A 55000-nucleotide genomic window follows, 5' to 3' on the forward strand; every position below is an offset into this window, starting at 1 on the left:
ACATCTGCTGCCATCATCCCCGGCTCCTGTGCCTCGGTCTCCAGCCACAGCAGCCTGGCATCAGGGTCTTCATCAGAGAACTGGAGCAGAGACCCTGAGCTCCGCAACACCTTCAAACACTGCTTCAGCACCTGATTGGCCTTCCATTTCCCTTCCTTAGACCTCAACAAGGCGTCTGTGGTGCCCTTATCAACTATAAGGTCCACACTGCTACAACCGTAGTGCTTGTGGAGCTGTGTGCAGTCCAGCTCTACGAACTCAAGCCGAGAGGAAAGATTGTGAGGTTGAATGGCTTTGGTTTGGACGTGTTCCTGCATTAGTCGCACAGCTATGGGGGAAAAGTCTGCACAAGTGACCCGGACCGGGAGAGGAGAGTGTCTGTAAATACAGGGCCCTAAAGCAGAAGTGCCACAGCCCATATCCAGGACTTGGAGCAAACCGTCTGGGTGGGGCTTGGTCTGCAATAGGGGCATAATGAAGTCCCGGACAACATCGAAGCCAAAGAACCACTCAAAGTGTTTGAAGGTGTTTGTGCTGCTGCTGCTCTCAGTGTAGAAGCGGTCCCAGGTTGCTTTCTTATCCATGTTTTCAATCAGTTCAGCTAGGGCAGAAACACAGATGGGATTATGTCACATGAGTTAGTGAGTGAACATTAGCAGTAAAACACAGATACAACTTGCCTTAATGCCTCCATCCTTCTGTCATATTTGGAGGGACTTTATGCTAAAGTAAATTTAAAATCTATCAATTTAATGTGTCAAATATCTTTTCTTTTAATATATGATTTAAGACCTTTTCTTGGGTCCTTAGAAGCCACTAAGCTCGGCAATAGAAGACAATCTACCAAGCTGACAAACTCAAATGACTCACATTGCTCATTAAAATAAAAAAGCAACATACACTCAACAGTCCTGCATTGAATCCTCCCTTTGTGTACTTTATAATGCTCAGTTCATCTTTAAACTGTTAAATAGATGTGTTGATGTATCCAGGCTGTGTTATATTAGACTGCATTAGCTTGGTGTCGCTAACAAGTTTGCAACTGAGTGTGACGTTATTGCACAACAAAGTGCTACTTTATGGTCAGCTTCTGTAGCTAACATATCGGTGACAATTAGCTAAGACATCAGTGCACACAACTGCAACTCACTTTAACTTTTCTTTCTGACTTACTGTTGGAGCCATAATGTGGTTTTGTTGTTTTATTTTGTCTTTGAGGGAAACATGGGGTGGGTTTACACATGCAGTTCTGACATTGAACAGTGGGTGGCACATTGACCTAAAGTGCATATAGGTAAGGGCCTGGTAATGAGAATCAGGTGTGTGTGGACGAGAAGCTAACAGTTTTTGACCGTGTTATCGTGTCAAGGTATCGTGTCAATGTAGCGTGTCAGCCGGCATATGAACTTGACCCAACAGGTCTTATAGTATCCTGTCTTTTAACGTTTTTTCATCTCACATTATCACCTGTCCTGCCGCTGCGTTTCATGAGTTTATATTTATGCTGAGTTCACTTGCGGGTCTGCAAGGCAAATGTGCTTCTTTGGTCATCTTTAAATTAATTAATTTAACAAAAACCTTTGTAATAAAACCAGGTTTTGGAGTCATTATTTCAGACACATTTCTATTTATATTTATTCAGTAATAAAAATCGGTACTTGACTGTTAGAAGAGTGAAACAATATTCAAATGTTCAAAATATTACACGCCTCAAATTACATTTTACAACTGCCAACATATAATTACACAAAAAACATTAACATATTTTATTATATCAAGAAATACAAATATAGCTAGAGACAGTTTAAATTACGCAGATTCGTATTATGTGCTTTTTATACGGATGTCCAACATTTCACGCAGGACATTTGTAGAATAATCCAGCTGGAGAAAACACAGACTTTATCAAGTTTGAGGTGGAGAGAAGAGGCGCACTGTGGTGGCGCGACTCACTCTCCACGGTTCTCATCTGGGCGTTATAAAGCATGAACCTGTCAATAGGGCAAGCTGGGACATCACTGTCTTTTTCGCTCCGTCAATCTCACTCACTTGATCCTGGCTATAACGCTGTTACAATGTCTTCTGCTGTGAGTGTTTTACCCTCTGCGGCTCCAGCCAAATCTCCCAAGAAGAGAGGCAAGTCTCAAAGGAAGAAGACGGGTCCCACAGTGTCAGATCTGATACTGAAGGCCGCGTCCGCGTCCTCAGAGCGCGGCGGCGTGTCCCTGGCAGCCCTGAAGGAGGCTTTGAAGGCCGCAGGATACGACGTGGTGAAGAACAAAGCCAGAATCCTCACCGCCATCAAACGCTTGGTGGCCAGCAAATCCCTTGTCCAAACCAAGGGCACCGGGGCTTCGGCTCCTTCAAGCTGAACAAGAACCCCCCTACTCCTCGGAAGAAGGCGGTGAAGAAGAAGCCAAAGGCAAAAAGGGTCAAGAGGGCCAGCCCGAAGAAAGCAGTTGGAGGTGCCACTCCAGCAGCCAAGAAGTCACCTAAGAAAAAGAGGAAGTCAAAGAGTCCTGCCAAGAGGCCCGCTGCGGCCAAGAAGCCCAGGAGTCCTAAAAAGGCCAAACGCAGGATCGCTAAATCTACCAGGACCAGAGCTGCTGCCAAGAAGTGACAACTTCTTTAATGAAATCTGAATGCGACTAAACGCCTTTGTGGTTGCGTTTAATTCCGCTAAGGAGTGGACCAAAATGCCGCATTCATTCCAAGAACTTGAGTCTGCTTTTACAAAAAAAATGTTGATAATAGAAAACACTGAACCTGCTGTTTTTATTATACACCCTTGCTGTGGTCTGTAAAGGACTGAATTGCAATTGATTCGAAATAATAAACCTATATTAATTTACAGCGCGTGTCTATGATTTTTAGCTCAGTTTTGAGTAACAAATTGGATATGGCATATAGCATTTGAGATATTCTCTCTTAATGTCTACAACGGGTCTGTTGTAGACAATATGAGAAAAATAAAACTGAATTGGGCCTTTACTGTTGTCAGCTATACAGCACGTGACTAAGTGCATTATTTACGTCGAAAATTGGGTGTTGTCATTTAGCACTAACTTCAGTGTCTAAGAAAAAAACGACGCTGTGGGTGAGTGTCCAGCTCACAATTCCACAATGCAATGTTGTGCATCTCGACTGTCAGTAATGACGCAAAATGATGACAATAAGTGTCCGAAATCTGAATTTACTGCTCACTTTTGCGTTTCCATGCGGAGCAACGACTGAGTGGACAAGGGGGACATTTTCCGATACAGCTTTGGCGCAGTAGAACGCGCGGAACGTTGTTAAGTGGCGCTTTTACGCACCGTTACGCACGGGGACCACTGCGTTCAGCAGTCTTATTCACACACATTTCAACACAATCAGCTAATGAGGTCACACATATTTTAGGATATAGCGTGTTCTGTGTGCGTCTGCATGTACATGAAAGAGAAACGCTATCTGAATCTGCCACAAGTGAAGATTTATATCAACAGAATAGCCTACCGGGTGAAACCAGCTGGTCATAACACAGCAGCTGGTGCCTTGCCAAACACTGCTAATCATCACTGAAAACAGTGAGGCTTGATGGGCGTGACCAGCCGTGTTCGTTGGGGTTCCTCTTATCTCCAGCTGTCACGGGGCATGATGAGGACTCAAACGCAGACAGTCAGGTGTAGTGAAAAAAGGTTTTTAATGAACCAAAAACAAAACAGGGAATCCAGGGACAAGACAAAAGACGAGGGGGAAAATCCGGCAGGAAAAGGCAGAACAGGCAGACTGGAAAACCGGGAACAGGACGAGCAAAACGGGCAGGTTGGACAGAAAACAAACACAATGATCTGGCAGTGAGTGAGTGAAAGACAGGGGTTTAAATAGAGTGAACAGGTGAGAGTAATGAGCTGATGAGGCGAGTGTGACTGGCAGGTGCACTGAATGAACTGATTAGGTGAGTGAGGAGCTACAGAAAGAAACAAAGACACAGAACACACAGGGCAAAGCCTGATCGTGACACCAGCACACAAAAAAACTCACATGCCCGACTGATGAGAATATAGGTGCACCATCCGCATCAGGGGCGTTTCTAGGATTTGGGGGCATTTGAGGCAGAGATCCTCCCTATGGGGTTTCCGTGAGCTCCTGAAAAGAAAAAGAAAATTGTTTTCATTTTAACTTCAGAAGTCAAAACGATGAGTTGAGGTAGCGTATAGCCGGTTGTGCTGCTCCATGAGGCGTTGGATATCATCTTTCCTGTCTGGCTACTTGAAGTTCCACAACTTTTCTTTAACCAGAAGCATCTCCTCCAGATCTCTCCTTTCTTTTTCCTATTGTTGTGCTCTCCTCGGCCAACTCTCAGAGTTTGGACAGCTCCTTTTTGGACTGTTTTAGTTTATCAAAGAGTTCCTTCTGTAAACTCTCTTTTTTCTGTGAGAGCTCTTTCTGGTATACCTTCTCTTTCTTTGCCAGCTGCTTCCTGCAGCTTTCCTCTCTCTCTTTTAGAGAGCTCCTTCCCGAAGCTCAAATTTTTCTCTGTGAGCTCTTTGCTGTGGCTCTCTTCTTTCAGCCAGCTGCTTTTGGAGTGTTGGCTCAAGAGCGTCACATCTTAGTTTGCTCTGTGTCAGAGTTGACTGTGTCTCATTCAGCTGGGCCAAGGTGTCCATGTGAATGGGTACGAGCTTGTCATTCTTTCATTGGCCCTGACAATCAGTTTGTCCTTCTCAGTGAGGAGCTCTAGCTGGCTTTTCTCTGCCACATCTCATCCATGCTCTTCACCCTATACTGGCCTTTTTCCACTCAACAACAGACGCTCTCACCCTCTCAGTTTCCTCTTTCTGAGTGTGGAGGCTCTGTTGAAGAGAGATGATCGGCTCGTCTCTCTTTTTCATTTCCTCCGCTGCCTTCTCACGCTCTTCATTGAGTTTCTTCCACCAGGCGACTAGGGCTGCATCATGGTTTTCCGTCAGAGCAAAGAGATGGCGATGAAGAGAGCTGATGTCGTCTTCTCTCTGTCCAATCTCCTCTTCAGCCTTCTGGAGGTCGATCTTTAAGTTTTTGTTTTCTTATAGACTGACGGACAGCTTCGTCTGCATGGTCCGTCTGTCACTTTTCCAAGACTCCCTCTCTTTCAGGACCATGATTTTTGCAGCAGTCCTCAATTTTTCTTCCATTTTTTTCATCTCAGCCTCCATTTTTCTCATGTCCTCCATCTCCCTGTTATAGCTCTGTGCAAAATCAATACAATAAATACATAAATACACCAAAATTGAAAACTATTTATGACACAGATACGATATTTAAATAGTCTGAATACAAACCCTTCTTTAACCTAAACATACTTTAAATACAACCTTAATTTATTGTATTGTAATATTAATATCTGAGATATTTATCCAGTCATCCCCTCACAGGTATCCATCGGACAGAATGTGAGAAATAACTCATAACTGGTAGGGACCATAACATCATTATATATTTAATCAAATCAATTGTAATTGTTGAAGCTTTTGGCAAACAAAAGTATATACTTGTCTATAAGTGCAGCGATGGATAAAATGTGTGAAGTGTCTGGAGGTTTGAACATCTTACTCTGCAGGCTCTGCTCTCTCCTCTTTGCCATGGGTGATAATATTGGAAATGTTCCAAAACATGAGATAGACGTAATATATTGTACTGTTTGATCTGACGGATAACTTCTTCTGAAGAAAAAAAAGTTTCTCAGTTAAGTTTATCTGGTGATTCAGTTTAAAGTGTGTGTCTTGGTTCTGGGAGAATGGCTGGAAACACACTTTTATTTGCATCCCTCAGTAGAAGGCAGATGTATGATCACATTAGGCATACAGGTTGTGTTCCCACAAACATTGTTCCCTAAAAATCTCGAAGAAGACCTGTAGCGTACCACTAACCCTCACAAGTTGAGTGAAAGGAATAACTGAAAGTGGGTGCATAATTCACACAAAGTATCATGGGAATAAAGTGGACAACACACATGATGAAAACTGATACTGGGACATACACTCACATATTGACACACACACATCCTCACACATGCCACCAAACACAAGTTTAAAAACGGCCAGACCCTGATAAATTAGTTCAGAGGCAGCTAATGACGTTAATGTGAGTGCCTTCCTCAGTAAACACATTAAAGGTTGTGCACCATGCATTTATATGGCTGGTTATTATTCGCAACACGAATATCTGTCAATGTTTAATTGTTTGTCATCATGCTTAATGTCTTTTATTACAACAAATACAAAAACTGAAATTATGTTAGTACTAGGTAGAGATGAGCCAAATATGTCAAACCTTCTATGGGGTTACGTGTGAATGTGTCTACCCAGTAATTACTGATGATAAAGACAACTATTCAAGCACGAGTACGGACCATGGAGAGGTTACAAAGCCAGCTTGCCTTTCTTCACCAACAGCTAACAATTAATACAAGTGATTCCTCCTCCAAGATTATGATGGAATTTAGGCGGCAGATGAAGTAGTGATTACTCTGAGTTGAGTTTGGCATGAGAATATGTAAGCAGGTGAAAACAAAAGGTGGGATTTCAACTAGATATGAGTCAAATCTATAAAAAGCATGTCAAAAGCAATGATCTACAGGCTAGTTATGCACAATTTAAGAGCCCTTTGATACTTAATGCTGAAGTTCTATACAGTGTGGTGTGGTATGTGTAGAGTTCATCAGTTGTATGGCTTCGTGTTGCCATCTACTGGCCAGATTCAGTAATAATCAAATCGCTGGAGAATCAACCGCAGACTCGAGCACTGTTGGATGGTGTTGTGCCGAGTTGCGTCTGGCTGCTGAGACTCGCATGCAACTCGCGGGAGCGCGCACAGCAGAAACCGAAAACTACCAGACATTGTAATCATTTCTACGTGTCTGTGGTCTGAACTTTAGACTCATCAGCGTTTCATCAGATTCAGTATAGAGGAAGCATTTCGTTGAAACGATAGGTCTGAAATGTGCAACGTTTCCTCGATTCGTCTTCCGATGTTTCTGAGGACGAACTCTTTGATGTTCTTCTTTTCGCTGTGTTTTAAAGCATTTCAAACAGAAACTGTTTCTCTAAAATGAGTAAAAATGCAGAAAAAGTCATGTCAAAGTCACTCGGTTAAGGTCGATCAAATACAGGAAGTGCTGATAAAACCATCTGACTCGCACCACAGTTTGATTTGAAGTGTCCTTACTGGGTGTTAAGGGAATAATGCATTATTGGGTGGACCTGATTGTAGCCACGGAGTAACGCAACCCCAGCTATTTCAGCTTATGTGATTTTATCTGATCTCTCAAAATAAAACAATATCGATGCAGCAGATAGTTTATGTTTTATTCCCTGGCAATAACTGCATCCCCTCCAGGTGAATCTAAAATTCACACTGTCAAAACAACCCAGAATATGCAAAGACTCGGGTCAGTTTTCATTAAGGTTATATTTTACTTCAACAAGTAGAATTGTGTCTCTCCTTGTATGCAGCCCAAATTGAACTTGTTATTTCCACACAACTGTAATACACAGAATCCTTTATATGTGGTGAAATATTGTTTTGTATAGAAAATAAGTTTAAAAAATGAAAATGGCGTATTGAGGATAGTTATACTGTTAATTTACAGTTACAGTTATTCATTAATTACACTAGAATACAATATACAATCAATTGAAAAAGATAGCACTGACAAAGTTTTATTACAGTAACATAATAAAGTATGTAGTAAAAAGAGTAATTCATATGAACTAACTAATAAAACATGTAAATAAGAAGTGCGTGCATCTATTTTACTGCTTTTAAAAACAGCATTTCTGACAAACGAATCGCTCTGGTATTTTTGATCGGTATTTATGTATTTTTAGATCAGTACATTCCAAGTGACACACACTCATGTGACTGTTCTCAAACATGTAAAAACACCACAACTTCCCTTGAAATATATCTTGTTTTCATATCTGCTTTCTGTTCCCTTTGATAAGAGGAAGTCGACAGATCATTTTACTGTTACCTTAAAAGTAGAAAAACTATGTGAAAGAGAGTTTATCAACCAAAGCAGTGAACCTTTGTTTTGCTGCGTTTACGTTGAGCTTATGTTTAGTTTCCACCCTTTTCCCAAATATACTTCAACCATCTTTCTTTTTCTTTGTCACTTTACTTTCAAATTGTAGAAGTTTGTGATTTTGTGTTGGGTAGGGGAAAAATAAGAGAGAAAGTGTAAAACTGAACATTAACATACTGTAGATGACAGGCAAGTGTATTCAAACTCTTCCGGTGTGTGTGCACTGCTCTACCGACGTGGAATAACTCTTGACAAGTGTGTTATTATTTATTTATAGTATTTATTTATTATTCCTGATAAATCATTACTGAGGTGTTCATCCTCAGACTGCATGGTGGTCTCCTTTACTTACAGTACAAGTGGACATGTTTGTTTTCATGACTTCTGCACCCTTGAGTTGATAGTTCATTTCAGCACACTGTGGTTTTACAGTATCAAACCAAGGAAGCACTGACTGGAAGTTGAACGATTAGATAACACGAATCACAGCAATAAAACTATGTCAATAACTAATTGGAGGTTTTATGATATTTTCTTCAAATATGGTTTCTGTCAAGTTGTTCTCCTCTGACAGAGAATAAGGTCAGTCATAACTTAGGAAGAGTATTCAGGTTAAATCCCATTTTGCCCAGCTGAGTTCTTTTTTCTCTCTTAATAAGTAGCCTGATGTATATATTTTGGGGTTAAAAAAAAAAGCAGACTTGCAAATAAAAGTAAAATCTCATCCTCCCGCACCAGTTATGAAACTGGATGTTCCTGTTTGTCATGTGATAAACTGCATAAGAGGAGGAGGAACTTGGTTTGAACCTTAGAGTCGTTCGTCTCAGCCCTCCCTGACACATTCATCATGAAGGTAGCGGTGACCCTCCTGTCTCTCTCTCTCCTTCATGTCTGCTCTGCGGTCCCTATCAGCCGCCCCACCAACTGGCTCAGGCAATGTCGTGCCTCCACCAACCTCTCCATCACAGCACTGGAGGTTCTGCCAAAGTATTCATACAAAGTATCATGGGAATAAAGTGGACAACACACATGATGAAAACTGATACTGGGACATACACTCACATATTGACACACACACATCCTCACACATGCCACCAAACACAAGTTTAAAAACGGCCAGACCCTGATAAATTAGTTCAGAGGCAGCTAATGACGTTAATGTGAGTGCCTTCCTCAGTAAACACATTAAAGGTTGTGCACCATGCATTTATATGGCTGGTTATTATTCGCAACACGAATATCTGTCAATGTTTAATTGTTTGTCATCATGCTTAATGTCTTTTATTACAACAAATACAAAAACTGAAATTATGTTAGTACTAGGTAGAGATGAGCCAAATATGTCAAACCTTCTATGGGGTTACGTGTGAATGTGTCTACCCAGTAATTACTGATGATAAAGACAACTATTCAAGCACGAGTACGGACCATGGAGAGGTTACAAAGCCAGCTTGCCTTTCTTCACCAACAGCTAACAATTAATACAAGTGATTCCTCCTCCAATATTATGATGGAATTTAGGCGGCAGATGAAGTAGTGATTACTCTGAGTTGAGTTTGGCATGAGAATATGTAAGCAGGTGAAAACAAAAGGTGGGATTTCAACTAGATATGAGTCAAATCTATAAAAAGCATGTCAAAAGCAATGATCTACAGGCTAGTTATGCACAATTTAAGAGCCCTTTGATACTTAATGCTGAAGTTCTATACAGTGTGGTGTGGTATGTGTAGAGTTCATCAGTTGTATGGCTTCGTGTTGCCATCTACTGGCCAGATTCAGTAATAATCAAATCGCTGGAGAATCAACCGCAGACTCGAGCACTGCTGGATGGTGTTGTGCCGAGTTGCGTCTGGCTGCTGAGACTCGCATACAACTCGCGGGAGCGCGCACAGCAGAAACCGAAAACTACCAGACATTGTAATCATTTCTACGTGTCTGTGGTCTGAACTTTAGACTCGTCAGCGTTTCATCAGATTCAGTATAGAGGAAGCATTTCGTTGAAACGATAGGTCTGAAATGTGCAACGTTTCCTCGATTCGTCTTCCGATGTTTCTGAGGACGAACTCTTTGATGTTCTTCTTTTCGCTGTGTTTTAAAGCATTTCAAACAGAAACTGTTTCTCTAAAATGAGTAAAAATGCAGAAAAAGTCATGTCAAAGTCACTCGGTTAAGGTCGATCAAATACAGGAAGTGCTGATAAAACCATCTGACTCGCACCACAGTTTGATTTGAAGTGTCCTTACTGGGTGTTAAGGGAATAATGCATTATTGGGTGGACCTGATTGTAGCCACGGAGTAACGCAACCCCAGTTATTTCAGCTTATGTGATTTTATCTGATCTCTCAAAATAAAACAATATCGATGCAGCAGATAGTTTATGTTTTATTCCCTGGCAATAACTGCATCCCCTCCAGGTGAATCTAAAATTCACACTGTCAAAACAACCCAGAATATGCAAAGACTCGGGTCAGTTTTCATTAAGGTTATATTTTACTTCAACAAGTAGAATTGTGTCTCTCCTTGTATGCAGCCCAAATTGAACTTGTCATTTCCACACAACTGTAATACACAGAATCCTTTATATGTGGTGAAATATTGTTTTGTATAGAAAATAAGTTTAAAAAATGAAAATGGCGTATTGAGGATAGTTATACTGTTAATTTACAGTTACAGTTATTCATTAATTACACTAGAATACAATATACAATCAATTGAAAAAGATAGCACTGACAAAGTTTTATAACAGTAACATAATAAAGTATGTAGTAAAAAGAGTAATTCATATGAACTAACTAATAAAACATGTAAATAAGAAGTGCGTGCATCTATTTTACTGCTTTTAAAAACAGCATTTCTGACAAACGAATCGCTCTGGTATTTTTGATCGGTATTTATGTATTTTTAGATCAGTACATTCCAAGTGACACACACTCATGTGACTGTTCTCAAACATGTAAAAACACCACAACTTCCCTTGAAATATATCTTGTTTTCATATCTGCTTTCTGTTCCCTTTGATAAGAGGAAGTCGACAGATCATTTTACTGTTACCTTAAAAGTAGAAAAACTATGTGAAAGAGAGTTTATCAACCAAAGCAGTGAACCTTTGTTTTGCTGCGTTTACGTTGAGCTTATGTTTAGTTTCCACCCTTTTCCCAAATATACTTCAACCATCTTTCTTTTTCTTTGTCACTTTACTTTCAAATTGTAGAAGTTTGTGATTTTGTGTTGGGTAGGGGAAAAATAAGAGAGAAAGTGTAAAACTGAACATTAACATACTGTAGATGACAGGCAAGTGTATTCAAACTCTTCTGGTGTGTGTGCACTGCTCTACCGACGTGGAATAACTCTTGACAAGTGTGTTATTATTTATTTATAGTATTTATTTATTATTCCTGATAAATCATTGCTGAGTTGTTCATCCTCAGACTGCATGGTGGTCTCCTTTACTTACAGTACAAGTGGACATGTTTGTTTTCATGACTTCTGCACCCTTGAGTTGATAGTTCATTTCAGCACACTGTGGTTTTACAGTATCAAACCAAGGAAGCACTGACTGGAAGTTGAACGATTAGATAACACGAATCACAGCAATAAAACTATGTCAATAACTAATTGGAGGTTTTATGATATTGCCTTCAAATATGGTTTCTGTCAAGTTGTTTTCCTCTGACAGAGAATAAGGTCAGTCATAATTTAGGAAGAGTATTCAGGTTAAATCCCATTTTGCCCAGCTGAGTTCTTTTTTTCTGTTAATAAGTAGCCTGATGTATATATTTTGGGGTTAAAAAAAAAGCAGACTTGCAAATAAAAGTAAAATCTCATCCTCCCGCACCAGTTTTGAAACAGGATGTTCCTGTTTGTCGTATGATAAACTGCATAAGAGGAGGAGGAACTTGGTTTGAACCTTAGAGTCGTTCATCTCAGCCCTCCCTGACACATTCATCATGAAGGTAGCGGTGACCCTCCTGTCTCTCTCTCTCCTTCATGTCTGCTCTGCGGTCCCTATCAGCCGCCCCACCAACTGGCTCAGGCAATGTCGTGCCTCCACCAACCTCTCCATCACAGCACTGGAGGTTCTGCCGGGCGGAGGCTGGGACAACCTCCGCAACATTGATACGGGTCGAGTCATGAACCTCACCTACTCCCAGTGCCAGACCTCCGAGGACGGGCTCTACCTCATCCCAGATGAGGTGTTTGTCATCCCCCACAAGGAGACGGGTGTGGAGATGAGCTCGGAGATAATCAGCTCCTGGCTGGAGCAGAAAAGCTCTACATCTCACTCCATGAATGCGGACATTTCCTTCTTCTCGGTGCTGAATGGCAAATTTTCGACAGAGAACCAGAGGATGAAAACTCATCAGGTTAAAGACTCTTCAACCACAGCCAGAGTACAAGTACGTTTCTATTTTCCATAGTTTGGATGAATAAAATAAAACCCACATGTAGTTGTGGCAGTGATTGTGGATCATGAGTTAAATTAATCTCATAGTTTGTATATATATATATATATATATATATATATTTATATATATATATATATATATATATTAGTGCTGGGCAAGTTAACGCGTTAATTTCGCGTTAACGCATTCATTAATTAACGCCGACAATTATTTTATCGCGCTTTAAAGCATTTTTTAATTTATTATGATTTTCTTTATTTTTTTAATTTTTATTGAAAGACAAGAGACAATACATATACATAACAACAAGAGGATGACAAAACAGTGGGATAAAAGCCAGCAAACATCCTATAGTCAGTCATTTTAGTGCACCTATATGCTGAAATTCATGGTAAACGGCACAGATCGGGAGTGAGCGAAGGACTTTGAAAGTTAGCGGAAAGATTACCGTGAGACAACATCCGGTTTCTTCAGACGAACATCCGGTTTTCAGAATAAGATGCCATCAAAGTATGAATTATATTCACATTAAGTATAAAACATGCTACCTGCATCTCGTGAACCAAATGTTATTGCCCTTTTGTTCATATAGCAGTACTTTTAAAATAAAAGTGCGCAATACACTACTTTTGAATTCATTATTGAACTTTGCCATAACAATGCGATTAATCGCGATTAAATATTTAAATTGTTGCCCAGCACTAATAAATATATATATATATACACAGTATATATAAAAGGTACTACTATGGTGGATTACGTGGATGGATGGATTTGGTTGATAAAAATGTTGCCCCTTGAACAGTGTAGGTATATTCATCCACATTAAACAACATTGCCGTAAATGTGCCAGAGTGAGCCAGAAGGCTATTTCCTCATCTGTAGTTCCTGGACAGATGTTACAGATGTCACGTTAAAAAGTAAATTAAGCAAAATAATACAAAGTGAATGAGCTGGAATAACTATAACATGCTATTTAATATTTTTCTTCAAAGGTTCGTAACTTCATCTACACAGTCAAGGCTTATCCAGACTTCACTCTGGATGCACGCTTTGCTCAACAAGCTAAAGAGATAGCCGATGCAATAGAAAACAACCAAACAAGGAACGTAGAATACCTCTCAGAGAAGATGGTGCTGGACTATGGAACCCATGTTATCACTAGTGTCGATGCTGGGGCCACTTTGGTGGGGGAAGACTACCTCCGTTCTTCATATGTGTCGGACAGTGTGTCGGAGAGTTCCTCTGTCAAGGCGCAGGCCGGCTTAAACTTTTTTGACAAACTCAAGTTTGACATAAGCAGTCAAAATGTCCAACAGAGCTCATCCCTTAAAACATATCAGTCCAACATTCAGTACTCTATTATCCAAAGCCATGGCGGCGGCATGCCTTTCTATCCTGGCATCACCCTGCAGAAGTGGCAGGAAAGTACCAGGAACAACCTGGTTGCTATTGACCGCTCAGGATTTCCCCTACACTACTTTATAAACACCAACACCTTCCCTGATCTTCCCCAGCCTACAGTTGGCAAAATAGCTGTTGCGGTGAGTCAGGCCGTAGAGCGATACTACAAGATCAACACGCGGCCTGGATGCGTCGACGTCAGCTCCAAAAACTTTAACTTCCAAGCCAACATTGATGACGCATCCTGCGAGGGCCCCGCTACAAACCTCAGTTTTGGCGGTGTGTACCAAGAGTGTATTCATATCAGCTCAGATGCAGGTCCACTGTGTGATGCCCTGGCCCAGAAAAACCCTGAAACAGGAGACTTCTCCTGTCGTTCGCCTTACTCTGCCACTTTACTGAGATCGGAGGTGAGACAGCAGGGTTACACTACCTACGATTGCTATGACCAACGCTATCGGTGTGGGTTTTTGGGGTTTTCACATTGCCATCGTCAAGTGTGTCAGGACAACTACCACGTTCGCTCTGCTCACATCAACACCTACTGGTGCTCTGTGAGCGGGAAGGCCCCAGACAACTCAGGGTATCTGTTCGGAGGCATATACAGCCCCTCCCTCCTAAACCCCGTCACTAATGCAAAAAGCTGTCCCCAGAGCTTCATCCCAGTAAAGTTTCTCTCAGATGGCCAAGTGATCTGTGTGAGCAACGACTATGAAATTGGCAGCAGATACTCAGTGCCATTCGGAGGCCTCTTCAGTTGTCAGTCAAACAACCCGCTGGCAGTAAATCAGCGTCGCTGCCCTCCGAAGTTCAGTCAGCACCTCGCCACAGTGAGCGACGGCTGTGAAATTCTTTACTGTGTCCAGTCAGGGCTGTTCACAGGTGGGCAGCTGCTTCCGGTCCATCTGCCACCTTTCACTAAACCTCCACTTGTCAGCATGCATGCCACAAATACAGTTATGGTCATGACTGAGGGAGATATGAGCTGGATCAGAGTGGGGCAGACCAAGGCGTGGAAAGTGGCCAAACCAGAGGAAATCAAGGAAATGGTTCGGAAGCTTAACCCGGAAATGAATCAGATGTCTAGTGGTGAAAAGGCAGGGGTAGCCTTTGGGGTGATGGGTATAATGGCGCTGGTGGTCATAGCGGCAGTAGTCCTGGTGAAGAGAAGGAGGAGGCTGTCTTGGTTGAGGCCAGCTAGCGGCTATGTGGAAATACGTGGTGAGATTGAACGTGATGAAGGAGAGAGACAACAAGATGAGGCTTGAGAAAAAACACAGATAAGAAACACTTTTGAGAACGGCTGCTCGTGCCGCTCAGTTGGGTTGTAACCCAGCTCTAGCTTAACATTTACCAGCACATATGTTTATGTTTTTAGTGTTTCACAAATAAGCGTCTGATTAAAGGGTTTTAAAATGTTTGTGAAAAGAATGCCTCTGATTTTCCTTAATTTTTGAGAGTCCACACAGTTTAAAGACTTGACCCCAAGAGATGGAGGTTCATTTTGGTGTGACAGATTTGGATTTTAACTAGAAATCACTATCATGAATCTCACAGAAGCAGAATATGTTGTTTAGGGGTTCCTAGTTTGAATCAGTTGGACTTTGCATTAATTATCCTTATTCTTTTGAAATGTATATGAAACCAATCAGTAATTTACATTTCAACAACTGCTATGCATATTAAATATATAACAATACATTTATTGGAAGACATTTTTTCCTGTTATCACGATGTGTACTTAGCAGAAGTAAACTTCATCATACTGTGTTCGCTCTAACAAATGTAACTCCAGAGCCATGTGCCTTTGAAATCACCAAATAGCTCAACGCAGAAGTGCTTTTCCAAAGGCCGGTGAATCAATACTGCCCTCATGAGGCCAAGATGCATAATGTCACGTAGTACATCAACATGGTATACCCCGTTAAAAACCTGTATGCTTTGTTTGACTTGTAACCATTTATAAAACATTTTTACAATGTTTCAAAACAATTTTTTAAGAAAATGTATTAACATATATATATTCATATATTTTTAAAAAAAAATATATGAATAAAAGAAGCATTAGATTAATGATTTTCTATGTTCTGTATATAACGTTTTGTCTTATGCTGCTAAAATTGAAAGGATTTATAATGTATGTCAATGAAACTCTTCTGCACGGCACTTAACTGCTAATTAAAGTTGTGTACAACAATTTAACGGATCTATATCTTCATGTTTATATTGTATTTATGCTTGGTATGTCTTACACATATCTCAGTCAGCGTTATCTTAAACAAAATAATGATCATTGTAACAGATCTGAGTTATGAGTGTTTTTTTTAAACTTGCAAACTAAATAAATGGAGTTAAATCTTTTGAGCTAAATCCAAACACATGATGACTGAAATTGTATCTACACCGCGCAGTGTTGATGTTTGTACAATATGCAAAAATATCAGTGAACTCAAACGTTAAGGTTGCATACATCTGTAAACGTGGCACCGAAGCACATACTGGTCCTCTAAATAAAACAACGCTGAATGAAACCTCTTGCACAGAGAGACACTTATCTTCCCGAACCTTACTGAGAAAACATTCCAGCCACATTAATGCTGTCATCTATAAAAAAGTGTTTAAATGTACTTCCATTAAACATGTCTGTTTTACTTTTGAACATCTTGGTTTTATAGTGAACTGTAAGAATCCAGTGATCGTTTTAATAATCTACAGACCTCCAAGGCCTAACAGTGTTTTTATCCAAGAATGTGGTGAGCTACTATCCCATTTTACATCAAAGTATGATACAATTCTTATTTTAGGTGATTTTAACATACATGTCTGCTGCCCTTTACAGACTTTTGTCACAGATTTTATGGATACTCTGGATTCTTTTAACCTCACTCAGGCTATACAGGAGCCTACACACTCAAAGGGTCACACCCTTTATTTACAGTGGTCTCAGGCCTGACAACTTTGAGACAAAGGATATCTGTGCGTCTGATCACAAAGCGGTTTCATTCAATGTGGTTTTATTCCATCCTCAACCATTAATTCACACTTCACCTGTCTGCTGCGGGGTTTTTAATTTGTCATTTGTCTGCGAGCATGTTTTCTGAGCATTTGTCCACGGCTTTTTTAACTGCTTTTAATCCTCATCTGAATTTAGAGGAGCTGGTCTCCCTTTTTGATTAAACCTGTCAGACTGTCCTGCACTCTGTTGCCCCCTTTAAAGACAAAAAGCCAAATATAACACCCCAGCCCTGTATAAATTACACTACCCATGATTTAAAGAGAGACTGCAGGAGAAAGGAACGAAAATGGAAAAAAACAGGTCTACATGTATTTTACGAGAGTTGGAAAGATGCAATGAAGACAGTTCAAATGGCAGTTAAAGGTGCCAGAAATTCCTTCTTCTCCAACTTCATTTTAACGAATCACTCGAATCCGAGAATTCTATTTAAGATAATCGACTCGGTGGACATCAGGCAACAAATTACCCCCCCCCCCAGACCGTGTTTTACATGTCAGTAGGGATATAGTCATTTTAGCAATTTTAAACCTGTTTCGCTGTCCCTTTTACCTGAAATCATATCCCGTATGAAATCAACCACGTGCAGTATTGATTCTATACCAACTACATTTCTTAAAGAGTTTATTAATACAGTTGATCCCAGTATTTTATTGATTATCAACAGTTCATTTGCAACAGGAACTATTCCAACTACTTTTAAACATGCTGTGGTCCAACCTCTTTTAAAGAAACTCAATCTTGATTCTTCTGTACTTAGCAATTTTAGACCCATACTAAACTTCCGTTTTTATCAAAAGTTTTAGAAAAAGTGGTTTCAACCCAGCTTTTAGCTTTTATGTGTCTTAATAACGTTTTTGAGAAGTTTCAGTCAGGTTTTAGAGCTTTACACAGCACAGAAACCGCCCTCTTCAAGGTATCCAATGATCTCCTTTTAGCAGTCGACAGAGGGGAGAGCTCCATTTTAATTCTTTTAGACCTAAGTGCAGCCTTTGACACAATAGACCATGAACTTTTAATCAACCGTCTTAAAACCTGGGTTGGCATCAAGGACTCTGCACTTAGTTGGTTTTATTCTTACCTTTCAGATAGAACCCACTCGGTCACCATAGGTAACTACTCATCTATACATCTCACATTACCTGTGGTGTACCGCAAGGTTCAATTTTATCTTCCATATACATGCTCCCACTTGCTCATATCATCCAACGTCACAATGTCTCTTTTCATTGCTACGCTGACGACACACAGATATACCTTCCCTTGAGACCTGATGACCCCAGAAGCCTCTAGCTGCTTTTTTAGACTGTCTTAATGATATCAACTGTTGGTTGGCACAACATTTTCTTCAACTCAATAACTCAAAATCAGAAATCATAATATTTAGTCCCCCAAACCCAATGACTCCCATTAAAAGTGCCATTGGCCCCCTGTCCATTAACATAAAGTCCACTGCCAGAAACTTAGGAGTAGTTTTTGATTCAGATTTAAGCTTCAAACCACAAGTCACAAAAGTTGTCCAGTCCTTTTTTCTACAAATTAGAACCATCGCCAAAATCAAAGGAATGCTCTCTCAACCTTACCTGGAAAAGGTAATTCATGCATTCATCTTTTCAAGACTTGATTACTGTAACTCCCTTCTTTCTGGCATCAACAAAAAGTCACTCTCTCGCCTCCCACTAGTTCAGAATGCAGCAACTCGGCTTCTCACTGTTTAACAGACGACATCATATCACCCCAATTCTGGCCTCTCTCCACTGGCTCCCTGTACGTTTTAGAATTGATTTTAACATTTTACTGATCACTTTTAAAGCACGTATGGGTCTGACCCCAAAATACATAGAGGAAATGTTGACCCCCTATGAGCCAGCTCGCAGCCTCAGATCCTCGGGTGGGGCCCTTCTGGCTGTTCCAAAGTCGAGGCTGAAAACTAAAGGTGACCGTGTCTTTGCCATCAGGGCCCCTCGGCTTTGGAACGAGCTGCCTGAGGACATAAGGCTCGCAGAATCAGTAATCTCTTTTAAATCACCTCTTAAAACACATTTTTACAGACTGGCTTTTATGTGATGTCATCGCTTTCCGCTTTTTTTTTTAACGATTATTTTATTTCATTAATTTCTTAGTTTATTTTTAACGTATCCAACGGTCTCACTGAGCTTTCTGTTGTTATTATTGCCTTGTTTTTGTTGCTTTGACTGTCAAAGCACTTTGTGAACTGTGTTTTTAAAGGTGCTATATAAATAAAGTTATTATTATTATTATGGCGTTGGTAAGGTTATCAGTACACAGACAGGCTGGCTCAGACACAAAAACACACACAGTCACCAATAGACAGACACACATGTACTGTACGCTCACATGCACATAGCCATTTCCTGTAAAGAGTGCTCATAGTACTAATGTGTGTCTTTTCTCTCGTGGCTAAAATAATCCCCCTCCCCCACACATGCACGCGAACATACACACACACAGCTGTGAAGGATTCATAGAGCTGGGTCATGAACTGCTCACCGACTCCCAACCTGGACCATAACTGCTGTCCTCTACGGGCCGGCAGAGGAACTCTCAGACTGGAGATCCAGAGAGGAGCAGGTCTGAGGGCAGACAGCTTCACGAAAACAGACGCCTCTGTGAAGATCTTCTACAACGGCATGTACGAGGAGACCGAGACGGTGATGGACAACAACGACCCAGTGTGGAATGCGACTTACGACTTTGGATCCGTGGAACTGGGTCAGGTGTTGAGGTTTGAAGTCTGGGATAGAGACGTCTTTTACAATGACGTAGTGCAGGGGTTCTTAACCTTTTTGAACTCGGGGCCCAACTTTTCAAGTACAAAGTGTCCCGGGGCCCATTCAAATATTAACACTATTAGTTTAACTAATTGATCTCACTCTTGGTTTGATTTGTATTCAATAACTATATTGTTACCTGTTCAACTCCACCCCTATTTTGGAGCAAAACTGCCTAAAATGACATACCCAAATTTAAATGGCTGTAGCTTCTGAACCACTGTGACTATATGCATCAAAAGTGTCAGAACACCTGTAGGTCATATAGAAACAGAGCAGTGGGCCTTTGGAGTCAGTAAAAATTGAAGATTTTTGTCCGTATAAAATAAAAAAGTATCTTTCAGTATAAATAACTGCCTGTGGCTGTATCTGTACAGGTAAAGGACAGTATAGGGCTGTAACTACACTATCAGTGAACAACTGCCTCAAATTTGAAGAAGATTGGACAAAGTATGACGATTCTACAGTGTTTCTTCCATGAAGAGATCCAGGCGGAGCTCTAAAAGGATATTTGGAGACCCAAATGGACACATGGTAACCAAATGATATTCTGACACACTAAAGGTGTTTCTCCCTTTATATTTTGATATTATATTATTTTCCTTTTATTTTTAGCCTTTGCAAATTGCAAAAACTATATATATGGCCGAAGACGTGGTATGTAAGTAGCGGACATACTGTGCATAATGGCTGCGACTGAGCGCACGATCAAGTACGAGGGTAGCTCAGTTACGCAAGGTTATACGTTGGTTGACGGCTTACAGAAAACGAGATAAGGTTTGTACTTTAAGTACTAGCGTTTTCTGAAGCCACTAGCTCCATGGTAACATCCGCTAGCACATTGTTGTGTCTGTAATGTGTCTTTTTCCGTCGAAATGCTGCAAGATCCGACTTGCAGCGGTTATGGCGACTTTGGACAGTGTGTTTGGGCTCCTTTTGTGAAAAATCCATAAGAAATGAAAGAAAATCGATGATTTCTTTGCAAAGATGAGGGTTTTGGGCATGCTGGGATACCAAACACGGCCATGTTTTGTGACATAGTTTGCGCAAGCAAGCCGTAGGCGTCCTCGTGGAGTTGAACAGGCAAAACCCTTGTCAAATAAATGAGATGATACAATGTGATGATCACAAAGACATGTATTTATCATGTGTATGTAAACCTGCATACACAACAAGAAGCCCAACAGGCTTTCCCACGAGCGTTGGATGTTTCGTCGCTAGGTGTCGCTTTATTTTTGAAGGCTTCAGTGCTTCGTTTGATAGCATTAGCCCACATTCCACACACTGAAAGTGTTAAGAAAGTCAGGATTGTACTTGCGCACACATTTAGACTTTTTTTGGGGGGGGGGGGGTATGGCACCACTGTCGTCTTCATTTTTTTCTAACAGTGGTTAAATCGTGTAATGTTTATGATTCATTAAATGATTTAACACTGCTGCCCTCTAGTGGTTAAATCGTGTAATGTTTATGATTCATTAAATGATTTAACACTGCTGCCCTCTAGTGGTTAAATCGTGTAATGTTTATGATTCATTAAATGATTTAACACTGCTGCCCTCTAGTGGTTAAATCGTGTAATGTTCATGATTCATTAAATGATTTAACACTGCTGCCCTCTAGTGGTTAAATCGTGTAATGTTTATGATTCATTAAATGATTTAACACTGCTGCCCTCTAGTGGTTAAATCGTGTAATGTTTATGATTCATTAAATGATTTAACACTGCTGCCCTCTAGTGGTTAAATCGTGTAATGTTTATGGTTCATTAAATGATTTAACACTGCTGCCCTCTAGAGGTTAAATCGTGTAATGTTTATGATTCATTAAATGATTTAACACTGCTGCCCTCTAGTGGTTAAATCGTGTAATGTTAATGATTCATTAAATGATTTAACACTGCTGCCCTCTAGTGGTTAAATCGTGTAATGTTAATGATTCATTAAATGATTTAACACTGCTGCCCTCTAGTGGTTAAATCGTGTAATGTTTATGATTCATTAAATGATTTAACACTGCTGCCCTCTAGTGGTTAAATCGTGTAATGTTTATGATTCATTAAATTATTTAACACTGCTGCCCTCTAGTGGTTAAATCGTGTAATGTTTATGATTCATTAAATGATTTAACACTGCTGCCCTCTAGTGGTTAAATCGTGTAATGTTTATTACTCATGAAATGATTTAACACTGCTGCCCTCTAGTGGTTAAATCGTGTAATGTTTATGATTCATTAAATGATTTAACACTGCTGCCTTCTAGTGGTTAAATGTATAATGTTTATTACTCATTAAATGATTTAATACTGCTGCCCTCTAGTGGTTAAATCGTGTAATGTCCATGATTCATTAAATGATTTAACACTGCTGCCCTCTAGTGGTTAAATCATGTAATGTTTATGATTCATTAAATGATTTAACACTGCTGCCCTCTAGTGGTTAAATCGTGTAATGTTTATGATTCATTGAATGATTTAACACTGCTGCCCTCTAGTGGTTAAATCATATAATGTTTATGATTCATTAAATTATGTAACACTGATGTAACACTGCTCCGGTCTGTCTTTGTTCATCCTGCATCGCTCTGTTCTGTTCTTCAATGTAACGTTACTGGAGCGACGGAGCCTCTCCCAGCTGTTAGCAGACTGTTGTGCTAGCAAGCAGGCTGTACCCAGCATGCAGTTCGGCGGTGAAATTTTATAAATGTACAATTATTAGTGTTACAAATTGTTTATGTGTCACAGACTGTTGTGTTTTTTTCTGTTAAAGAGCATTAGTTGTGGGTTGTTATAAAGTTATGACCATGACTAGGGTTCCCTCTCAATACATATAAGACAACTAGCGCTGACCGCTGTGCATTAGCAGCAAAGAATACATTTAGCTGCCTGTTGAAAGCAGACAGCAGTTGTTTTGGCTATGCACCGGTATAATGGTGTGTGAAGAATTCATATCATACGGGAAATTAAAACCGGTATACTGCCCAGCTCTAGTTTTTATTATAGTATGGACAATTTTGTACCAATATTTGACGGGCCGGATTAAAAAGCCCAACGGCCGTTTGCCCATGCCTGGGCTAGAGGCTAGCTGAGTGTCTTCTTCTGCTTATTGTAGCTTGTTAAACAACTGACTGACGCATTACCGCCACCAGGTGGTGGGAAGCTATATTGTAACTGAGCGTCTCATGGAGAACAGTAATATCTCTGGTGTCTTCTATTGATAACCTATGCGGTCCCGCGGCCCTCGCGGCCCACAGGTGCAAAACTGAAATTTTTTGCGGCCCTCTAGGTGGCGTTCGCGGCCCCATCGTGGGCTAAGAATCACTGACGTAGCGGGTATATGTGTGGTGTTCCCCGAGCGAGGAACTCACGCTCTAAGCTGAGCAAAGGAGTGCTCTATTTCACCTACACCATCAAATGTGATGCTCACTTAACAGGCTTCAGGTGTGGACGGTACTCCCCCAATGCTGAGTAGATTATTAGATTACAACATAATGTTGACTTCAGCATTTTCCTTGCACATAATGTGAAAACTTTCAAGTATCAGGTTTAGGGCTAAAAGCCAATAAACTGTAATTTCCCATTCATTGGAATTGATTTTGGAATCATTTGTCAACACCTAATGATATCAGACAAAGTAAACACATTAAAGGTTGTGCACCATGCATTTATATGGCCGGTTATTATTCGCAACAGCAATATGTGTCAATGTTTAATTGTTTGTCATCATGCTTAATATCTTTTATTACAACAAATACAAAAACAGACATTTTTAATATACACTTGGTAGAGATGAGCCAAATATGTCAAACCTTCTATGGGGTTACGTGTGAATGTGTATACCCAGTGATTACTGACGATAAAGACAACTATTCAAGCAGAAAAATTATTTTCACTGAATTGCCCTGCAGCTTTAAAGTTCATTCAGGGTGAAGTGAAAAACCCACAACATTATATTTTTTCTCATCTTCTAAAAAGAGAAATTAGTGTTGGAAGAATTCACCTCTATGAGTCTGTCCAGTCAGAGTCTAATGACTCTGGTCTCTCTGGCCATTTTTCTCTTTTGGAAATCGTCCTATGATTTGACTTACTCAACTCACACTTCAATAGTCCTGCTCTGCTCTATATCCTCGTCTCTCCTCCGTGTGTCACGTGTGTGTACATCTCACTCAAGTCAGGAAACTTGTCAGAATACCCATATTTGATTGGCTGAGCTGCATCACGTGATGTGATTCACAACGCATGAGTCGGTGTTTTTCCTGCACTGCTGAACAAGTGCCGTAAATGCTGGAATAATTACGCTGCATAAAAAATGCCCTTCAAAATAAAATCACAACTTTTTTTTTTTTTTTTGTCAGGCAAAATACCCACTGAAAACGGGATCGCGACCCACCAGTTGAGAATCACTACTGTAGATGACAGGCAAGTGTATTCAAACTCGTTCGGTGTGTGCACTGCTCTACCGACATGGAATAACTCCTGACAAGTGTGTTATTATTTATGTATTATTCCTGATAAATCATTGCTGAGGTGTTCATCCTCAGACTGCATGGTGGTCTCCTTTACTTACAGTACAAGTGGACATGTTTGTTTTCATGACTTCTGCACCCTTGAGTTGATAGTTCTTTCAGCACACTGTGGTTTTACAGTATCAAACCAAGGAAGCACTGACTGGAAGTTGAACGATTAGATAACACGAATCACAGCAATAAAACTATGTCAATAACTAATTGGAGGTTTTATGATATTGCCTTCAAATATGGTTTCTGTCAAGTTGTTTTCCTCTGACAGAGAATAAGGTCAGTCATAATTTAGGAAGAGTATTCAGGTTAAATCCCATTTTGCCCAGCTGAGTTCTTTTTTTCTGTTAATAAGTAGCCTGATGTATATATTTTGGGGTTAAAAAAAAAGCAGACTTGCAAATAAAAGTAAAATCTCATCCTCCCGCACCAGTTTTGAAACAGGATGTTCCTGTTTGTCGTATGATAAACTGCATAAGAGGAGGAGGAACTTGGTTTGAACCTTAGAGTCGTTCATCTCAGCCCTCCCTGACACATTCATCATGAAGGTAGCGGTGACCCTCCTGTCTCTCTCTCTCCTTCATGTCTGCTCTGCGGTCCCTATCAGCCGCCCCACCAACTGGCTCAGGCAATGTCGTGCCTCCACCAACCTCTCCATCACAGCACTGGAGGTTCTGCCGGGCGGAGGCTGGGACAACCTCCGCAACATTGATACGGGTCGAGTCATGAACCTCACCTACTCCCAGTGCCAGACCTCCGAGGACGGGCTCTACCTCATCCCAGATGAGGTGTTTGTCATCCCCCACAAGGAGACGGGTGTGGAGATGAGCTCGGAGATAATCAGCTCCTGGCTGGAGCAGAAAAGCTCTACATCTCACTCCATAAATGCGGACATTTCCTTCTTCTCGGTGCTGAATGGCAAATTTTCGACAGAGAACCAGAGGATGAAAACTCATCAGGTTAAAGACTCTTCAACCACAGCCAGAGTACAAGTACGTTTCTATTTTCCATAGTTTGGATGAATAAAATAAAACTCACATGTAGTTGTGGCAGTGATTGTGGATCATGAGTTAAATTATCTCATAGTTTGTATGTATATGGGTCAATGACATGACATGCATATGTTTGTGTCCGAGTCCACTATTTCCTTTTAAAATAATTGTATCAATTCGTGACATATATAATTTCATTCTATAAAACCTATCTAGTTTTGATACATTTTCAGTACAATCAAATAATATATATTATTTTATGTTTTGGCATCTCAAACCCTGAAAATGTCAGGTGGTGCACCTGTCCTAGCAGATGAACAGACTAAGAAAACTATTAAAAAAGGTATTTAAATGATAATAAATTCAAAATAAAATACTATGGCATGCTTTTATTGTTGAAACAATTCAAGTAAACCAAATTTTTACAACCAATAGCTTTAAGCTGTTGCGATAATTTAAAAACTTTTGTCCAGCAATTTGAATGTTCTCAAATATCAGAGTGGCACAGCTGTAAAGATGGGACTTTTATTATAAAACTAAAGTGGAAAACAGTAAACAGGTTATTGCATCATCAAGAGGACCTCAACTGACCTTTATAGCAGAGTGAAATGTTTTTATATCTCTTTTGAATATTGATAAAAACAGCTACTTTCAACTTATAGGTAGAGTGGTTCACCTTCCATGTCAGGATGGTACAACCAATGTAAAACTAGAAAAATGTTATTTTATCATAAATGTCTTTATTCTATTTAAAATGTATATGTATGAAGTTGTTAGCAAGAACAAAAGCTAATGCTAGTGTCCTTGTAGATGCCTGTTTAATTTGAAATTAGTTGCAAATGTCAGGTGGGGCAACCAGTAAGGCAGGTGGTGCAACTGCAAAGAATGTCACTATATGATATTATATTTAAAGCGCCAACATTATTTACAATTTTTTTCAAAAGTTTAACAGTGTTAAGTTAATGATATTATACACTTTCAAACTATTTTTTATGATATTAATGAATATTTTTTAACTATTAAGGATGCCACTGTCAAGTAAAGCAAAATCAGCACGACACAGGGAACAGACAACAAGTCATGTATCGAGTGTGTGCAAAACGCTGCTACAATGAGGTAGAAGCTGCAACAGCCCAGGTGGAAGCGACTGTGATTTTGCCTATTCCAGTTATGTGCTTGTAACAGGTTATTGTTACCGCCGTGGATCCTGTCAGCACAAAGACGTCAGCACACACTCAAATAGCGTTTAGTAATGTTCTTTATTGTCATTAATGCAGTTCAGGATGCTCTCGGCCGTGCGCTCTCCTGCCGTGCCCCCGAGCGCACCACCGTACATGCGTCCGTCAGGATCGTCTCTGGTCCTGCCCGTCGCCCGACTTAGGCCGGGGAGCCATCCGGCCTAACCTACCCCCCCTTCCCCCCTTGAGGGCGGGAGAGGAAGACGGCCACGACCATCTGCGCCCCCGGCCTATGGACCACCTTGAAGTTAAAAGGCTGTAAAGCCAGATACCACCGAGTGATCCGGGCGTTAGTATCCTTCAAGCGGTGGAGCCACTGGAGCGGGGCATGGTCCGAACAGAGGGTGAAAGAGCGTCCCAGGAGGTAGTAGCGCAGGGAGCCGACCGCCCACCGGATGGCCAGGCACTCCTTTTCCACCGTGCTGTACCTGGCCTCCCTCTCGGATAGCTTCCGGCTGATGTAGAGGACCGGGCGGTACCTGCTGGGACAAAACGGCCCCCAGCCCCCTGTTCGATGCGTCAGTCTGCAGAGTAAATGGAAAAGAGAAATTATGTGTATGAAGGAGTGGTTCCCCACAGAGGGCTTGTTTTACCTGCTCAAACGCCAACTGGCACTGCTCCGACCACTGGACCGGATCTGAGGCACCTTTCCGGGTCAGGTCAGTCAAGGGGCTGGTCAGATCTGCGAAGTTTGGTATGAACCGCCTGTAATAACCCGCCAGCCCCAAAAACCCCCTAACCTCTTTTTTTGTCTTGGGTGGCGGGCTGGCTGAGATAGCAGCAGTCTTGTCCACCTGAGGGCGCACCTGCCCGCCACCCAAGTGGTACCCCAGATACCGTACCTCCCTCCGTCCAACTGCACACTTCCCTGGGTTGGCGGTGAGCCCCGCCTGCCTCAGGGACTCCAGCACTGCGCCCACCCACTGCACATGCTCCGCCCAGGTGGTGCTGTGGATTATCACATCATCCAAGTAGGCGGCAGCATATGCAGCATGCGGACGCAGCACCCGGTCCATGAGGTGTTGAAAAGTGGCTGGGGCACCGAACAACCCAAAGGGAAGTGTGGTAAATTGGTATAACCCAAACGGAGTGGCGAAGGCCGTTTTTTCCCTGGACTTTGGCGACAGAGGAATCTGCCAGTAGCCCTTGGTTAAATCCAGTGTCGTAAAAAAACGTGCAGTGCCCAATCGGTCCAGGAGGTCGTCGCCCCGGTACATTGGGTAAGCATCAAACCGTGACACATCGTTCACCCTGCGACAGTCCACACAGAACCGTATAGACCCATCCTTCTTGACAACAAGAACAATGGGGCTACACCAGGCACTGTTGGACTCTTCTATTACCCCCATCTCCAACATAGCAGCTAATTCCCTCTGAACCACTTTTTTTTGTGTTCAGGTAACCTGTAGGGTCGTGACCGCACCGTCACGCCCGGAGGAGTCTCAATTTGGTGCATTATGAGGTTTGTGCGCCCTGGCAGGAGGGAGAACACATCAGCAAACTGCTCCTGTAACTGTGCAATGTCTGTTCTCTGGGTTCCGGAGAGATGGGCTTCACAAAGGAGCGAGGTTGGATTGGAGGATTTTGGAACCTCAGGCCCCAGCTCCTCTCTCTCAGGTACCGCGGACACCAGAGAAACAGACTCCGCCTCCCTCCATGCTTTTAGGAGGTTGAGGTGGTAGATCTGTCACCTCATAGTCGACATCCCCCACCCGCCGTGTGACCACAAAGGGTCCTTGCCACTTGGTGAGGAGTTTAGAGCTGGAAGAAGGAAGTAATACAAGTACCTTTTCTCCCGGTGTGAATTGTCTCAGCTTGGCCCCTCTGTTGTACAGGCGTTGTTGATGTTCCTGGGCCTGGAGCAAATTATCACATGACATTCGACCCAGTGTGTGGAGTTTTGCTCGCAGGTCCAGGACGTATTGGATTTCACTTTTCCCGGTGCTCGGACCCTCCTCCCAGTTTTCTTTAATCAGGTCGAGCACCCCCCGTGGTGTCCTGCCAAACAGTAGTTCAAAGGGAGAAAATCCCGTGGAGGCCTGGGGAACCTCCCGCACTGCAAACAACAGAGGATCAAGCCATTTATCCCAATTCCGTACATAGTCTTGAATAAAGTCTTATTCAGACGCTCCACCAGACCGTCGGTCTGTGGGTGGTACACACTGGTCCGAATAGATTTAATGCCCAATAATCCATAAAGTTCTCTCAGTGTGCGTGACATGAACGAGGTGCCCTGGTCAGTCAGAATCTCTTTCGGGATTCCGACTCGGGAGATGACTTGAAACAGAGCCTGCGCGACACTCTTTGCAGAAATGTTGCGCAATGGCACTGCCTCGGGATATCGTGTTGCGTAATCCACTAGGACTAACACAAAGCGATATCCGCGTGCACTCCGGTGAAATGGCCTGATGAGGTCCATGGCGATTCGCTCAAATGGGACCTCCATTAACGGCAGAGGACGCAAAGGCGCCCTCGGAATGGCCGGCTGGTTTACCAATTGACACTCCGGGCAGGATGCACACCAACGGCGCACATCCCCCTGAATGCCTGGCCAATAAAATCGGGTCATTATCCGGTCCAGTGTTTTCTCATATCCCATGTGGCCAGCCATCGGGTTATAGTGAGCCGCCTGGAAAATGATTTCCCGACGGCTTTTTGGCACCAACAACTGGGTATTTTCCTGACCTGACTGAGTGTCACGACTCACTCTATACAGTCTGTCCCTAATCAATGAATAGTGCGGATATGACTGTGCTGCGTCAGGGCGCACCAACTGACCATCAATTCGTACTTGGTCAAAGGCTGAGCATAGAGTATCATCCCGAGACTGCTCAAGTGGAAAATCTTCCATGGAGTGTAGTTCGGGACCCAGCAGAGTCTCCACGGCAGAGTCTCCACGGGAGGCTCTGCTGGTTCCCCCTCCCCGTCTGCAGCGTCGGACAACCTCGCGTCACCACTGAGCACAGCACACATACCGCATGACCCTGTCTGCCGTGCCCCCGAGCGCACCCCCGCACCGTGCCCCACTAATTTATTAAATCCCGGCCAGTCTGTTCCCAAGATCATAGGTGCGTAAGGCGGGCGCAACTGCAGCCTTTACACTATGTTTTTTTCCCCCTGTATCTAATTTCTAGTGACACTATGGGATACTCGTGAACGTCCCCATGCACACACCTAATTTTCCCCCATAATGCCTACACCAATGCCCCGGGCCGAACCAGGCTCTGGTGAATCATAGACTGTGTACAGCCAGTATCCACCATTGCCTGATGTACACCCCCCTGGATTCTTACCGGAACGCGGTATGTCGCTCCTGGACCGGGGGAGGGTGTTGGAGGACTGGCAACCCGGACCACTTGGCCCACCTCCTTAAGCGGACACTCCCTCCAGAAATGTCCGGCCTGCCCGCACCTCCAACACTCCTGCCCTGACGGTTGAGGGACCCCCTGTAGGTTGGGAAGAGTGCCGGTGTTTGCTGGGGTCGATGGATCGGCGAACTGACGGAGGGTTGCCAACCCCGGAGCTGGTGGGGCCCGCGCCAGGGCCTGCGGATGTAGCTTCCTCCTAGGGGCGGCCACTGGCCGGGCTGAAGCCAGAGGGCGACTACTGTCCCCCTGGCCGCTTGGGTGAACCGCCAGGTGGTCCTCAGCCAGGGTGATGGCGGTCCCCAGTGTCGTAGGGCGGTGGTATCGGACCCATGCCGATGTTCGGGCCGGCAGCCCCCCCACGAATTGCTCCAGGACCACCTTCTCCATCACCTCCTGCGCGTCTACTGGACCCCCTGGTTGCAGCCACCTGGTTGCGGCGTCCTTCAGCCGTTGCGCATATGCGAAGGGCCGGTCCTCGGGCCCCAGCCTGGCCTCGCGGAACCTTCGCTGATGGTCCTCTGGGGACAGGCCTAGTTGGTCCATAACGGCCTTACGCACGTCCGCGTAACTATGCCTGGCTGCCGGGGGCAGCCCCAGGGCCGCTGTCTGCGCCTCCCCTGTCAGAAGAGGCAAAAGCCGTACCGCCCGCTCCTCCACAGGCCAGCCGCACACCTCCGCTGTTGCCTCAAACGAGTCTAAGAATGACTGCACGTCATCTGCTGCAGTCATTTTGTGCAGAACCACCCCGGCCAACGTAGAGGGGGCCGGTACCGGTGGAGCTGCAGCGGTCCGTGACGCGAGCTGTTCTAAGGCGTAAGCTTGCCTCTCTGCCTGGACCTGGAGCGCCCCCAGGAACTGCCTGTTCATCTCCGCTTGCTCCCTTTGCATGGCTGCGATCCCACCCAGCATCTGCCTCAGCGCAACGATCTCCTGCTGGGTCGGCCTCTCGTCATCCTCCATGTGCTTTATCCAAGTTGGGCTCCAGCGACTGTGATTTTGCCTATTCCAGTTATGTGCTTGTAACAGGTTATTGTTACCGCCGTGGATCCTGTCAGCACAAAGACGTCAGCACACACTCAAATAGCGTTTAGTAATGTTCTTTATTGTCATTAATGCAGTTCAGGATGCTCTCGGCCGTGCGCTCTCCTGCCGTGCCCCCGAGCGCACCGCCGTACATGCGTCCGTCCGTCTCTCGTCCTGCCCGTCGCCCTGTCAGCTCCTGTCTCCTGCTTACTCCTCTGCAGCTGTGCCCAACCATGCCCAGCCACCACAGTGCTAAACATGATTACTATGAAATATTTACTTCTTTTACTTAAAAAGAGTCTGTTAACTAAAAGCATGTTGTTGTATTTGAAAAAAAAAAATGCAAATTGTCTGCATATTTCCTGTGATTACTAATATTGTCAGGTGGCACAACTGATAAATGTCATGGTGGTGCGACCATGTAAAATATTATTTAAAGAACTGAATAATAGGTTAAAGTGAATTTGTTTTTGCTTAATATGATGTGAAGAACTATTGTATTGAATGCATTCATTTGTATATTTGTATTATTATGTTTAAATGTTTAAATGTAAAATCAAAAGTTAAATATACTAAATACCTGGCCAAGAGAACACAATTATGATAAATTATTGTATATATATAAAACACAACCACAAAATACGATGTGTTAGACACAGTAGACACTCTAAGGGATAATTTTCAGTTTGAATAAATATTTATATATATGGCTAATATATATATATATATTTTTTTTATAAATATGTGGTTGTGCCACCTGACATTTTTTAGCCTGTGAAGTTAAAAAATACTGTTAAAAACTATTTAAAATACTATGAAAAGTTGGTTCACAACTTAGACTTGTTTCACCACATTTTTCCAGACACAAAAATATGCATTACATCCATTTTGAAGATAATTTTTAAAATTACCTTTTTAGAAGCCTTATTTGTCAATGACCCATATAGAGAAATATATATATATATATACAGTATATATAAAAGGTACTACTATGGTGGATTACTTGGATGGATGGATTTGGTTGATAAAAATGTTGCCCCTTAAACAGTGTAGGTATATTCATCCACATTCAACAACATTGCCGTAAATGTGCCAGAGTGAGCCAGAAGGCTATTTCCTAATCTGTAGTTCCTGGACAGATGTTACAGAAGTCACGTTAGAAAGTAAATTAAGCAAAAGAATACAAAGTGAATGAGCTGGAATAACCATAACATGATATTTCATATTTTTCTTCAAAGGTTCGTAACTTCATCTACACAGTCAAGGCTTATCCAGACTTCACTCTGGACGCATGCTTTGCTCAACAAGCCAAAGAAATAGCCAATGCAATTGAAAACAACCAAACAAAGAACGTAGAATACCTCTCAGAGAAGATGGTGCTGGACTATGGAACCCATGTTATCACTAGTGTCGATGCTGGGGCCACTTTGGTGGGGGAAGACTACCTCCGTTCTTCATATGTGTCGGACGGTGTGTCGGAGAATTCCTCTATCACGGCGCAGGCAGGCTTAAACTTTTTTGCCAAAATGAAGTTTGACATAAGCAGTCAAAATGTCCAACAGAGCGCATCCCTTAAAACATATCAGTCCAACATTCAGTACTCTATTATCCAAAGCCATGGCGGCGGCATGCCTTTCTATCCTGGCATCACCCTGCAGAAGTGGCAGGAAAGTACCAGGAACAACCTGGTTGCTATTGACCGCTCAGGATTTCCCCTACACTACTTTATAAACACCAACACCTTCCCTGATCTTCCCCAGCCTACAGTTGGCAAAATGACTGTTGCGGTGAGTCAGGCCGTAGAGCGATACTACAAGGTCAACACGCGGCCTGGATGCGTCGACGTCAGCTCCAAGAACTTTAACTTCCAAGCCAACATTGATGACGCATCCTGCGAGGGCCCCGCTACAAACCTCAGTTTTGGCGGTGTGTACCAAGAGTGTATTCATATCAGCTCAGATGCAGGTCCACTGTGTGATGCCCTGGCCCAGAAAAACCCTGACACAGGGGACTTCTCCTGTCGTTCGCCTTACTCTGCCACTTTACTGAGATCGGAGGTGAGACAGCAGGGTTACACTACCTACGATTGCTATAACCAAAGCTATTCGTGTGGGTTTTTGGGGTTTTCAGATTGCAATCGTCAAGTGTGTCAGGACAACAACCATGTTCGCTCTGCTCACATCAACACCTACTGGTGCTCTGTTAGCGGGAAGGCCCCAGACAACTCAGGGTATCTGTTCGGAGGCATATACAGCCCCTCCCTCCTAAACCCCGTCACCAATGCAAAAAGTTGTCCCCAGAGCTTCATTCCAGTAAAGTTTCTCTCAGATGGCCAAGTGATCTGTGTGAGCAACGACTATGAAATTGGCAGCAGATACTCAGTGCCATTCGGAGGCCTCTTCAGTTGTCAGTCAAACAACCCGCTGGCAGTAAATCAGCATCGCTGCCCTCCTAAGTTCAGTCAGCACCTCACCACAGTGAGCGACGGCTGTGAAATTCTTTACTGTGTCCAGTCAGGACTGTTCACAGGTGGGCAGCTGCTTCCGGTCCATCTGCCACCTTTCACTAAACCTCCACTTGTCAGCATGCATGCCACAAATACAGTTATGGTCATGACTGAGGGAGATATGAGCTGGATCAGAGTGGGGCAGACCAAGGCGTGGAAAGTGGCCAAACCAGAGGAAATCAAGGAAATGGTTCGGAAGCTTAACCCGGAAATGAATCAGATGTCTAGTGGTGAAAAGGCAGGGGTAGCCTTTGGGGTGATGGGTATAATGGCGCTGGTGGTCATAGTGGCAGTAGTCCTGGTGAAGAGAAGGAGGAGGCTGTCTTGGTTGAGGCCAGCTAGCGGCTATGTGGAAATACGTGGTGAGGTTGAACGTGATGAAGGAGAGAGACAACAAGTTGAGGCTTGAGAAAAAACACAGATAAGAAACACTTTTAAGAACGGCTGCTTGTGCTGCTCAGTTGGGTTGTAACTAGTGGCGGCTGGTGGAAAATTTTCTAGGTAGGGCCATCCTATCAAATTCAGCAAACATCCCAGTATGATTTAATGCAAAAGAATTAAAGTATCAAACACGCATTACTACTTTGCAGTTAAATATTTAACATTTATTCCAACACGAAAAAAAGCAGTTAATAACACTTATATAATATAATATAATATAACATGTTTATTTATTGAGATGCCCCTATGGACCTTGTTATAGGAGGTAAAGATCAGGAGAAGTAAACATGAAGTGTAATTATGAATACTGATGTTAAATTAAGCTATGATGAGTTTTCACTGTTAATTTACCATCTCAATTAAATGTTGATGCCTCCATGACCAAGTTAAGCAGATGAGACTGAGGACAACTATGTAGAAGAAAAGATGTTCACTTTGCCTAATATGTAGCTTGACAGAGTTCTCCATGTGTGCCCTGGTGTTCTCATGTTTCCTTACTTCCTCATCCCTCACTCCCATAACTGTCCATGCTGGATCTGTCCCCGTTGTTTTAAAAAGCTAAATAATGCATTAGCATGACGTCATGCAGCTAGCCAAACCTGTCTGGTGTACAGCTAGTACAGAAGCTTCGCATGTACTGCTTCCCTTTCCCGCTAGTCTGCTGTCTGATTGTGAGGTCAGGCTGATCTGATATCAGCTCTTTGGCCTGCAGAATCTCCGCCAAGGTTCTCCTCTCAAACGGGTCTTGGACGAGTAGTGCTCGCGCTGGTGCTCGCGCTCGCCTGTAGAGACTTCTCCTGACGAGAACGCGCAGCTAGGGGGGGCCCCCCCAGCAAGGGGGGGCACCCCCAAATAATTTGGCATTATTGGCTTTAAAAAAATAAATAAAATAAAATTTAATTAAAGTATTGTTTCTCACATGGACAAGTTATTTATAACTCTGACATGCTACATATGTGCGTGCGTTCTGGTTTGTATGTTTTCTCCCCCTTCAAATTACAATCCAATAGCCTATCATCAAACTTAACGATATAAAGTTGACACTGTCAGGTCCATTCTCCATCCATTGTGTGCGGTCCCTTTAAGAATTAGGATTTGGGAGTGACGCGGGTATTCTTTATTTGAGATAAGTTCATATTTGTGTTGTCAAATTTCACTATGACCCTGAAATTCTGTCTCTTGTGTTATCATATACTGAATGCAAGCAAAACTACAGAGCAAAAATCACACTCTTTCTGATTGAACCAATCTATGAACTGTCTGAAACAATAGATATCCGCGGCCCCAAATGGGCCCCAAAAATTTTTTGCTACACGCGCAAACATGCCACTCCCCTTGGGGCTAAGCCCCCCCTTTCTTTGAATCCTAGAAACGCCCCTGGCACATATGTTTATGTTTTTAGTGTTTCACATAGCAATAGACATCTGATTAAAGGCTTTTGAAAGTCCACACAGTTTAAAGACTTGACCCCAAGAGATGGAGGTTAATTTTGGTGTGACAGATTTGGATTTTAACTAGAAATCACTATCGTGAATCTCACAGAAGCAGAATATGTTGTTTAGGGGTTCCTAGTTTGAATCAGTTGGACTTTGCATTAATTATCCTTATTCTATTTGAAATGTATATGAAACCAATCAGTAATTCACATTTCAACAACTGCTATGCATATTAAATATAATAGTTATAACAACACATTTATTGGAAGACATTTTTTCCTGTTATCACGATGTGTACTTAGCAGAAGTAAACTTTGTCATACGATGTTAGCTCTAACAAATGTGACTCCAGAGCCATGTGCCTTTGAAATCACCAAATAGCTCAACGCAGAAGTGCTTTTCCAAAGGCCGGAGAATCAATACTGCCCTCATGAGGCCAAGATGCATAATGTCACGTAGTACATCAACATGGTATACCCCGTTTAAAAACCTTAAAAAATTATTTTGAAACATTTTTACAATGTTTCAAAATAATTTTTTACAGATAATTGATTAACATTTTGTGAAGCCTTATTTTAAAATATATGAATAAAAGAAGCATTAGATTAATGATTTTCTATGTTCTGTATATAACGTTTTGTCTTATGCTGCTAAAATTGAAAGGATTTATAAATGTATGTCAATGAAACTCTTCTGCACGGCACTTAACTACTAATTAAAGTTGTGTACAACAATTTAACGGATCTATATCTTCATGTTGATATTGTATTTATGCTTGGTATGTCTTACACATATCTCTCTGTCAGCGGTATCTTAAACAAAATAATCATCATTGTAACAGATCTGAGTTGTGAGTGTTTTATTTAAACTTGCAAACTAAATAAATGCCGTTAAATCTTTTGAGCTAAATCCAAACACATGATGACTGAAATTGTATCTACACCACGCAGTGTTGATGTTTGTACAATATGCAAAACTATCAGCTGACGTTCAAGGTTGCATAAATCTGTAAACGTGGCACCAAAGCACATACTGGTCCTCTAAATAAAACACTGTGAATGAAACCTCTTGCACAGAGAGACACTTATCTTCCCGAACCTTACTGAGAAAACCACCAACATTCCAGCTTCACCTCATGGCCTTGGTAAGGTTACCAGTACACAGACAGGCTGGCTCAGACATTATATACACAAAAACACACACAGTCACTCCAACAGACAAACACACATGCACATCGCCATTTCCCGTAAAGAGTGCTCATACCAATGGGCATCCTTATCTCTCGTGACTATAAAATAATCTCCCTCCCCCACACATGCACGCGACCATACACACACACAGCTGTGAGGGATTCATAGAGCTGGGTCATGAACATGAAAACAAACCCACTCATGCTGAGGAAATTAAGGCCTGGGGAGAGAGAGAGAGAGAGAGAGAGAGAGAGAGAGAGAAAGAGAAAGGAAGAGGGACAGAGAGACAGAGAGACAGCCCTGAAGGAGGGAAACTCCCTCCTATGGTCTTTTTCATAGGACGGACAAAAGTGTGCACCCAGCGGGCTGCCAGCACAGCTTGCCAGTAAAGCCAAAGCTTTCTCAACCGTGATTTCATTTCCAGCAGGATCAGCAGTCTAGTCCGTTTGCAGTTCATCTTTTACAGTGAGCTGCGCCATCGATGGGGTTAGTAAAAAGAGGGAGGAACAACCAATGTGTTTGTCTTGCCTGTTAAAATCTGCAGAGGAATTTCAGCAGGCAGAGAAATCTACAGCCTGACACAATCTGAAGGACGATACACGGATTACAGTCCAAGGTAAGAGTGCATGTTCATGCTGTGGTGCACGTTTTTAGGGTTGACACAACTGTGGCAGGATTACTCCAGTTTATAAAGCAGGGAAGATTAAAAGATCATCTATATTTACTGTGTAACAGACATAATTCATCTAATCTATGATCATGAAGTCGCTATGAGCAACCACTCTGTGGTCTGCTCACTGGTAAACCCGTGGAAATTCATTATAACTACAGGTGAAAAATGTGACTGCTTACAATGGGCTCCATATATGAGACACTCCACTTGTTTTATAGCCAAGAAGTAGACTTAACCGACCATTTTCTCATCCCTCTGTGCGTTGTTACATTTAGGCAACCATGCAAGCTGGAGGATACCAACGGAGCAACGTTGTGTTCACGTTGACTTTACTGGTCCTGTTGGAGGTCTGCAGGGTACAGGGCTGTTGGGTTGGCTCAGGGTCAGAGTGTGAGAAAGCCCCTTTTGTCCCGGGTCACAACCTGGCAGGAGAGGGTTTCGATGTGGTGCGGATGCGTCGCACAGGGGCCTACGTCATAAATGTCAAAGCACATCTGGCCGACAACCACACCTGTACACTGTGTCCAAACCGCTTCCAAGGAGGACAGGTGAAAACTATAAAACTCAGCCTTCTCTGTCCCCTCTTTCCATGGTGTCTTTAACTATACTCTTCATCCACCTGCATCCCCCACTCAACATCCTGCCCTTTTCTCTCCTCCTCAGATTCAGAGGCTCCCAGCTGCAGTGCTCGACTGGCGTCCCTTCAGCCGCTGCAGTAAGCAGCTCTCTAGTGCCCTCCACCACTCTGTGGACTCCCTGCTGCGGAGCTCCAGCTCCCTGGTTAACAACAACTGGGGCCTGGGCTTGAGTTTAGAAAACGTCGGCAGGGCAGTGCTGGGAGGAAGCCGCTCAGAGTTGGCAAAGTTTGCCCGTTCGCAGCACAGCGTGGACAAGGCCACGTTTGCCATCCATGAAATCAGTTGCACCTACTACAGGTAAAGAGGAGTGGGGTTGGATAAAATGGACCTTTGCAGTTATATGTAATTAGCCGATTGATGCATTCTGGGATTATCGTATTAATTAGACTACAAAATATATTCTTATAATAAGGTATAAGGCTTGGAATGAATTGTTTTTCCATCTATATACAGTGGGGCAAAAAAGTATTTAGTCAGCCACCAATTGTGCAAGTTCTCCCACTTAAAAAGATGAGAGATGCCTGTAATTTTCATCATAGGTACACTTCAACTATGAGAGACAGAATGGGGGGAAAGAATCCAGGAAATCACATTGTAGGATTTTTAATGAATTAATTGGTAAATTCCTCGGTAAAATAAGTATTTGGTCAGCTACAAACAAGCAAGATTTCTGGCTCTCACAGACCTGTAACTTCTTCTTTAAGAGGCTCCTCTGTCCTCCACTCGTTACCTGTATTAATGGCACCTGTTTGAACTCGTTATCAGTATAAAAGACACCTGTCCACAACCTCAAACAGTCACACTCCAAACTCCACTATGGCCAAGACCAAAGAGCTGTCAAAGGACACCAGAAACAAAATTGTAGACCTGCACAAGGCTGGGAAGACTGAATCTGCAATAGGTAAGCAGCTTGGTGTGAAGAAATCAACTGTGGGAGCAATTATTAGAAAAAGGATGACATACAAGACCACTGATAGTCTCCCTCGATCTGGGGCTCCACGCAAGATCTCACCCCGTGGGGTCAAAATGATCACAAGAACGGTGAACAAAAATCCCAGAACCACACGGGGGGACCTAGTGAATGACCTGCAGAGAGCTGGGACCAAAGTAACAAAGGCTACCATCAGTAACACACTACGCCGCCAGGGATTCAAATCCTGCAGTGCCACACGTGTCCCCCTGCTTAAGCCAGTACATGTCCAGGCCCGTCTGAAGTTTGCTAGAGAGCATTTGGATGATCCAGAAGAGGATTGGGAGAATGTCATATGGTCAGATGAAACCAAAATAGAACTTTTTGGTAAAAACTCAACTCGTCGTGTTTGGAGGAGAAAGAATGCCGAGTTGCATCCAAAGAACACCATACCTACTGTGAAGCATGGGGGTGGAAACACCATGCTTTGGGGCTGTTTTTCTGCAAGGGGACCAGGACGACTGATCCGTGTAAAGGAAAGAATGAATGGGGCCATGTATCGTGAGATTTTGAGTGGAAACCTCCTTCCATCAGCAAGGGCATTGAAGATGAAACGTGGCTGGGTCTTTCAGCATGACAATGATCCCAAACACACCGCCCGGGCAATGAAGGAGTGGCTTCGTAAGAAGCATTTCAAGGTCCTGGAGTGGCCTAGCCAGTCTCCAGATCTCAACCCCATAGAAAATCTGTGGAGGGAGTTGAAAGTCCGTGTTGCCCAGCGACAGCCCTAAAACATCACTGCTCTAGAGGAGATCTGCATGGAGGAATGGGCCAAAATACCAGCAACAGTGTGTGAAAAGCTTGTGAAGACTTACAGAAAACGTTTGACCTCTGTCATTGCCAACAAAGGGTATATAACAAAGTATTGAGATGAACTTTTGTTATTGACCAAATACTTATTTTCCACCATAATTTGCAAATAAATTCTTTAAAAATCAGACGTGATTTTCTGGATTTGTTTTTTTCTCATTTTGTCTCTCATAGTTGAGGTATACCTATGATGAAAATTACAGGCCTCTCTCATCTTTTTAAGTGGGAGAACTTACACAATTGGTGGCTGACTAAATACTTTTTTGCCCCACTGTACGTAGTAGAGCATAGCAGAGGAATGCTGGTTTTGTTATTTAATGTTGACAACATGGATATTATTGTGGAAATGGCAGTTACAAAATTAATATTACATATATTGCTATCTGCTGATACTAGCTCAGTTTTTGGCCGACATCGCCTGCATGTAAAGAAACAAAATGTATTGTTGACATCTATATGTCACAGATGCGTGCAGGTGTTCCTTTGGGCTAAACTTTGAAAAGAGCATCATTTAAGAAAAGGGCTCGACATTAGGAATAATTATTTTTGCAAGTTACAAGTTAAAACAGCTTACGGTACCTTATGGTGAACTTGACTGTTTATTGTGTTGAGAGTGAAGATTATATCTTCACAGTGTTATGGTTGAACTCCACATGCCTTTTGTTTTTTCAGCTACAGACTGGCTGATCATCCCCAGCTGAGTGCAGAGTTCACGAAGCATCTAAAGAGACTCCCACAGAGCTTCAATACAAGCCAGAACAGAGCCCTATATAGACGGCTGATAGACACATATGGAACACACTACATACACCAGGTCAGTGGTTAATGCAGTGTTCTTTTCCTGCCTTAGTACGTTTGCTGCAGAATGTCTTTTTGATATAGTTTTTTTTTTTTGCATAGTGCTAACAATACTGAAGATAATGACGTAGGGAGGAATGTAAAAAGCCTTCATTTGATGATTTGTTTTTGTCTCCTAGGTCCAGCTTGGTGGTAAGGTGAGGCGAATCACCGCCTTCAGGACCTGCCTGGCCACACTGAAGGGTTTCTCCGAGTCGGACATCAAAAGCTGCCTGAATGTTGAACTCCGAATGGCCCTCGGTTTCCTCCCTGGCAATGCCTCCTTCTCCAACAAGTGCGATGACCTCCTGAAGGGTAACATGAGCATGGGCTTCTACCAAGGCTTCATGACCCATAAGATTGAGGTCATCGGAGGGGAGAAGTATTTCCCCGACATCCTCTACCAGGAGGACCCATCTGAAGCGTACCAGAGCTGGATGAGCAGCCTCCACGACAACCCTGATGTGGTTTCTTACGCCATCTTCCCTCTGCACCACCTGGTGGAGGACTCCCAGATCAGTGCTAATCTGAAAAGCATCGTCACAGACTATATTAAAGAGAACCAGCTGCAGGAGAACCAGGTCGGTTTCAAGAACTGCTCACCGACTCCCAACCTGGACCATAACTGCTGTCCTCTACGGGCCGGCAGAGGAACTCTCAGACTGGAGATCCAGAGAGGAGCAGGTCTGAGGGCAGACAGCTTCACGAAAACAGACGCCTATGTGAAGATCTTCTACAACGGCATGTACGAGGAGACCGAGACGGTGATGGACAACAACGACCCAGTGTGGAATGTGACTTACGATTTTGGATCCGTGGAACTGGGTCAGGTGTTGAGGTTTGAAGTCTGGGATAGAGACGTGTTTTACAATGACGTAGCGGGTATATGCGTGGTGTTCCCCGAGCGAGGAACTCACGCTCTAAGCTGTCAGCTGAGCAAAGGAGTGCTCTATTTCACCTACACCATCAAATGTGATGCTCACTTGACAGGCTTCAGGTGTGGAAGGTACTCCCCCAATGCCGAGTAGATTATCAGATAACATGTTAATGTAGATTTCAGCATTTTCTTCGCACATAACGTGAACACTTTCAAGTATCATATTTAAGGGCAAAAAGCCAGTAAACTGTCATCTCCCATTCATTTTAACTGGAATCATTTGTCAACATTTTGTATGCCAAACAAACTCCCGCCTTTTCTCACATACATCTTCTGTAATTGTTGGTCAGTTTTTTTTTGTTTTTTTTAAAATGTAACTTACCTTTAATATTTCAGTATTAACTAACCAAAGTTTAAGTCTTTGTGCATCTGCTACACACAAATAAAGTGATTCTGACTTAGGCTACTGTTGTATGTCCCCTTGAACAAGTCTGATTCAACAGCGTACATAGATAATACATCGACAACCACCATTCCTACACTTACTCTTTTCTTTGAAGTGGCAGATGCCTATACGTGCCATATACAGAAACAGACTTAATAACTCAAGAAAAAACAAATATGAACCACTCATGCAACGCAGAACAATTGGATTTCAACTATTCTGTATCTCACAGTCTCTAGATCTAAATATCATTAAACTGTATTATTAGAAAAGGTTTATATATTTGTATTTCTTCACATTTAGAACATTCTTCTTTAAATTACTATAATAAATAACGCTCTTAGTAGACTGCTGTTCAAAGACAAAACTCAAAGGGGGGTGATTTCCCATTTCATATTTCTTAAAAAGATTAGTCTAAACCACAGACCATGTTGATGCCAAACCTGGTGTAACAAAGGTGCAGGTCTCTCATCTGGTCTGGCAGTGTAATAATATGAATAATTCCTACATGATGAAAGATTAAGAGATGATTTTCTTATCGGCAGCTCCTCCTGCTGAATCACTGTAGGCACGACCACACAAACTTTTATTCCAAGTTTTATTATTCAGTTCAAAGGGGAACCGTAAAAACATACAAATGACCTAGTAAAAGCTTTTACACTTAACACTTGTACACTTACAACACATAAGCCACTTATACAGAACAAATGCAGCAGCTGCTTCACTGACCTCTCTGTGCCGCTTAGCTCAACATATTTAACGGAGTAGAAACAGCAAAGAAACCAACTCAAGACATTCCATTTTATCTTTGAGTTTTACACTCAATTAAAACTGGTGTTTTTGTACTAAATTCATTAACTTTACCAACACAACCGTGTATGTTCGGTCTAGAAAGGTCAATATCAGTCTGCCCTTGCAAAAAAGAAATTGACTTAAAATATGACATCAGGATGAAAGTCGACACACGACCAGAGAATACAATTTGTCAGATACTTGGCTGACTTTCTGATGCAACCACAACTGTCAACGTTTTTGATCCGGTATGGCATCAGAGGAAATTCATGTGAATTGCAACATTTATCATATCATTTGTCAACTGGAAAGATGCAACACTGTCAGGTATGAAGGATGGGATAGAAATCTATCGCTCCATCGCTTTGCACAAATTTCCTTGCCAGCATTCAGTACCTTTATCTGAATGTGAATAAAATACGACTGCATGGGTTATGTTAACTTAAATTATTGACTTTTGTTCAAACGAGCGCCTTGGTGTACTCCAACGCATGCTGCATTACTGACGGTTTAAACTGAACTTCTAAACACTTTCTTTCAAGTTTCTACAGAGAGTCCTTGGGTTAACATGTGAAGTTCATTACATCTTAAAAAGGCAAAATTATTGTTCCGCCTTTATATATCGATCTCATCAAAGTAGGAGCAAAAACTGTGTGCCTGTAAAAATAGTGTTTTAGGCACAGCTACAGAACTCGTTTTCATGGCAGCGTATGGCTCTCAGTAGTTTCTCCAGAATAGACACAAAAGTGTGTGTTCAGTCACAACACTGAAGTCTAGCCAGAATCAAAGGAATGCCATCATGAATGTATTTGTACAGTCTCAAGTTGCGGATCACAGTCCCAGTGAGGCTTTGAGCAAAGATGCCATATCTTCAGGTATGGTCCCCTCGCCACCTAGAGAACACACGATGCTTCATTTATTCTTTCATTTGAAAATAATTCAGAAGGTTAGGCTACACGCAGGTTAGCTGCTTCAAACAGATAGTTTTCTATACTTTTGACTTTTAGATATATCATTTAACTTTAAAATAACAAATACTTATGTCCATCGCTGCAGGGTTTAGGCTGTTTTTAGGATATTCTCTTCATAGGCTTGACACAAAGTGGACCATCACAAACTGAGCTGGAAGTCACAGAGCAGTTCTGGAATCTGCTTGACCTCATTCCTGAACGTTTTGAAACGTGTTATTCGAGGAGTAAGTTTAAGTTTAAATGGCTAGCACTCCCAAATTAAATCAACCCTGCTTTTTTGGTTGTTTTGACTAATTTGATTGCATCGTTAAATAAAAAATCAATTGAATGTATTTATTACAGAAATTGTGTCCATGCAGTTAAGAAAGCGTATGTACGAGTGCACATCTCTTTACCTTCAGCAGCAGTCATGTCCTGCTCCAGCTTTAGTTTCTTCTGGCTCAGGTGCAGCATGCAGTCCTCTATGCTGCCCTTACTGATCAGCTTAATCACCTTTACAGTCCTGACAGCCACAGTGAGGTACATTAGTCACTACAGGTTTTAAATACATTAAGTACCGTTCTGAAAAGGAATATTTTTTTACCCAAGGAGGTTCTGTAATTGCAACGAACACCCACTGGATTATTTTGAGATTTGAATTCTATCAGAATCTGTCGGCATATAGCCGAAGTGTTTTCTGCTTAATTGCCGACATGAATCAAGAGAGATTTCCAATTACAAGACCTCATCTGGTAAAACACACCAGAGTACTATTTACAGATTATATCTCACTTGGTCTGGCCTACACGGTGACATCTGTCCTCTGCCTGTTTGTCGTTGTAGGGATTGCAGTCGATGTCATGTAGGATGACAACGTTAGCCGAGGTGAGGTTGATGCCCAGGCCACCGGCACGTGTTGACAGCAGGAACACAAATATGTCAGGATCCGTGTTGTACTCATCAATCAACCCAATCCTGCAGGACAAAGGAAACATCTTAGCAACTACATGAAACACAATTCATGTTATGTTGACGGAGTTCAATACCAAACATTGCTTGAATCCTTAATTTTTTCACCCCGAAGTACCAGCTAGAATAAAAGATGGATATCAGCTAAAGGTTAACCAATATATCAGCTCAGCATCATGCTAAGCATATATGCCGGAGTCGCAGTGTAGTAAGGACAACTATGCAGTTTGCAGAAGGGATGACTGAATAGATCTGAGAGTTCATACAGTTATGCTTCATGATACTGCCTTGTTGACTAAAACTGTTTTCAATGTACTGCACAACGCTGACCTTTGTGCTATGGGCGTGGATCCATCCAGTCTGACGTAACGATGCTTAAGATGTTTCAGCAGCACCTCCACGATGTCCAGCATCATGGTGAACTGACTGAACAACACCACTCGGTCTCCCTGGAAGATGAAAGGAAAGTTGACCTCCGTAGTGCTATGCAGTCTGCACTCCTCTGTTGCAGGTACCACAGACCCGGCTCTGCACATTTGTATTTACCTTGTTTTTATGCGAGGCCAGCAGCTCCGTGAGGTGGTGGAATTTCCCAGAGTCAAGCAGGAGATGTTTTTCTAGCTGGTAGGAGCCGATGGAGGAATACTGCTGGCACAGACGATTCAGCTCAAAGTCTGACATCACTTCCATGTCCTCCTGGATCAGAGCAGCGTCTGCATCAAAGTGAGTTGGCTCCTGTGGAGGGAGAGAAAGAAGAACGGAGGAAACATTTAACAAGAGGAGACGGAGACACACCCCAAATATGGTACAGAGGGTAGAGTAAAACAATATAGATAATAAACAATGAAAATGCAGTATAGTGTTAACACAAACATGCTTTGCATATCTCCATCTTGTTGTGGCATAATAAAGATGACACTAATTCACTAGAGTGAATATGTTCCATGTTCATTGTTATTAGACTTATAATAATAATACAATCCTCCACTATCCAAAAAGTTTAAGATGGCAAAGAGTAACTTGAGTGCTCCAGCAAGCTAAGCCTCGCAAGAACAGCTCAAGAGAAAAATAAACAGCAGAAAAGATGCGAGTACGACCGACCTTGAGCATGAGTTCGCTCATGGCTTTGAGCTTCTCTGTGGTGTAGTACTGTCTATGAAGCAGCGGGTGGTTGGCCATCTTCCTCAATTGCATCATCACATTACACAACTCGCGTTCTGCAAAGAAAAAGCATGAGAGGGAAATATTGCTAATTTCTGCGATTTGCACAAAACATGATTGTGATGTACAACAAGGAGCAGTAGATCAGCCTTACTCTCGCCACCAGTAGAAGCCTTGAGTTCGTTAAAGAGGTTCTGGTAGAGAACCTGCTGTTTCTCACTCATTGGGCAGGACTCGACCTTATTCTCCTTGGCTGGCAGCTGCTTGAGGACCTGGAAAAAGGGAAAGACCACAAGTTACTCATAATGCCTACGCAGGGTTTGAACTATGATTACTCTCATTGTTAGCATTATTTAGCAAATGGTGATGTCCAAGAAAACCCGTTTGTGTGACGTGCGCTTGTCATGGGAGACTCCTGATTCTTCTCTGATTAACAGAATGAATCCACATGTTCATTGGATTCTAACACTATGAAGGTTTGCCACAGGTCCTTACAGAACACACTTACTTTCATATACATAGTATTTACACAATACAGATCTGTAACCTTAACTTCAACTCACCTCGCTCTTGACTCTTCTGAGGATAAAAGGTTTCATGATGAGTTTGGCCTGAGAAATACGATCCCTCTCAAAGCGGCTCTGCTCCTCGTGGGAATTCTGAGACACGACAGAAAACTTTAGACTTTTTTTGGGGTGGCTATTTAACTTGCAAGGTAAATAATTCGTTGTTTCTATACCTGTGAAAGAAATGATTCTAAAAAAGGGACTAAAAGTTAGTGGAAGGCTAGAAGATACAATCACTATAAGATGTCTCTTCTCACAGCCTGCTATTTAATGAAGTACCAGGAGTGTGGCTGTAATCGGAGATATCCGTCTCTCCAGCTTCGAAAAGCAAAGCAGTCTTTCTCACCATAGAAAACATTTTGGAGAGCTGTGTAGTGGAGCTGGAGAACATGGAAGGCATGATGAAGTTCAGGAGAGACATCAGCTCTAAGAGGTTGTTCTGTACAGGAGTTCCTGTCAGCAGCAAGCGATGCTCTGCCTACAGGGAGGGAGGGAGGGAGAGAGTGAGAGAGAGAGAGAGTGTGAGAGAGAGCCTACACGGTTAGGTGCAATACTTCCGGATAGGAAGAAAAATAATAATAAGAGATATGAAGAAACCACAGAAATAGGCGTGTGGTGGTGCAAGAAAATACAATGTCGGTGAACTAACGTTAATAGCCATGAGGTGGCGGTAGCGCAGAGAGTTCATGTTCTTCAGCATGTGACCTTCATCAAACACAGCATACTTCAGAGGCAGCTTACGGAAAAGGCTGCGGTCGCTATCGTTTCCTATGGCCATGTTATACCTGTAAAACAAATCACACCAGCAAAACGGAATAAAACAAAAGCTTGTGTTTAGGCATTAGTGACAAGTCGCTTCAGGCTCTTAATGCCCCCGTTAGTCACAAGCACTCTGCAATCTGTCAAAACGAAAGCAGGCGGTGTGTGCGTTTGCTCACGTGGTCACGATGACGTTGCAGTCAACGTTATCATTGAGGAGGTCGTGTCTGAGGTAGCGGCGGTCCTCCACATTTCCTGCGTAGAACATACGAGTACACACTATTCAAAACCGTGAAAAGACCTCAACCTTATTTCACATGTTTTTTAGTGTCTAGGGGCCACAGGCAGAGGAGGGGGACACTGGCAGTGTTCCTGTGGGTGTTTTATTTCCATAATGTTGTCAGACACACAATAATCTGAGTCTGTCACTTACTAAACACTTTTAGGTAGACGTAACAATACATTGACGCTGCGCAATTGCCCTCGCAGCTCGTTTTACGGTTAACAGTTACACCGTTATCCCTCAATACTGGACCGATGTAAAAAAATTGTCGTCTCCCTTAGTCACAAAAATGTGGGTAAAAAAAGGGTCCAGGTAGAAAAATAGCAAAGTTACCCTTTAAGGTTCCTACATCAATAACAGGGTTCAGGTTAGGAAAACTAAATGTGAGGTTTCAATGTGAAGAGAAGAAAAAGGAGTCGTACCACAATAGACGAGAACTTTGAGGGTTGGACACCACAGCTTCAGCTCTCTGACCCAGTTATCTGCAAGACAGAGTGAGCAGAAATCACAGATGAAAGTTTGATTTAGTATTCGTATTACAAAGGGAAAATGAGCTACAACAAGTTCAACACACTTGACAGTCATATTTACAGTCCGACTGTAAATATGACTGTATTGAAAATCATACCGACGCTTTCTATGATGCTGTATTGATGTGATGTATTGTGGTGCACAGCATGCGCCACCAGAGGTCAATCTCCACTAGTGGAAAAGGCAGCGGAGCTGAGAAAGATGGCGACTACGAGTGGAGCGGATAACGTTACAGGACTAGAAAAAAAAATGCCTCTGCCACTTTTTGGGGGTATTTTGGGTTCAACCTTCTTCCAACAACAAAAGCAGTTTATAGCGTTAAGCATGAGCGGTGAGCTCCTCACTGTGGTGCAGCAGCCGTGGCGGCTGTGGAGGTTAGCCGAAGGCTCAGCTAAAACTGTTAGCAACGTTTTATCTCCATCTCTAAAATGCTCCGCCGATATTGAAGCTCGCTAGAGCCTCGAATCACATATGTCATGTCAAATGTAAGGGATATCTATTCTGGCACCAAACACAGAAAGATGACATTTCCGATATGTAACTTTAGCCCGCTACTCTAGTGTTATACATTACGTGTTTGCCAACAGTCTTGCCTTTGTTTTGCCTCCAGCTAACACCAAGATGTAATCATGGGGTCGGCTGTGAAAGGGTCAATAACCCGATGAAATGTCAGGAAGGTGTGAAAAAATAGATGCTATTCAGGCCTAGTCTGAATAGACACGCGGTAGTATCTATAGAAAATTCAAGCAAATAGTTTATGTGAGGTGATAAGAGAATCTCTGTTATAGAAACCAATCATTACCCAATGTAGAGGCCGGGACAGTGATGAGGTGAGGACCGTGTATTCCTTTCTCGTAAAGCTCGGCCAGAAACGCGATAGCCTGGATAGTTTTCCCCAAACCCTGAGAGGAGGGACGAAGAGAGAGACAGAGAGACACAGACTCAGTCAGATATCACACACAAAGATAGAGAAAGAGCCAGGTGGACAGACAAAAAAGAGATTTAAGTATAAACAGCAATAATCCAAACTTCGACAGCACAGCAGCTTTACTAAACCATACAAACCAAAGTTCATGCTTCTCTCACCGTCTTGGGGCTACGGCAACAATTCTAACTCTCTGCTGCTTGTACACTTCTTTCTTCCCTGTACTGTCTGATTGTTTATTCACCTGCAGGATGGCTACATATCCACACAAAACCCACTTTGATGGAGGCGCAGTAACACTCATCAAGTGGGGACTTAAACAAGCTGTAAGTGCCTGCTGTCCTGCTTGGCTTATTAAACGTTTTGTTTGTTTTTGATTTTGGCCTTGTGCTCAACACCTCATGAATGTTGGTGGTGAACCTTGTCAGGTCACAGGTTTGGTGCCTTACCATTTCATCGGCGAGGATACCACTGAGTTTGTGCTCATTCAGAAGCAGCAGCCACTTTAGACCAATCAGCTGATAGGATTTCAGCTGTAACCTGAAAGACAACAAATAGACTGAGAAAAAGACTTGGATCCTTCATTCATATAAAAGCACATACTGTAGGTAACCAATCGCTCACTGCTCCACCTAGGTTGCAAAACATCGATAAATGTATTTAGTGCCACGTTTACATTGTGCATTGTCAGAAAAAAAGACTTGATATGTAAAGCGGTGCAGACAGCGAAAATGAGTGTATCCGTTGTACGAGACGTGCGAGTGAAAAATGTTGATTCGTTGATACGCTGGCGGTCTAAATGAGGGGGGGGGGGGGGGGGGGGGGGGGGGGGGGTTACAAAATTGTTGGTTTGTATTCATTCAATCATTAAAGCCGTGGTCGTCGCAGACTCACCTGGCCGAGATCTGAACTCTGCCGAGTGTGCACATTTCTAGTTACAGTATGTGTTAAAGTACATTTCACTCACTGGCTGTTGAGTAGGCCGGGCTGTTTCATGGCCCTTGTGCCCCTCTCCATCACCTCGGTGACCTGTTTGACCATTTTAGAGGAAATGGTATTACATTTGGACATCAGCCCCAGGACGACCTTCCGCTCTTTGAGGACAACTCTGCAGCCGAGCAGTAGAGAGTCTGACAATCCATTGTCCTTAATGAAGACATCGACCTGAGGAGGAAAGAATACGGTTAGAATTCACACAGTATGTTGAGGACCGAGACAGAATCCATTGACATCTTCTGCACAATCTATTAGTAGTAGAGTCATTGAAAGACAGTGGATAGGGACATGTTTGAGAATCACTGAATTACTCCACAGTCGTTGAGTTTGGTTTATACAAAGATAGTAAATATTTCAGTGCCCTATTATTGCAACATGACACCCTGTCATAATTATTATGCACCATAACAGATAACATTTACTCTCTGTTGACAGATAGACCTTTGGTAAATGAAAAAAAAACATCATGAGGTGAGATAGTATGTCAGGAGATGAAGCGTTCTGCTATTCAATAGCTTGTCAAGAATGTCTCGTCTCTACACGGAGGACAGCGGTGTGGGGCGCTCAATAAGTAAATACAGTGGGATTGAAAAAGAACAGGTCACAACGTCATTTTCCAGGCGTTCAGTAGCAGGATTGACCGACTCGCGCTCTTTGTTTTTACAATGTTTCCCATTGATAACTTGTGCAAACTGTTTTATTTGAGATAAAGGAATCACCTGCATGATGGCTATTTCATATTTTTTTGTCTCAGTTGTTTAGACACACACACACACACACGTTCTCTCACCAGGCTTTGCCAGCCATCAAAGGGCCTCAGTTCCACAATCTTCTTGGCCTTTTTAAAAGAGCACCCAGCGATTAGCGACAGCTCATCGATCGATGAATCCCGGAAGAAATTGAGCATCTCTTTCTTCAGATCCGTCATGCCGCCTTTAGAATCCAGCTCTTCGTCAGTGTCCTCAAACTCACTGCTCACCGCTTCCTCGTCATCTTCCTCCTCAGAACTGACATGTTCGTCTGAGGCACGTGCCTTCCTCTTTCTCTCTGCTGCCTGCTTCATAGCCATACTGGTCCCACTGGCAAATCTGGACAGCATCTGAGCAGTGGAGGAAGAGGAGGCTGGCTTGAGGGAGGAAGAGGTAGTTGTTTTCTTGACAGAAGAGGAGGATACCGAGTCAGAACTTTTTGGAAGCCATGTAGACAAAGTGGAAGTGCTACTTCTGATTTTTGCACCTTCACCGTGGTCCGAGTCTGAATCGTCACTGTCGTTTGTAGCGTCCGTGTCATCTTTACTCTCCTCCTCTGTTTCACTAATTACTATGTGGTCCTGTTCATTTCTCCTCCTTTTACTGTCTCTGTGGTGCTTCAACTTCCTGCGGTCCTGGCTTGACTTGTCTTTACTCTTCGATTTACTCGATTTATTTTCTTCTGTGTCAGGTGAGCTGACACTGGTATCATCTGACAACAGAAAAAAAGAAGAACAACTTGAGTCTGTGTCTGTGTCAGAATCAGTTAAGAACACACATACATGAGGTCAGCAAAAAGATGGCTAGATTCAGTTGACGGCTGTTGCGTTTGTACCTGGGTCTGAGAACATTTGTAGAACCAGCAGAGCATCCGCAACATTCCAGTCGTGTTCCTGCAGCATCAGCCTCAGCTCCTGCAACAAGACAGACATCAGCAAGAGTCAGAGCTAAAATACAGGATGCACTGTGACCAGAAACAGCCTTGCAAAAATAGACAACTTTTTCTCTTCTCATTGTGGCTGTGAAGACATTTTTTTGGGTGAGGAATCATTTCAAGTTCATGACGGCCCTGAACACATTTTTGCTGTTTTGTTTTCTCATAGCAGTAAACAAGGCTCAACACTGATCGGAAATATCATTTCAACCGTCTTGTTGTCAGTGTAAACGGACAGTGATTATCACTGGACAAATACACGACTTGGGACATCATTGGTTTTTGCTTTAAACAGTTCTGATAAATTTAGGAAATGAGCTTAGTTATACAATTGATTATTTTTAGGAAAATATTAAATGGAAATATGGCTTAAGTACCGCATGATTTGTCATAAAACTAAAGGGAGCTGAGGGTGCTCAAGAGTTTTTTGAAGCTGCAAGGCTTCTGGTGCTGGACTTGTGGAACATCACATTATACTGCATCATGTGAAATCACAAACACAGTGTAGTATAAACAGTATAAACAGTTTGAGAGGGTAGAATCAGATTAGACTTAAAATTAATGTCAAATGGATTCATGCGTTACAGACAAGGGCAAGTGTCTGTGCGTCCTCACCTCCTTGTCCTGGTCAGGAAACTTTTTCTGTAGTCTTCGGACCATGCCTTCCTGCTTCTCCCAGCTTGGCTCTCCGTCGTACTCAACAGAAACCTTTTGGTTTTAAGACAAGCGAGGTGAATACAAAGCTGAGGGGAACACCTTACCACTTAAATTAAATCAAAACTTACTGAGATTTGCAATTGGTATTAAAGGGAAAGCCTTTGTTTTTGGGACATAAAGCAGCAACAAACCCAACAGTAGCATGTGTGCAGTGTAGGATGAGTGTAAAATCTACAGTACATTAAATTGTAAAGATGTAAGATGCCGAATTGTAGTAAAAACACTTAAAATGTAACCCTAACCCTTTAGTTGTACTCTGAGCTAAAACGTCTTGAACATATGTACATGTTAAGCTGTTGTTTTAAACCATGAAGTTATCATAGTAATCTCACCACTGTTGTCTTGGTCCTCTTGCTGGTTTGAACCTCAGCGAAGTCCTGAGAACTGCTGGATCCGTCCTGCTTCCTCTTCCTGCCCTGGTCTGGGGCTGAGAAGACAAAAGACAGTGCGGTCAAAAGGGAGTCAACTAGGTAGGTATGAATCTTTAATTCACAGCACTGGGCTTTTGCTGCAACATTTTCCCATATTTGAATCGACTTATTAAATTCGTTTATAATTTCTTGTATCTAGTTTTGAATTTGCTTCATGGTACCAAGAATGAGCCGAAGATGATTGAACACGTCATAAACACAAAAAAAGCAAACTTTTCTCTGATTATAAACTAAGCTAATGTGCAAATAGCAAAGTTACTATTTACCTTCTTTATTACCAAACTTTAAAAGGCATGCAGCAACAGCACCTTCCGTTGTGCTTGTGCTCCCAATGACCTGGAAATGGAACAAAACAAAATGCTTTAAACAGAGGAAAACAGGAGATTTAAAGGGATTGTGTTTTATAAACAGTGTCCAGATTATAGCTGGCTGTTAGATCAATTAAATACTTAAATCATGATAACATGTGAGCCTAAAGTCGGTGTATAATCATGTCAGTAACACCAATCAAGATAGTTTTGACTAACGGATCAATACGGATGGTGCAAGCTGTCTTGGGATTTCCATGCTAAAGTGTTCTACAGTGAGAAGTTGCAACGCCTCTTATCTCGACTCACTTCCAGCACCTCCGTCCTCGTCAACTGAGGAAACATCTCCAGTATTGTGTTCATTTTCTCATCCATTTCGTCGTCGTCGTCCTCATCTGTGTGATCCAATGCCACGTTTTTGGATGACTTCCCTGTGGTATACCTGTAGGAGACACACAACAATATTGTCAAGCAGTGTGATTCAGCATGAATGTGAAAAATGTTTTTCTTTCAGTATACACTTACTTGGACTTGCTGGTTAATGCTGTTTTGGTATTTGTTTCAGAGAGGAGCTCATCTTCCTCCAAGTCTATTGTAATGACTTCCTCAAAAACCACTCCTCGGGCATGGGACTTTGGTGTGACTTTGACCAGTTTCATTTGAGCTGGACAGCAAATCGTTAAAAACAAGTTAGCTGATGTATTCGCTGCAGTATCAGATGCAAGATGAGGGGAATGCATTTCAAAATGTGTTCATGTATCATTTGCAAGGTTTGCGGCTACTTGGGTTTGGCTGGCATGTGTCGATGTCCTGCTGCTGTCATGACATATGAAAATATGTCCTCATCATGACATTCAAATACTGTAGACTTTAAGTGAGCCTTACTTACAATTTGAATGCAAGTGTCTATGTTACAAGTGGGGGCAAGGAGAGTGACAGCTGAGGACAATGACCAGAACTCTGGTAGGCTTTGGGATCCTGTATAAAATGCTGAGATGTGCCAGACACCTCTCTTTTTGACCTACTTATAAACAACGAGAGTATATTCTTCCTGATATTAAATGATACAGAGAGTGACATTGTCTCAAAGCTTCAATGGCCATTTCTAAAATACCTTCACATTATTGACATTGACACACTGACTTCAAAATGCTGTGATATTTGGATTAACCAATATTTCCCAGCTACAACAAAGGCACACAATCTCACTGTAGTGATTAAGAAGTTGAAATGCAATTTACATCAGAAACTATGTGAGTTTTGGTTCCATGGGGGTCACCCAAATATTACTGTAGGAAATAGTAATTCTGACCTGCAGCAAAACACAGCATGTTGATAAAAACCCTGCTACTTAACTACTGCTAATGATAGCATACGTGACACATCTGGCTAACAGCATCATAAAATAGCTTAGCATCTGCTAGTTACCTGGCTTGTTCTCCTTCTCAGACTCTGGGCTTTTAGACCTGTTATCCTGGTCTAAATCTATTATAGTCGTTGCCTTCTTGTCAAAACGAAAACGGTCTAAGTTGAACATGTTAACAGTCTGTTCGTGTCTGACAGCGGCAGCCCTTTGTCTCTTTCTAGTCAGCAGTATCTTCTGTGTCCTGTCGCATGAAGCACAATGTTCCGGTTAGCCAATGAGACTACCTAGCTAACAAATGTCCGACGTTAGCATAGCAGACAGGGCAGCACTTCTTGAAAGACAGCGATTCTGAGCTGTGTCACTACTCGGTTTTTAACCGTGACAGTTTGAAATGGGTCGATTAACGACACACTGATTTAGTGTAAAAGGAGGTTGTGTAATCTGGGGTCAAATTACGCTTTTGTATCTCGACTACAACCGGTTTCCCGCGAACTCCATCGGCCCTGGAGGATGCTATGCCGCCGGTTCCACTTATTGGTCGGAGTGAGGGGTGAGCGGAAACGCACGGATGAGTCAAGATAATACAGTGTAGCATACTTCCGGTTTTGCTCAAATTCTGTTTTACAGGCTCAATAGTAAAACGCGATACATTCATTGCTTCATTGTTTTCCCGAGGCCTCTCTTATTTACTTACGATTGTAGTCTAATCGATGAGGTGTTATGGTCTCATGGTGTTACACTGTGCTAAACGGTGTATTCCACTAGCGGGGATAAGAATGGAAAGGGAACTATCTTTTTTCCGTCGGTCCAACATCGCTTATGAAACCTTCTTGTATACAGTCAATGGATGAGAGGTAATACAAGAAGCTAAACACAGCTTGTTGGACTGGATAAACTCCGATGAAACCAGCTAACTTGTGGACATGAGTCATGCACAGTGCCTACA

The 55000-nt window shown here is 42.5% G+C and overlaps 6 protein-coding genes across 6 annotated transcripts in view; 4 read left to right on the plus strand and 2 right to left on the minus strand.

The window, feature by feature from the left end:
* Nucleotides 1–596, minus strand: part of LOC142957540 (citrate synthase-lysine N-methyltransferase CSKMT, mitochondrial-like) — a 672-nt gene extending 76 nt beyond the window's left edge. The window contains exon 1 of the mRNA XM_076099440.1: nucleotides 1–596. This exon is cut by the window's left edge and continues 76 nt beyond it. Coding sequence (XP_075955555.1) covers nucleotides 1–584 — 584 coding nt within the window. The 5' untranslated portion in view covers nucleotides 585–596.
* A 1158-nt stretch (nucleotides 597–1754) lies between these two features.
* LOC142957465 (protamine-like protein) lies at nucleotides 1755–2853 on the plus strand. The gene is given in 2 exon segments (XM_076099319.1): nucleotides 1755–2342; nucleotides 2345–2853. Coding segments are annotated over 2 exon segments (633 nt in total). The 5' UTR covers nucleotides 1755–1985; the 3' UTR covers nucleotides 2621–2853.
* Nucleotides 2854–11952: 9099 nt separating this feature from the next.
* Nucleotides 11953–16059, plus strand: LOC142957652 (macrophage-expressed gene 1 protein-like). Its single transcript, XM_076099605.1, has 2 exons — nucleotides 11953–12444; nucleotides 13449–16059. The coding sequence occupies exons 1-2, from the start codon at nucleotides 11995–11997 to the stop codon at nucleotides 15123–15125; spliced, it is 2127 nt and encodes a 708-aa protein (XP_075955720.1). The 5' UTR covers nucleotides 11953–11994; the 3' UTR covers nucleotides 15126–16059.
* An 8614-nt stretch (nucleotides 16060–24673) lies between these two features.
* Nucleotides 24674–33709, plus strand: LOC142957563 (macrophage-expressed gene 1 protein-like). The gene is made up of 2 exons (XM_076099472.1): nucleotides 24674–25165; nucleotides 32033–33709. Exons 1-2 carry the CDS (start codon nucleotides 24716–24718, stop codon nucleotides 33707–33709), a joined length of 2127 nt encoding a protein of 708 aa, XP_075955587.1. The 5' UTR covers nucleotides 24674–24715.
* Nucleotides 33710–37315: 3606 nt separating this feature from the next.
* On the plus strand, nucleotides 37316–41706 carry prf1.5 (perforin 1.5). Its single transcript, XM_076099405.1, has 4 exons — nucleotides 37316–37588; nucleotides 37704–37975; nucleotides 40131–40272; nucleotides 40436–41706. Exons 1-4 carry the CDS (start codon nucleotides 37322–37324, stop codon nucleotides 41321–41323), a joined length of 1569 nt encoding a protein of 522 aa, XP_075955520.1. The 5' UTR covers nucleotides 37316–37321; the 3' UTR covers nucleotides 41324–41706.
* Nucleotides 41707–42198: 492 nt separating this feature from the next.
* smarcad1a (SNF2 related chromatin remodeling ATPase with DExD box 1a) lies at nucleotides 42199–54592 on the minus strand. The gene is made up of 23 exons (XM_076099401.1): nucleotides 54117–54592; nucleotides 53214–53352; nucleotides 52998–53130; nucleotides 52647–52716; nucleotides 52282–52376; nucleotides 51848–51940; nucleotides 51134–51212; nucleotides 50340–51010; nucleotides 49521–49717; nucleotides 49003–49093; nucleotides 48431–48530; nucleotides 47520–47579; nucleotides 46994–47069; nucleotides 46705–46840; nucleotides 46402–46533; nucleotides 46053–46148; nucleotides 45644–45761; nucleotides 45430–45545; nucleotides 44875–45063; nucleotides 44659–44777; nucleotides 44152–44334; nucleotides 43776–43882; nucleotides 42199–43302 (listed from the first exon to the last, which is right to left on the minus strand). Exons 1-23 carry the CDS (start codon nucleotides 54223–54225, stop codon nucleotides 43241–43243), a joined length of 3171 nt encoding a protein of 1056 aa, XP_075955516.1. The 5' UTR covers nucleotides 54226–54592; the 3' UTR covers nucleotides 42199–43240.
* Nucleotides 54593–55000: the final 408 nt, after the last annotated feature.

The sequence above is a fragment of the Anarhichas minor genome, unplaced genomic scaffold (genome assembly GCF_050575085.1).
Source record: "Anarhichas minor isolate MPS153535 unplaced genomic scaffold, ASM5057508v1 ptg000025l, whole genome shotgun sequence".
NCBI classification, from domain to species: domain Eukaryota; kingdom Metazoa; phylum Chordata; class Actinopteri; order Perciformes; family Anarhichadidae; genus Anarhichas; species Anarhichas minor.

Bases quoted from the DNA above. Each gene is read 5' to 3' on its own strand.
- LOC142957652 (XM_076099605.1), top strand. From the start codon at position 11,995: ATGAAGGTAGCGGTGACCCTCCTGTCTCTCTCTCTCCTTCATGTCTGC. The intron at 12,445-13,448 runs GTACGTTTCTAT...TTTTCTTCAAAG, and splicing joins CAACCACAGCCAGAGTACAA to GTTCGTAACTTCATCTACAC.
- LOC142957563 (XM_076099472.1), top strand. From the start codon at position 24,716: ATGAAGGTAGCGGTGACCCTCCTGTCTCTCTCTCTCCTTCATGTCTGC. The intron at 25,166-32,032 runs GTACGTTTCTAT...TTTTCTTCAAAG, and splicing joins CAACCACAGCCAGAGTACAA to GTTCGTAACTTCATCTACAC.
- prf1.5 (XM_076099405.1), top strand. From the start codon at position 37,322: ATGCAAGCTGGAGGATACCAACGGAGCAACGTTGTGTTCACGTTGACT. The intron at 37,589-37,703 runs GTGAAAACTATA...TCTCCTCCTCAG, and splicing joins ACCGCTTCCAAGGAGGACAG to ATTCAGAGGCTCCCAGCTGC. The intron at 37,976-40,130 runs GTAAAGAGGAGT...TTGTTTTTTCAG, and splicing joins ATCAGTTGCACCTACTACAG to CTACAGACTGGCTGATCATC.
- smarcad1a (XM_076099401.1), bottom strand. From the start codon at position 54,225: ATGTTCAACTTAGACCGTTTTCGTTTTGACAAGAAGGCAACGACTATA. The intron at 46,534-46,704 runs GTTAGTTCACCG...CCCTCCCTGTAG, and splicing joins GCCACCTCATGGCTATTAAC to GCAGAGCATCGCTTGCTGCT. The intron at 46,149-46,401 runs GTGAGAAAGACT...GTCGTGTCTCAG, and splicing joins TCTCCAAAATGTTTTCTATG to AATTCCCACGAGGAGCAGAG.